We start from the raw sequence: 72,089 nt of genomic DNA on the forward strand, positions 1-72,089 counted from the left end.
TTTTTAAGGTAGCTGTTCATATGACCCTCGTTTTTGCAGTAGCAAGGAAGCATCCAAGTGAAGGTGGAGGCGACATGGTTCAAGGCCATGTGCAAACAGAATCTGGGAGGCATCTGTAATCATTTTGTTGGATCCAGAATGTGTAGTGACTGGTACTTCTGCATGACATTCACCACCACACAATACCATCAAATACATAGAATAAATATGGAAGGTACCTAGTCTGGAATTCAGCTAGTCTAACCTCTGCTCAAAGCCATGCCAATTTATATCTGGTTGCTCAGGGCCACATCAAGTGAAGGTTTTGTATATATCCAAGGACAGATATTCCATAGCTTCTCCAGGCAACACCTTAGTGTGCTGTGATCCATATCTCACCAATCTAGATAGAAAAAAAATTACTTGCCACCCTATCAAATACTTTGCCAGAGTCAATTTACAAAATCCACTGATCTCCTGTTGTTCACAGATAGATCCAACTAATTATAGAAAGCAGCCAGACTGGTCAAGCACAATTTGCCCTTGATGAATTTCCAGCCATCTCTTTGCCCTTCTCTTATTTGGAAATAAGTCCCCTCAATCTGTGTCAGATCCTAGATCACAAATGGCAGTATTTGTTCTCAATGCAGATTTGAACTGTAGTTTCTCCTTATAGGAACATTTCATATCCAGAAAGGACGTGAAATGGCAATATGTTGGAATGGCAACAAGATGGAATGGCAATACGTTGCTTTATAAACGTGAGCTTTACCTAATGGCTCTTTGAGAGTTTCATTGAGGCACTACTCACAGATTTAAAGAGAATGAAGAAACCAAAAGAGTAGTTAAGGTTACTGAACCATTTCTTAAATACATTACAACTCATTTACCAGGTCCAAACACAGTAAGTTTTTCACTCTGGAACAATGAGAGTGAATGAGAGTTGCTATTGTCTTAGCAACTGAGAACCTATAAGATAGGTAAACCCTTGCATCATGTATATTTTAATATTTTTTATATTCATTTTAAAGTGTAGTTAGGGAAGGCGTGGAGGTGGGTTATAGTACTGTTTGTTCTAAACAGTCCCATTATAGTTAAATTCTGAGTGTCTGATCAATTTGTGGAATGAAGAGGCTAAATTTGGAGAAACTGTGGGAAAGGAAGAAAAATTAAAAATAAAATAAAAATAAAAATGGTTCTCCTTCACAGAATGACCTTGTTTTAATGTTCTCCATGCCATTCACCCTCCATAGCTGATCAGCCAATTCCATTTATCATTATAATTAGGCAGCATCTTGCCAGTTCAATCAGGCTCAATTACTTTAGGCCTCATTAGTGACTGACATACTATAACAAGTGCATCGTAGAATGAGCAAGGTCAGATAAAGAAAGTACAGTATGCAGCCAGCAAACACTTAGACCATGACAATACAATGCTCTGGACATTGAATAACTCTGCATTCCTTCTTTTTCAGAAGGTATGAGGATAATGAAGCTAAAAGTAACCTTGCTGAGCTTGCATTATAGCAGCTTCTACAAGTTCCTACCAACTCTGCAGCTGAGCAGCAGCGATAAGAAGAAAAGCTTCAAATGGTTCAGGAAACAATTTTGAGCTGTTAGCAACAGTTAGTTTAAGTTTCAGGTTCTGGAGAAGAGCAATTTGTCTAATACATCCAAAAAGCACAAGAACTCCAAACCTATGCAGTGGACCAAACTGGATGTTGAGACTGCAGTACTATATATCCTGCTGTATTACCAATAGCAGCAAATGGTCCTACTTGTCAAATAAAATGGAATGTAAAGAAAATAGATTGGCTCTTACAGTAATGAGAATTTATCTAGACTTTGAAATAGTGATGAAAGTCAGAGGAATGTAAGTCTAAAGATATTACTCTAATATATAACATATATTCTAATACATGTATATATATACAAATCGCATGACATTAAAGAGAAAAAGAGATATGTATGAACTGCAAATCAGAGTTCCTTTCACACAGGAAAGTGGTGGTCTAGAACTATATTCCAATATGAACAGTGCATTCCAATATGAATAGAGCAACACATCCACATTATTTAAAGATGGTGTTTGAAATTTTTATACATTTTTTATGTCATGTTCCTCTTGTGGAACTGGGAATATAAATCATGAGTCTAGTGGTGTCATCCACCTTTTTACATATGAAAAAAGTCCTTATTCTCTAATCAAGGTGATGAAATTAGACATGTAACTATTCCATAGCTAGGCACTGGCACTACTGAAAATATGGTTTATTATCCAAAACAGGATTTTTATTTTTTACCCTACTGCACTGCCAAAATCTATAGTTTGCCCATTTGGCCATGTTTGATCCCTAGCAGAAATTTTTGCCCTGAATTTTGCAAAGTATCTTGTGTTATGTGAGCACAAAATACTGATAAAGAAGACATGCACCAGTTTTCTGGGATAACATTTTTCAGTCTTAAAATTTGAACTTTGTTTCAAATGTCACCTATATTTCAGGTTATATTTTTGTATCTTACATTTAGGTATCAGTTTCTCTTCCAGTCATAATGTTTAAAATGTATTTGAAAATTATCACAAATCCACATAGAATATTTTGTAATATATTATGCATTACTGAAAGAAATATCTGTACTAGGATAATCAGCATGCATCCAAAAGTACGGGGATTTGATTATCTTGACAGATATATTCTGGGTCATTTTTATCTGGTTCCTTTTTATTCCTCTACACAATATCTGCATACACTATACTCAGAGGTATTTAATTTCACAAGCTGGTGGTATGCTGTGTGAAGTATTTCTTTCATTTATTATTATCTAATCTTTTTATTTATTTATTTATTTATTTTCCTAGGCAACAATCAACAGTAATAGCTGAGTATTAAAAAATAGAAATGACAACATCCCAACCTTTATTTTTTCCCTTCTTGTAGTTGAAACAGAGGAACTATTTTGTATGTTCTTGAAAACTTCACTGAATGAAGGTGAATCAAAGGAGTGAATTTTTTAAGTAAATCAGAAAGTGGCTCAGGCTATCGTTATTTTTGTCTCTTGTAGCAGTGAGTGCCCTAGCCTAAGCTGAGCTTCTATGAAATTTCTACCTCAGGTTTTGATGAAGGTCTTCTCTAACAACTGAAAGATGTATAGCCTCAACAGATCAGAGCTGTTACTGACATTCAGATTTGCCACTGTCAGAGACGCTGAATGTAATGATTTCTATACAATGGACGCCAGGAGATTAGAGGATGATCTTACACCTCCAGACAGTGTCTTTGTATTTGTCCTTCAAATGGTTTTGAGCAGAGACAAAATATAGCATATATACTACTCTGAAGTAGTGCATGGTATGGACTGATAAGCTTTTTCTGCAATGACTAACAAATATTTCTACTCTCAACACAGAGTTTGCCATTACCAACTCTTTGAAAAGATGTAGAATAATAAAATCATAGAATGGGTTGGGTTGGAAGGGGTGGTAAAGACAGTAGTTCCAAACAACCTGCCACAGGCAGAGACACCTCCAGCCAGACCAGATTGCTCAAAGCCCCATCCAACCTGTCCTTGAACGTTTCCAGGAATGGGGCATCCACAGCTTCTCTGGGTAACTTATTCCAGAGCTTTACCACCTTCATAATAATTTCTTCCTAATATGTAATCTAAATCTACTCTCTTTGTGTTTAAAACCATTAGCTATTATATTATATAATATTATATTGTCCCATCATTACACTCCCCCAGCTTTCCTGTATGTACCCTTAGGTACTGGAAGGCTGCTATAAGGTCTAACCAGATCCTTCTCCCCTCTAGGTTGAACAATCCCAATTCTCTCAGCATCTTCACAGAAAACACATTCATATGCACACGCTTATGTAAAAACTGAAAATAAAAGAAAACAAGAACAAATAATAATAAAAACACCAAAATGTTTTTTAAAAAAAAAGTATTGCACTACATTTTTCTACCATGGGAGAGAGAATGAGGAACAAACTTACAAGAAAAACAAAACAACAACAACAAAAAAGACATATCTAAAAAAGAATATCTTCTGTGGCTAGCAATGAGGTTGCTAGAAGTTAGGATAAGATTCTTATACAATGATTCTGCATTTTTCTTCTATTAATCTATGAATATATGAATGGAACTGTAAGATTAGGATAGCCCTGGAGAAAATCACAGTAGCAGCAGAATATAAATGAAATGGGTGTACATTTCAAAATGTGAAAAATTATTAGATTTTATACAGAAACGCCAATATTTAAAAGTGATAAACATACCCCCCATTTGTCCATTGCCCATTACCATTTTAGGGGTGGAGCTAACTTTTTTTTAATTATTATTCTATTATTTTATTTTTTTTTATGTGGATAATAATAGAGCACTTTAGGAGTTCACAGCTTTCTGATACTGTGGCAGTTTAATTTAGAGGGATTCATATGTTCATGTCTCCAAACCCTTACTGAGATCATCAAAATGACCTTATCAAAGGAAGCATCAAGAATTTATGTTTCGAAAGTTTTTGCATGTCTCTTCTTATCTCTAATCACTCACATAAAGCACAGATCAACGTCATAGGCTCTGAACTATTGCCATTAATGATTCTGTTCATCTGGTGTAAATGAGCTCTTATAAACTGGGTATTTGATATACCCTGCATTTTATGAAATACTAGGTCATAGGTGGATATGGTTGAATTGCTTTATGAAAAGAGTTCATAGTTCCTTAAAGCAAAGAATGTTTTGTTCTTGCAGAGGTAGTCTTGGCTTACAGAGCAATTTATATCTCAGGAAAATTGTGGAAGATGTGAATTCTATATTTACCTGCCATTATTTACATTGTTTTCCTTCCCAATCTGTCGTGGTTTAACCCGGCTGGCAGCTAAACACCACAAAGCCATTCGCTCACCCTTCCCCCTCCCTCTCTGCGATGGGGGAGAGAAATGGGAAAGTAAAGCCCGTGAGTTGAGATAAAGACAGTTTATTAAGACTGGAAAATAATAATAACAATAATAATGATAACAATAATAATGATAATAGTACTACTACTAATAATGTGTACAAATAAGTGATGCACAATGCAATTACTCACTACCCGCTGACCAATGCCCAGCCTAACCCCGAGCAGTCCGGCCCCCCTCCCCCAGCTAGCCACCCCTATATATTGTTTAGCATGACGTCAGATGGTATAGAATACCCCTTTTGCTAGTTTGGGTCAGCTGTCCTGGATGAGTCCCCTCCCAGCTCTTACTGCACCCCCAGCCTGCCCGTTGGCAGGACAGAGCAAGAAGCTGAAACGTCCGTGGCTTGGTGTAAGCACTGCTCTTCAACAATTAAAACATTGGGGTGTTATCAGCACTCTTCTGATCCTAAGCCAAAACATAGCATTCTACCAGCAACTAGGAAGAAAATTAACTCTGTCCTAACTGAAACCAGGACACCAATCACAACTCACTCACAGTTACATTCTACATCAGGTGTTACTGTACATGCTTGGATCTCTTTATTTCATAATTGCCCATTGATGCTATTGATTTCCCTCCCCTACTTGCCGCATGCTATATACATACAGTACTAGATAAAATTTGAGATTCTAAGTGAAATGAATTTAGTAGTTTTAGCTCAATCCTCAGCCAGCAGCAGATAAAAACATATGCAACATTGCTCAGTTGACACAGTTTCTTTCATCTGTGCCGAGGAAATGCACTGGAACACATCCAGCACTGACACTAAATTGATTTGCACCCCTGAGATGCTGGCTACTCCTGTCAGAATTGAGTTTGTTGACAGATGGCAGGCAGCGTGGAGAAACTTTCTGTGGAATTGCTTATATGTTACCCAGAAATGGGTAAAAAATCAAATAGGGATATAGTGGAAGGAAGACTGAATAGCTGGGTTTATTATAGCCTCAGGTTTCTTCTGTTCCTGACAAAATCTCTGATTGTTCAAATGAAATAATGTTCCCACACTTTTTTTTGGAGATATTTATTATTTTTCTCTTTTTACAGTGTGATTGCATGCCTTTTTTTTTTCCTTTTCACAGAGAAATTATTAAATACCTGACATACAAATATTAAAGTGTGTATTTGGCAGACAAAGAGTATTTTGTACTCTTTAACACAGAAAATTCTCAAAAGTTGGCAGTAGTATTAGGAGCGTATGTGCTCTGGTATTTGAGGTAACAATCAAATAATAGACATTAAACTGCCTACTTCTGACTTTAAGTTTTTAGATTTTGTGGAAACTCTTTTGTCTCAGTGTAACTAGGGCTGATATATTTTATCAGCCTGAAGATCAATGTTCCAAATTTCTTTATTACATTTGACATAAGTGCCATGTTTCAGACTCACACATAGATTCCATAACCCAAGGTTTAGAAAGGGATTCTTAAACAATTCTTAAAATTAGCCTAACTAATTTTTGCTGTTAAAAATATAAATAAATAAATAAATAAATATAAAAAATAATAAAAATGATTATAAAAAAATAAATATAAAGATGTAAATAAATAAATAAATAATACTAATCCTAAAGTCTTTTATTAAAGACTAGTTATTTCAGCTGGGAAAATGGCACACTAAAAGCAAGATGCTAAATAACAAGAGAATTTGACAATATGTCTATGACATATTCTGATAATACTTTGGAGAAAGAGCATGAATTTTTAGCTGGCTTTATTTTGCTAATACCGATGATTAGTAGGGCTATAGGAAGAAACATCTATATTTCACACATTTACCTTCCAAAAACATTATGTGGTTTGAAAAGAATTGGACCAAGATCAAAGAGTACAAGAAGAGGAGAATAGATGGTTACTCAAGAAAAAGGGGTAAAACAAAAGGGAGAAAAAGAATGAAAGAGAGAAGGAATAATGAGATATGAGAGCCATGAGAGGCTTGACCACCCCCTTAGGCACGATAATGTGGACAAAACTTCACATATTCAAATAATGAACTTAAACATTGAGATCCAAGAATTTGTCAGATGGAACGAAGGGGCAAGACAGAAATCTTTGAATTAGAGATGATTATATATATACATATATATTATATATGAACATATGATATATATCCTAATGGAATACTGTCAACCCCATTATTTATTTTTGTTAGTGCTGATGGAAATCATGCAGGAAAATAGTCTGGCCAGACCAACTACTGTGTCTCCTGGGCAGCTTTTCTGACAGCTAGCTGCCTGATGAGTAGATTGCTGATCTTTCCAGGACATCTGATTTCCCAGCTGTTCACCTGGTGAGCTTCTGGCCTCCCAGGCTTTCCAACTGGCTGCCCCACAAGCTCTCCAGCTGAGATGGGGGTTACATGGTGTCACATAAAGCAAGCCCTCTGGCTGGAGTTTACACTAGCTGGGATCTGGGAGCATATTTATTTTGGAAATTCTGAAATGTTCACAGTGTTTCGGAAGCCTGGACGACATCGATATTTCACCACTCTCAAAACAAAATTTGTCAAAATTTGCAGTGTGACAATGAGAATCCTAGTTTTATTGTTGCTGCCAAATGTTTTTTTTCCTTTAAAAAATGTTGTTTTCTATCCCAAATCAGAATGAATAAAAAGATCACTCCTGTTTTCTTGTCAGAAAGAGATACCATTTCTTTACTATGTGAATAATTTTAAAAAAATCAAAAAAAAAAAAAAAAAACTTGATAGGCACCTTGATTAAAAAAAAAAAAAATGGAAAAAATGAGAAGCATATTAAGAAGAACTCCAGTAAAAATTGTGGTGAGCTGGGGGTTGGCCTCTTCTCACAGATAACTGGCAATAGGACAAAAGGGAATGGCCTCAAGTTGCTCCAGGGGAGATTCGGGTTGGAAATGGGAAGAAATTTCTTCTCAGAAAGTGCGGTTAGGCATCGGAATGGGTTGACCAGAGAGAAGGTGGACTCACCATCCCTAGGGATGTTTAAGGAAAGGTTGGACTTGGTGCGTATAGTTGCTGGGTGTACATATTTGTGGTGGGTGAACAGTTGGACTGGATAATCTTGGAGGTCTTTTCCAACCTTAATGATTCTATGATAAGACTGTTCAGCTTTTATTCTGAATAGTTTTGGTTTCAGGGAACGTTTTCTAAGTCACTTTTTCTGGTGTTCCTCTTCTTGAGTAAAAAATATGAAATCTTCATGACTTTCAACATGTGAAATGAGGTTAAAGTAGTCCTAAAATCATATATCTAGAGGAAAAAGGTGTAAAATTGCCCTTGCAGAGCACCATTTAAGCCTTTTTTTCAGGGATATGACAAGGAAAGTTGATGCTTTTGCAGAGGTAGCTATTAGAGTTTCAGGTCATTTACTGTTTTAGATCAGTGTCTGACTCTGTCTGGGAGTTGCCAAAACATTTCAGAACAAACTTGGACAGGGTGAGATCACTAAATACTGAATTAGCTCATAGTTTCTGAAGAATTTTAAGGTTTGCTTAGACACCCTCCTCAGAGTAATAGTTCATATTGACTTCTGACTAAAAAGGGCAGCTTCAAATGAGAAAAATTACCATTCCTTTTAAGTTTTGTTTTTCAACATGAACAGCTAAAAATGAATGTGTTATTTTCTCACACCTCTTAACTTCTCTTTTGTCACTTTTCCAGCAGAAAAATGAGGGGAAAAATAAATTTCCATTTCCAAATCATTTCAATATCGGATATTTCAAAACTGGAAAAGTGGTTTTGGAATTAGTTTTTGCATGTCAGGTTGTATATTTAAATATATACATATAGGGAAAAGATTCTCCAGAATGCAGGACAAAGCTTTGGTGAAGTAACCGGTTATATTTTGAAAAGAAAAGTCATGATTTAGTTTTCTGAATATGTGCATATAGAGGCACACTAAAACTCCGTAGGGTGTGAAAGACACTTGAAGAGAACTGACTGATCTAATGACACATTTATGTATGTTCCCACATCCTTCAGAAGCAACTGAAGGTCAGGCAAGGCTCCCTCTCAAATGATAATAGTTGTCTACATATAGTTAGGAAACTTAACTCTGTCAAAGTGTTATTTATCAAAATTTGTACCTTGAACATTTTCTTCTTGGTCTGTGATTATATCTGAAAATTTAAGTTTATACTGGTCACGTCAGAAACAGTCTTGTAGAAATGTGCTTCCTCTCATAAAACCATGATGCAATATGTTGTGGCTCTATATTCCCGAACAGTCATCTACAGAAATTAAACTGCATGTTCCCACATGATCTCACAAATCAATAAACATAAAATAGATAATTAATAAGACCATGAGAAAAGGATGAAAATCTTCATAATGGCTGCAATTAAATTTACCCTTCACTGCAGGAAGGACTGCTCCAAATTACATGTTGACTTCTGGAATTCTCTTCCTCATGAAAAGGAGACATTTCTCAAAATGAAAAGATTCCCTCAGCTTAACTATCACTGAGGCAAATGTATTCTGTTTGTATTTATGCATTACTACACTGTACACAAATACTAGAACAGCAACCAAGTCATGAAATCCTCAGCATCAAAGAAAGACTAGGAAGACAAAAGTCATGATATGTACTTCCAGTAAGCCAGCACACATCAACAGGCTTTTTCTCCAGCCTTAATAATCATTGATCACAAAACAGGTTTTGGAACTCACTAAAGAGTGAGCCTAACTTCATCAGCCTTGAAATAGGAAACCCCAGCCTGAAGAAAGCTTTGTTCACCTTCATGCTACGCTTTATAGGGAAATAATAAGGAGACTGTGTTTCAGAATGTTAAGAAGGGCACTTGCTTACGTGAAAGGAGAAGGGTTGTCCTTGTAAATAAAGCAGTGTTTCACTACTATGCAGTTACCTACAGAAAGGACTGGAGTGCCTTGTGAGAGCACAACAGGATATTACATAGCAGCACAGAACAGTGAATATATGTCATGACAGCTTTCTGTATAATGCAGCTGCCTTAAGGTATTTGATGGTATACAGAATGATTGAATTGATAGTTTCAAAAATACTGTATTTAAGTCCTAACTGTGGCACTTCATGAATTTGAAAATAATTTGATATCTGCAAGGATAGAAAAGGGTTTGCACTTAGCCAACACAGACACCAAGGTGAAGTAATTATGAGTTAAGGAGGTGAGTGGCTCAGGTATTTGACTGTGAACAGGTACTTTGGAAAAGAGTCCTTTGAAATGACAGAAAATTGTCTCAGACATATTTTTTTTTTCTCTGAATAAAAATAGCTTTTCTCATTTTCTTCATGAATATACATGCATGCTTCATTTTAACAATGTCTCCAGGAGTACTTGGGAAACATTTTTTGTTACAACTTCCAAGCATTCAAGTCCTGAGTTAGAAAAGTAACAGGCAGGAAAAATAAATTAATTAATTAAAAATTGCTCTATTACAATTTACATTTAAATACATTTGCAACAAATGCCCTTGTGTGTGCAAAAGGTATCAGTAATTGATGACATTCCATTGCATAAGAACACACAGCAAATAGCTGCCTCATGATATCAAAGCTGAATTGTAGGTGAATGGATATGAATATGCATTAACTCCTCTGCTATATTTAAAATATTTTACAAGGAACCAAGTAGTTTCAGTACCTAGTAAAGTCCTAGAAAATTGATAAGAGCAAGCACTCTACTGAACTGGAAAGCATGAATATCAGTTTATATAAAAGTAGGGCCATATACAGCACAATATTACATCCCTTTGATTGCACAGTTGAAGAAAAAGGACTTTCATTAAATACATTAAGAGTTTTGGTCATTGAGAACACTGAAAGACCTTAAGATATTTCAGTTTCTCTTGTCTTTTAGTTTACTGCTTACAGAGTTTAAAGATGTGTAACTATTACTTTAAAGATTATGTTATTAAATGATATTAAAATATTTTTAAAATTATATTAGTTAAAATGTCTTTTTATAGAAAATATTTTGGCCAACAGGAGTGCTTTCCATTTTTCTAGCTCTGCCAATGGCTTTTGTTATGACTGATTTTTTTTATTATTATTTTTTCAGTGTCTATTTTTCTTCCTGTATAACAGTATTTTTTTTTAACCACAGAACATAGGTAAGAGGGAGGAGGGAGAGCTGTGGAGTTGATTGTGCTGGTGGAAGAAGGGAACACAAAGGAGTAGCCAAGAAATACATCAAAATGGGATGCGACTACAGAAAAAGTGGCTATGGTTGGTGCTGGGGGAGACACACGAGGGTTCACACAGATTGATTATGTGATGGACCATGGACATTTGTGAGAAAAGTAAGAACATGAAGGAATGCCAGATGAAAGACAGAAAGGAGGCATGGAACAGGCAAGAGCAGAAAACTGCAAGAAAATAAGAAAAAGGGTTGGCAGAAAGCCAATATAACCTTGAGGAAGGGGAGGAATTTCAATGCAATGATTTGGGCATGGAGGAACATTTCTTGGAGTAGCTGAGGTTAAAGACATTTTGGGAAGGGAGAACTTTCTTTAAAAAAAAAATACAGCAGAAAATCAAAGGGCTTTCACAAAGAATACAGTAGAGAAAACAGTATTTTTTACTTTGCTTAGCTGACTGTCCTTGAACTTTTTAAGAATTAACTAACCAGAGCAAATCTCTATTAATACAGAGAAATTTCAATCCGTATGGCATTTTTCTTGGAGAAGGTGAATTTGACATCTTTAAAACCATTTTTATGACTTTTTGAAGATACAGAATACTGCATGGTAGGTTTGCAATAGGAAATATACCATGACACGGAAAGATCTCTGTACTGTCTCTCAAAGGGTGCCCTGAATCTGCTTCACGCCTAGCCTTGTTTCCCCTGAAGACAACAAATCTGCAGAGTCTCAGGGACAGCAACTAACCGCTTTCCACAGGCAGCACTATCCACCTGCGCCTGAGCATGGTGTTACAGTAACAGTGGGCAGATCTCCACACCTCCAGGCAGGTTCAGAAGAGCTTTCTGTTATGGGCTTCCTTTTCTTGAGGTCACTTAGGACAAAGTCAAGACAATCTGATCTGGGATCATAGTAAGTCCTTGCCTACTGGAAGACTTCAAATATCAAATTAAAGATTTGATAAGACATCAAGATTTCAAACTCAATTTAAGGAAACATTAAAAAAAAAAAGGATACTGCCAGAAATACATGCATATACATTTACTGCAGAATAACATCCATACATTTTCTTTTTCATTTTGTTACTTTTTATATATTTACACACAAATATATATAAATATATACACACAAATTACACACAAACATATATAATAGTCTGCAAATATATATGTATCTGTATGTGTGTGTGTTTATATAAACAGGCATAAAATACGATGTGTATGGTGCATTGTAGGGACAGATGAAGAGACATGCATTTTTAAAAAATCATGCCTATCTTGTATTTGGTAATGGGTATAGAGTTTTTGTAGATGTTGGCTAAAGACACGTATCTGAATATAGAATTTAGCTGTAATTTCCATAACAGCTTATAGTCCCATATTTTGTATTAATACAATTCTTCTAAATATTACTATACATTCTAAACATTTTGTGTGTGTGTGTGTGTGTTTTGTTTTGTTTTTACTCTGTATATAAATGCTGCAAAAAATAGCATCTGAAATGTTTACATTTATTTGGGAATGTTTTTCACACTACAGTAACCATAGGGTCCCAATTATATATTCTCACTGCATTTCTAGACTATTGGGATTTTCTAATTCTGTACATGTAATTTCTATATCGTACTGAACACTAAGCAGAATTGGACTCAAAAAATCACAATTTTGGCTCCATCACAGTGGGCTCCTTGGGATTTTTTCCTTGATAGTTCAATTCTTGTTCATTCCATGAACATCCTGGTCATGAAAAAAAAAAAAAAATGTTTTAAGCATGATAATTGGAGCTGTTTCCATTAAAGGTTTTTGCTTAGGGAATGGGAAAAGAAAAGAAACTGGGGGAACGGCTTGGTGGGCCACAAGCCTACATCCTGAAGTTATGGGTATAAAGAATAACTTATTTTACTGAATTGTAAATATTCTTTTCTAAGACCTTATCTGCAGTCATTTCCACTAAGTAACTTTTATCTTTTTTTTTAAATAGTCACTCTCTATTAAAAGACTTGAAAATCTTTTGATAACGTACCCCAAGGAACAAATATCTCTAAAGTGGGTTTTTAAATATACCCATGCATGTGAGACTGTAGCAAGGAATTTTTGTCCTATTTTTATATGACAGCAAGCTACAAATTTTAAAGTGAAAATCTGAAGTGAAGCAGGATTGTGTGTAGGCATTAGGCCAAAACTGAACTGTGAAATTTAAATTTGTGTAGGTTGCAAGATTACTTGCTTCTCTTGATGGTGTAATTTTAGGACTTTATGTTTACCCCTCACTGTTATCATAATCTTTACTTCAAAACACAGCTAATTTATTAAGATAGTAGTTGCTCTAACATTCTTATCATTACAAAGAATTTATTGTGTTAATAGAATACCACATAACAATATTGATCTGTTGAGAGTTCAGATTTACCTTTGTCTTTTCATGTGTTTTTTAATATCATTTACTTTCTTTCTGTTCAGGGAGACTTATTCAGGTCAACTGTCAGTCACATGCAGGTCATCACCAGAAAACAGATAAAAATTTAAACACAATGACTGTGCTAGAAACCTGAAAAGCTAGAAAACTTTAATAATATTGATCTGGAAGTAATTATGTCTTGCCGTGTGAGATTGATGAATAAAGGCTGGTGGTCCAGTATTATTTCTGACATTAATGCTAAAGCCCTCTGAAAGCAATTACTAAAAATAAGCAGGGACTGAGTGATAAGAATGTAAACACAGGTTTACAAGCTTATTATTTATACTTTCTCTATGATGGTGTTACCATAACATTTACCAATAACCTTTTATATAGGTTACCAATAACTAATAACCAATAACCAATTACCTTACCAATAACCTTTGTTATTCCTATGTACAATCCTATTCACTTAACTGCATATGTAGATAAGGCTCTATCTATGTCTAAAACTGCCATCAGTTCAAAAGTTACCATCTCTTTTGAAGGTGTTACTTAAATAAATAAAATGAGCATAAGAACATTATTGTAGAGTATTGTATATTTTAAAAACTTAGAATTCACTAAGACATTAAAATAGCAAAATAAAGACTGAATTGCATTCAGTACAATATTATACAAACTAGTTACATCATTCACTGCGTGTGAAATAGAAGAAGCTACTGTTAAAAGAAAATCTTTCTAGTCAAGACAACACATGCAGAATTCATTAAGGACTCACACGGGTTTCCAGTAGGTAATGTCCATGCCTATCTAAACTTATTTTTTCACTGACAGCAAAAATACATAAATTGACTTTGAGACAATCTTTTGACCATCCCTCACATCTGATTTGAGGCTTGACCTCCCTATCATCATTATATGGGTCGGAATACCTGGATTTGCATTCAAATTCTTTTTTTTTTTTTTTTTTTTTTAAACAAGAAGATCTATTTACCTCTAAAGCTTTTTATTAAAGAAGCTATTTGGGTTCTTATATATGGTCTCATTAGGCACCACACTGTTTCTTTTCTTATTTTATTGCTGATAAGCTTAATTGAAAAACAGTGGGACAGTGCTGTGTGCAAAGTAAAGACACCATTGCTTCTACATCTCTATGGCATGAACAAAGGGGAACTATTTAGAAACTTGTATTCATTCCTACTCAACAGAAAGTGAGTATTCATGGGAAAGTGCAGCCATTTTTCAGCGAGTGAGTGAAGGGAAACCCCACAGGCAAAGAATACATTCCTTGGCTGGCTGAGTACAGAGATCTTAGAGTGGCAGGTGTTACAAAAAGGTGTTATGACTGACAAACAGAACAAACCAGAACTATTACAGAGAAAATAATTGCAAAATATTCATGAGTAGTTATTTCCTTTTACAGTGCCTAGTTGCTGTGTAGACACTTAAGGCTATTCACCGTTTATTGAACATCTTCAAAATGCAGAAACCTTCACTGAACAGCAGGATTTTTCTGATTGCCTACGAGGGCTTACCCTTTTCTTTCCTGCAATCAATCTCCTTAGCTCTTTGTTTCAAAAAACAAAAGGCTCAGTTGGAACTGGAGCTACTCTAAAGACCATGAGCAATTATAGATGTAGAAGAGGACTTCATCTCATGTGCATAATACTTCTAATTTTTTCACAGTTTATCTTCATTTCTGCTGTTTATCAGTTCCCCATTTCACAAACTGACTGATCATGATCACATTTCACAAAGAGACTGAGGCTTCAAAGGTATTACGTTTTCACAGTTTTCATAAAAATCTGCAGCTGGGAGTCCTGAAGGGTACAAAATGAACAAGTCCTCTATTAGTCTGCAGTATGATTTCAAAATTACAGTATAGACATAGCAGTCACCTTTGCTGTTTGAGTGCCCTGCCAACTAATCAGTACATGTATTGTCTCAGTGCATGTTGCCTCTTCTTCAGGTGGCAGTGGGAGGACATAAGGAGAAATTTAGATTTCTGTAAGATGAATCAAAGAATATGCTGGCTGAAAAAAAAAATAAAATAAAATTGTAACAATAATAAATACAAGGAATGTTAGAGAAAGAGAGAGGTTTAACGAGTAAAGGACCAGACCCATCATGATGAGCACACCTGAGGGACCTGAGAAGACTGGTCTGTACAATCTAAGCTTTTTTATTGAAGCTGTTTGCAAAATATTTTCTTCATAAATCTCAAGAAAAATGTTGTTAATAAATTCCACAAGAGAGAAGAGAGAGGAGAACTTGAAAATTTGAATCTTTGGCACTGTGCAATGAAATGACTGCAAATGCTTCCAAATATATGTATTTATTTGGAAGTTATCATAGAAAACCTATGGGAGAATTTGCATCTTTCCAAAGAACTTTCACTCATTGACTGAGGTTATGTATATTTGCTGTCTCCTTTAGGTGTCAGACTGATAAACTAACTAACAAGATACACAGATCTAGCAGAGCAATGCCTAAATGCTCATAGAAGTGCTCAGTTTGTGAAGAGATTAAGAGCTACAGCAAAAGAGGAGAAAGAGACAATATCTTTCAGGAAAGTCTTCAGCAAGCAAATAGCAAAAGCTGTTGCTGAAAGAGGAACCAGAGGAACAAGAGAACCAGAGGAACCAGAGGAGCAAGAGGAATCAGAGTTCCATTTGTTTCATGACACCACGTACCCAGAACCTGCACTCTGAACTTTCCAGTCTGCCTGTAAAATCACCAATAAAGGGCATCAACCAGATAAATGAAAAAAAGTAAAATCAATGCAGTATGTTAAGATGATGAATACCACTGTGAAGGCTTACAATGAAAAACAATTCAATAAAGACATTCCATCAAGAACTTCTATTTTAAAAAGGTCTTCTGTGGTACGAAATAAATATATATATATATATGAAATAAAATAAAAATAAAATAAAAGTTCTTCAGACATTTTAAAACTCAAATATATTCTGACTGATGGGAATATCAGTTTCCTCCACTTTACAGTCCCCTAAGTATGTTAGTCAGTTTATCTTTAATTACACTGATTAAGTTCACTGTGCAGATCCATTCCTACTCACCTCAGCACCCACTCCTCTTTACAAATACTCCACACTGCCAATGTAGGTATAAACAGGAGGGAAGAGCATGATGTCTGCCTCCACCTTAGTTATCTATAGAGGTGGCAGGAGGAGGAGAGAGCAGGGCTGTTTTCCAGAAAGGTACTGCTTTTCAATTACTGCAATGTGGCCTACAGCCTGCTGTGAGATGGCTTTTGTCAGAGACTGAATTCTTCAGTCACACACAGGTACAGTGCAACTAATTAGATGGGGTCCAGTCCTACTAGCCCTGCTGGCAGGCTCTACTTAGGAGGCTTTTCACTGTAACACCCCAAATCACCAGTTGATACATGTACAGGTTGTTTTAACTCATATACAGCATCATGGTGCTGCTCAGGCATAAAGGCATACATGAGCAAGTAATTCTTCCTGGAAGTGGGAGTGTGGAGGTAACCAGAAGCAAATTATTCAGCTCAACTCCAAAAGCAGTTTCATCTGCTTTATAAGGATTCTATATTAAGATATAACACTACTTATTAGCGCAGAGAGAAAAAAAAAAAAAATGATTTTAATTACTGTTGCCTTAGTAAAACACAGATAGTTGTGTTATTCTACAGATGTGTTTAAATGACTTCACTGAACTCATCAAGACAATGCTCTAGCATTCCACAATAAATAAATAAATAAATAAATAAATAAATTGTTTGACTGGTCCACACTATATAACTTTATTTTACACCCCTAATGTTTCATATTGAGAGTCTGTTAGGAAAAAAATGGAAGCCTTATATCTCAAAAAGTAAGGGAAAGAGATGAGGACATACCAATATAAAGCAAAATGGGATTATCAAGCTCTTCTTTACCTATGATTATTGATTTGCTGTGGCTTTCATACTGCCATTCATGATGGATAAAATTCATTTTTGCTGTTTTGTATTTATACTGCATGTTGTCTTTACTATCATTAATCATAAACATAATTGTCATAAGAACAGAAATGTCTTTTCATTCTAAAATAAAATTATACAGATTTCCTGCTGTTAATGGCATAGCATTCTAATTACTTCAGAATGAAGTTATTCATAAACTTCAGGCTTGTAACACATGTTTACAGTAGATGGATATTACAGAATTTATAATTTATTTGCCAAAATATTTAACTACTCTGCTTCTTAGTATTTATTTTGGCCTCTCCCACTAAGAAATGATGAAGTACTCAAGTCCCTGTTTACTCAGAAACATTTGAGTAGAAATCCTCCTTCAATGACAATGGGCATTTAGATTTTCTGCCTGTAAATAGACTACAGCTCTGCTGTCTGTAGGGAGTCCCCCAAAGTTGAAAACAGCACAAATTTAGTTAGCAGCAACTTAATTTTAACTGATTTTGAGTCAGACAGTTCTCACAGATGTTAATGTGTATGAAGAATAGAAATGCAAACAAGTCCATTGCAAACAGGTCCATGAGAAAAAAAGAGGAAAATATTTAGGTTGGATATTAGGAAAATTTCTTTACCAAAAGGGTTGTTAGGCATTGGAATGGGCTGCCCAGGAAAGTGTTTGAGTCACCATCCCTGGAGGTCTTTAAGAGACATTTAGATATAGAGCTTAGTGATATGGTTTAGTGAAGGACTTATTAGTGTTAGGTCAGAGGTTGGACTAGGTCTTAGGTCTTTTCCAACCTAGATGACTCTGTGATATGTTGAATTGAGTAATAATTTTCAAAATTTTCAAGGATAAATTGTAAAAGAAAAGTGTTGCATCCACAGTCTGTTTTCAGAGGAAAATACTTGAATTTGGAGAGAAAAAACAGTTATTAAAATGATATTTTTATTGTTATAGGCACTATTGTTATAGACACTTTACCACATCCATAAATCTTGAACTCGTATTTTTTTCAAAAATTGTGTCCAAGAAAGGGATATATGTGACATGAACTGAGTTCAGAAAAAAAGGAAATGGCCATTGGTTAAAAAGACACAAAGTAAAAATAAATAAATAAATAACATCAGTAACTCTCAAAAACAAATATGAAAAGACCGTAAGACTGAGGAAAAGAAAGGGAAATAACCATTTTATTTTATTTTATTTTATTTGCATTTCATTCTGTCCTTGTTCTCAGAACAATTAAAATAGAAGAACAGGAAAGTTTTAGTCCTTTACTCTTTGTCTCTTGGAATCTAAGCCCCATATTAAAACTATCATCTGAGAAAGCAGATTACTATAACCAATTTCAAAGCTTTCAGGAATATCTTTGTAAGTAAGTTTTTAATAACTGTAAAGATGATAAATATTTTGAAGACATGGTAAGTCTTAGTTTATACAAAAGTAGCTTAATTGTCTATTCACAGTGAGCTTATACAGTGGGTATAAAAAATACACTGCTTAGTTTTATCATTCAGCTTAAGAAGAAAACAAATGGATTGATAAATGAATTAATAACTGAAGTTCTTTGTAAGTGTACAAGGATGAAAAACAGGAGGAATTCTGTCAAATAGTACAGAAAGGCATGTTTCCAGATAATTCTTAGATAAAAAAGGGGGAAGAAAATTGAAATGAAATGAAATGAAATGAAATGAAATGAAATGAAATAAAATAAAATAAAATAAAATAAAATAAAATAAAATAAAATAAAATAAAATAAAATAAAATAAAATAAAATAGGAAAAAAATACAAGATAAATATAATCTTGGTACACTGGATAGAAAATAGCAGCCTAATGTCTTCTGGCATTTTCTAAGATTTTACTGGGAAAAAATAATAAAATAAAATAAAAAAGTAAAAGATTTTAATTTTTTATTAGAAGATCTGTTATGAATTATTCTTTTCACTCTTTTCATTATTAAAACCTTCTCAAACAAGAAGACTCTTATTAGAGCACTATGGCTTTACATCGCAATTTATCTCCTTTCATGGACCTGGTAACCATAGGTACTGCATATTATTGCATAAGTATCAGCAGGGTTTTGAGCAGTCAGAATATGAGAATTAATGTCTGTGAAATTTTATGTGTTTAACGGTCTAAAATTAGTATTTTGTGTCTACAGATCTCCATGAGCAAAAGATTCAGCTGTTCTCTGTTTCAAAACTCTGTGTCCTACCTGCTATAATCTTGTCTTTGATTCTTGGTGCCCTAATGGGGGACAGGAAAAAAGGAATGGGAACAGAATGAAGGCTTCTCAAATGGTCTATTTTCTGTTTGTTACTTATTCAGAGCATAAGTGTAATGAATGCAAAGGACATAAGAAGGTAAAGGATATGTGAAAGGTAAGTAGATGTAGAAGTCACAGGAATGTACAGAAGACTTACAAGATACCTGGAATGTAAGGATTTTTATTTTATGAAGATGTCTAGTAAATGTCTAGCTTCCTTCAACATTAAAGAAGCAGGGGCAGGGTAGGGGGTAAGGTGGGAATAATAAATTCAACACCCACATGGATATATTCTAACAAAACAAAAGAGATCAGAGAAAAGACACTGACTGATGGGTCAAGAAGGGATCACGCGAAGTCTTGTGGAAGTTCAGCCTTGCCTGATAAGAAGGGACAAACAAGGCTTCATGGGAAAGAACAAACTTATTTTGTGATATCTGAGGGGGACTTTTAGGATTATGGAAAGCTTAATATAAGGCATTTTAAAAAGTCTTATGGAATGTCCAAAATGTAGTATTAGATGCATCCATTAGGGGATGAATCATAAACAGGTAAAGGGAGGAATCCAGGTGGAACTGAATCTTTGGTGCTCACATTTAGCCCTAATGCTGTATGGCACTACAAGCTGGTAGTGCAGTGAACATAAAAGGGAGAAGAAATCCCTGTTTCTTGAAGTCCCTTAACATCATAGTAGAATGCTTGAGAGGCTAAGTTTTCTTTTTTTAAAACCTGATGGATTCCTTTAAAGAATGACAGGTGATGAAGGTGGACTCCTTTCAAGAATAATGAACAATATTCCAGACAATTATTTTCCATCAAATATATACATAAATACATACATAAAGTCAGATCACAATATTTAATGGATATTTTTATATTTTTTTAATATTTTCCTTCAATTTAAAGGAAATTAAAACTGTTATTCCTAATCTTAGGAAGGAAGGTCACAAAGTTGAGTGATTTTCTTTCACACTCCATAGTAGAACAAGTGGAACTCAGAGGCCCATTTTGGTGTCCACTGTGGAATGAAAGAGTATTCATATAGGGGCATAAGACCTAAAGTTTTTTCACTACTTCCCAACTTCTAGCCATCCTCGAGTTCTTCCTCAAATGCACCTTTTAAAAGACATACTTTCTTGATGAAAACAAGACCTCTGCACTTCTTTAACATGTAACTTTTTTAATTTTCCCAACTATTTGTAGAACTACAAATTATATTTTTCCAGTTTAATATTTATCCCACTTTATTATTTAACCAAAGTCCCCTAAGGAAGATGTACTTCTATAAATAGTCTACTAATGATCTTTTACCATTCATGACTTTTCTTTCACTAATAGTCATTTTATTTCTAGTATCTGTGAATTTTTCCTCTGTGCAGCTTCAAACTAATAACATATACCCAACTTCTAAGTTGACAGTTGACAAAAAAGTGCCTAACTGTCCATGATACTTCATTTTTGGTATCCTGGTCACGCTCTGCTTGTACCTTCATTCTCCTTCAGTAATTATTTTTTCCCCAGTGAAACTCTTTGTTCTTGCCTTCTTTTACATATGATGATTCTGTATGTGTTTACAACAGAATGATTGAGACTGTGACATGGTTTCATTAATATCCTTGCCTACTTGATTCAATGAAAATGTTACAATATTAAGTGTTTTAAAAATAGTTCCTATACTATATCATGCATCTCTCCATACACAGATGCCCAGTCTAACCTATTCATCTAGTCAGCAAAGACAGATAGATCCTTCCAGGGAATGGTTGAGCCCATTCTGACAAAGCCATCTAAGGCAGAAAGGATAAATCACCTTCTAAAAGTGTCAGTCATTCTCTAAGTCAATGCCATACACCTGTGTCTCTTAAAGGCATGACACCCAAACAGCCTAAGAGCTGTTTCCTCCTTTTCTTACCTTCTTACTTCGTTTATCAGTGAGAACGAACACCATTTTGACTGAAAAGTAACATGAATAACTGAAAGTTGCTGAGTATGTATGCATTGCTCTGGATGAGGAAGAATGGGTAAATATCAGCAAAAGGCTGTGAAGGTAGATACGGGATCTTCACTTTATAATTTGTTTTTAGATCTTCCCCTGTATATTCTGCAGAACTAGACTAACTTTAATCAAAAGATTGAGGTGAATTTATTGTTGCAGGACATTTGTGCTTGTTTTTCATTTTTGCATCTAACCATAAATTCCACCGCTACTTGTAATGAATGACCAGCACTCTCACAATGCTGCAAAGGAAGCTGAAAACAGTTCCAACCTCTCCTGGAAACCTGTGTGCAGTTTGATTTGGGAGGGTTGACTTAGATCTATTACATTAATGCCCATTTCCATTTGATTCCTGTTACTGGCAGCTTGATAAAATATGGATGAATCTTAAATAGGGAAAAAGAAGAAAAAAAAAAAAAAAAAAAGGACTTATAACAGTTGAACCTTACCAAAACATGGAAATCCACAGCTATATCCTATTATACCGAAGAAGAACCTTCTCTTTCCCAAAATTATTGCTATGGGAAAACTTTACATGTTTAAAAGTACTGATTTATTGCAAAGTACAGAATTTGGAGAACAAAACCTGTCTTTGAGTGAGCTTTATCTACAACACTCTCTGGAATATTATTGTAGTAAATACCAGCTTCTCTTTAAGCTTTTGATTATAAAATAGGAGACATCTATAAACACAACAACATTGAGAGAGATATCATATCACTGAAACATTTGCTTTAAGTGGTTTTATATTAAAGATTTGAGTAGCTGTGCACTACGTGTCAGCTTTAGGAAGGCTTAGATAAATGGGACAGCTGGGAAGATACAAAATAGAACAGGAAAAAATCATATTCAGACCAAGCCTATAGCTTATGTTTGAACTTCAAGTTCGTTTATGTGTTCGTTTATTTGTGTAGAAGTCTATTTGTGAACTTTTTATTTCCTCAGCTACCTTTTTCAATAATTCTTTTGTTCATACTTCAGATTTTAAAACCAGATTAGTAACATAAAGGGGTATCTATGGATTTTTTTTTTCCTTGATTGCATATTCGGAGCTCAGAATTACATAGCAGACTTCATTGAAAATATGACATAATCACAAGTTGCTCAGGAATTTATTTTAGTTAAGCACTTTATTTGAACATCCAAATGTGTTTGTAAAGAACCCAGTTTTGAGATCTTTATTTCTTTTACAGGAATACTACAAAACAATAGCTGAACCCAGTTCACTTTGATTACATGGCAGGGTCAACAGCATTTTGCCCTGTAAAAAGCTGTTAATTATGAAAATTCCTTTCCAATTGGCTTATCTTTCCAGAGGTTTTAATCATGTAGGCCAGTACTAAGGATAGGGGTCCTATTTGGATGCATTCAAAGCTGTGGTCTGATCATCTTTCATTTCCTAAGAGACTCTCTGCAATAATATCTCTAGGGCTAGAAGAGAAAATATGGCTGCAGGAGGGGTGGAGGCTGGAGATGTATATAAATATATACATCATGTATATAAATATATACATGAAGGTGTATATAAATATACAGTAGAAGCAGGTTATTTTTAATCTTTATGTACAGTTTTAATGAGAAAACAGACTCAGTCCTTCAGAGTCACCACATAAAAACAAAATGTAACTTCAATTTTTATAACTGATTTTTATCTTCCACTTAAGATATTTTTTTGTTTGTGTAACAGAATCCTAGACCTCAATTTCTGCATTTCAATGTCTGCAAACTAACTTAAGGAAGAGTGAACAGGAGGAAGACCTATCATCATATAAAGACAAAGTTAATTACCATGCATACAGAACATGGATGTCTCACAGATGGTGTGAATGGCCTAACATCCAAGCTACAAATGCATTTCTCATTGTCTGTCTCTACATTTTATTGAATATTTAAAGAGCCTGTGTTGAGCTGACTGGAAAACTGGTCGAGATCAATAACCTCCTCCCTGCAGTCAGAACATAACCTATTGCACTAGCAGGAGGTGGAGAAAACATAGGAGTGCCTTCAGTCTGCTATTGGGTAAAAGGAGGCCAACATCTCCTTCGGAGAGCTTTATGAAACTTCCATTTCTGAGTCTTCCCCACACAAAATTACACAGTGAAGGAATTCTTGAGTTCAAGAACAATTTTACAATTATCAAAGCTGCAATTCTGGCTAAGAAACTTATTTCTAAAAATATTCTCAAGCACGCTATTGTGCTCTACACAGTTAACTGTGTGTTGACCCTAGACAATTTTTTGTCTACGTAATTTTCATTCAGTAGATTTATGATACTGTGTGTCATTCTTGATAGTATTTTAAGTAGTTGATAATGACCCTTTACATATTCCACTGATTTTTTTTACTTGTTCTTCTCTGATTCTTATTCAGTAAAAATCAGATGAATAGACACTTCCCAAAGTCAGTGTTTTGGTATGGATTTTTTAATCTATTTAGAAGGTACCTAAGAAGCACTTTGAAAATAAAGTTTTGGCAGCCTCATGATCCTATGATTCTATGATCAAGCTATCTGAATAATGGAGTATAGTTTTAATTCTTCTCCTTAAATGCAAAATAATATGGGAAAAGACTAAGTGCTTCTTAATGTCTCTTCTACTCCATGGATGTTTTATCCAATCACCCACTGTGCTTCTATACTCAAAGTTCATCGACAAAACCTTTCAGTTTCATGAGTTTGTGTATTTTGCTGTCTCTGTATAAAATATTCCCTCCCTGTGATATGGGCCAAGATCATTCTCTTTGCTGCACTGGAGCTTTGATGTTTTATCTCAGCTGAGGATCACTACTCAAATTTGTAACCTGAATCGAATATCGAATATGACCTGGTATGTGTGTCCACAAACATTTTTGGTCTTTTCTACTCTTGGTATAAATCCAAGCCCTTAAAAAAAAAAAAAAAAAAAAAAAAAAAAAAAAAAAAAAAAAATGGAATGCCATCCAGTTAGAATATAAGATACCCCAAATTAGTACCTCTGCTTTGCTTTTGCTTTTGTCAGAACAAAAATAATTATAAATTTTGGGAAAAATTTGGTCTATAAGCAACATTATACCTGTGCATAAGCAAAGATACATGAGCAAGCATAAGGAAAGTAATTTCTGAAATATTCATATTCTTCCTGTGAATAAAAAGGCTTAAGGGAACATTAATGCTACTTACATGAATATGGAGCTTAGATATTAAAATTCATGAGGACCCGTCAACTGAACTGGTGCAAACTTTGTTTGCCAGAAATACATGATGACATTGCAAGCTGGCAAAGATAAAAGCAGCTCAAGTAAGCTCTTCCTGGTACTATTTCATCCCTCAGAATGTCAAACAAGCTGTCTTTCACCAATCTGGAGCAACACACAAAGCATAATTCTACACTGTTTGGTGAAGGTGTTCTCCTGAGTGCAGAGGATGTGTCTCTTTCTCTACTTCCCAGACACCAGACGGACTAGGATTTGGAATGACAGTAAACTGCCAACCAAATTCTGTGTTTACTCAAACATAAGTTGTCTTCTCTTCCAGATGACTTGCAGTGAAATTTAACAGGCGTCATCCATATGTTCACATTCATATTCCATACAATACTTGCACAGAATATCAGCAAGCCCCTTTCAGAAAGATCTAAAAGGCTTCCCTAACAAAACAGGTATTATTAATGAGATATAGAAATTAACCAGAAGAGTCACCAACCCGATAACAGGACTTTGCCAGACAGAAATACAATGTAAAGACATAATCAAACACTGCTATCACAGTGAGTAATTGAAATTGTGGACCATGGAGAGACTGTACTTTACTAAGGAAGTTGATTCAAAAAATAACTTAAGGTCTACAACTTTGTTACTAACAATTTTCTTACAAAAAACAATAAATCTGTTCTCTTCTGCAGCAAATCCTGTGTATAACATGATATATTAAATGCAAACATCTGGTATATCTGAATCCACAGATGGTAAAGATAGTGGACTAGAAAACCTGAAATATTTTTAATATAACTTTTATTAAGTTAAAGTATTACCTCTCACATCTAGAGATTTTGCTCTTTTTTGTTATCCAGCAAACCACACTGAAATTACTTTCCCAAAGGCCTCAAGTAATTTCAGAAAATTCTTGGTAATGTTTTGCACTGAATACTAAATGGATGCTTGACTGTACCATTATTTGAAAGACTTATTTTGAGGCACAAATAAGAATCCTAACTTTTCTCTTTGGGCAGCTGAGCCCCCACACTACCACTCTCTAACTCCCCCTCCTCAAAGTAAGAGGGGGAGAAAATATGATACAAAAGGGCTCAAGGATTGAGATAAAGAAAGGGAGATCATGCAACAGTTATCATCATGGGCAAAACATACCCAGCATAGGGAGATTAATGTAATTTATTACCTATTACTAACAAGCTAGAGCAGTGAAAAAATAAAAACAAACTAAAACCACCTCCCCCCATCCATCCTCTTCTAACTCCAACCCCTGAGTGGCACAGGGAATGGGGAATGGGGGCTGCAGTCAGTCCCTGATGCTTCATCTCCACCACTCCTTCACGGTCACTCCCTGCTCCTGCTCCACATGGGGTCCCTCCCATGGAATGCCATCCTTCCCAAACTGATCCTGGGGAGGCTACCCACAGGCAGAGCCCTTCAAGAACTGATCCTACAAGGCTCTGTACCACGGGGTCCATCCACTCCCCAGGAGCAAACTGCTCTAGCACGGGTCCCCCATGGGTGGCAGCTCCCCCCAGACCCCCTGCTCCTGTGTGGGCTCCTCTCCAGGGGCTGCAGCTCCAGCCTGGGTCCTGCTCCTGCAGGGGCTCTCCATCGGCTGCAGCCTCCTCCAGGCCACATCCACCTGCTCCACCAGGGGCTTCTCCATGGACTGCAGTGTGGAGATCTGCTCCATGTGGGACCCATGGGCTGCAGGGGGACAGCCTGCTCCACCAGGGGCCTCTCCACAGGACACAGGGGAACTTCTGTTGCGTGCCTGGAGCACCTCCTGCCCTCCTGCTGCAGACCTGGGTCTGCAGGGCTGTTTCTCACACCTTGCTCTCCCAGCTGCTGTGGCAGTTTGTTTGTTTGTTTGTTTGTTTGTTTGTTTCCCCTTACTTCAATCTGCTCTCCCACAGGCTCAAACAACATTGCTTATTGGCTGGGCTCTGGGCAGCGGTAGGTCCCTTTAGTGCCAGCTGAAACCTATCTAATATGGGGAAGCCTCTGAATTCTTCTCATAGAGGTCACCCCTGCAGCCCCCTACTACCAAGCCCTTTTCATGTAAGCCCAACACAAAGCATTCAGCTAACTACTTCAGACAGCCCATCTGGTAGCATCAACAGCCTAGACTATCACTGATCCTTGTGGTCAGTGATCACGGGATGGTTATGGCCAGTGGAATAGAGATCTGGAGCACTTCATCATAATGAGAGTCACTAAAATCATTCATTAAACTCGATGCCCTCTCAATTAAAGAGACTATTCTGAACATAAAAAAAGGGTATTTTTAAGTTCCAGAATAATGATTAAAAAAAAGAGACAATCCAAGGAAGGGGCAGGACTGAAGGTATGGCCTCCCCTTCTGTGTCATTTCTCTGGGACAGAATGTAGTTATAACAGATAATTTTCAGTGTTTCTAGCTCCCCTTTGACAAAAAATAACCATCTACATCTCAGAAGAGATAGTTGTCGTTGCCCATCTTTCATGTGCAAAGTTTAAAACTCCTTTTTGAAACTAATAATATGTAATCTATGTGGAAATTTCCTAAGTGGAAAAAACTTTAGTGGACAAAACCTCTTACCCCAAAAATGTCAGTTGTTAGTGTCACTTATAGAATAAGATAGGGACAGATGTTCTCAGTTTATCCTCGTTCTGAGTTTAAATTTAAACATCTGCAACCGTTTGTGAAAGTATGCTTCCTAACTTATAACAATGATAGTGTAGACAGCCAAAATCCTCTTCTCAAACCAAATCACATGGCATTAAATGGAAAATAAATATGCCAGTGCTAGCATTCCATAATTATCTTTCAGGTTCTGCTGTGAATGAGGTAAGCCAATGTGAAACAATAAGTAGCAGAACAAAATTATTTGGCTTGTACCTGAGAGGTTGTAAATAAATGAATAAACATGGTCAGTATTTCAAAACTCATTATAGTTTGTGTTCTGTGACATTTGGTGATGTAGGGAGGACTGAGATGGATATAGCTGCCATACAAACAGTCATAGTGCTGAAATGTTCACAGGGTGCAGTGCAGAAAACTTGAAAGGATCAGAAAAACTTGAAACTTGATCAGCAAAGACAGAAGCGGGAGACAAAATGTGGGGAGACAAAAGCTATGGCATCCCATTGCTCACGTTACCTTGTCACATCCAGATCATTTGTATAGACAAAGACACGCACATGATATAACTGTTGTTAAAATATATATTTTACCTACATCCCATTCCTATGGTCAGAGCTTTAATTTTCTATATTTTCCTGTATTTTCTATCTGCAAATGCCAAATAATATAGCACTTAACAAAGTACATCTCTGTTCCCCTACTTATAGCTTATGCCATGTAACTTCTCAACAACTTCAAACACTTTCTTTTAATGTAGAAGCTGATTTTTAGGCTGCTGGGATAGCCCAGGCTGTGAGCTGCTACAGTCCAAAAGTAACTACTATAGCAGCATTGGCGTATGCAGGGTAATAAATAGAAAGGAATCTCGGAGCTAAATCAGAAGCTTCTTGATCAGGAGCATGAATATATCAATCAAGTTCCCAAACTGTTTGTTTGTTTTCTGGATTGTTTTACATGAGAGGAAGCATATTAGGAATAGTTAGTTCTTCAGTAGTTAATGTGTCTTAAATTGCAGTATGTAAATAACTGCTTTTTCCCAGAAATAGCAAATTTGGATAGCAGTTCAAATTTCATTTTAGTGTTCAGGACAGGAAGATGATAAATTAAGAATAAGAGGGAGAAAAGGCAGGAAAGAAAAGAGGAAGAAGGTGATCTGACTAATCACAAATTACTGTGTCATATTTTGATATATTATCTATGAAATTATATAAATATGTATGTCTAAAAATGCAGACATATACATATATATATGTCAACTGACCTTTCTTTCATAAACAAGTAGTCCTGTCCTTCAATATCTTAGATATCTATTTGATTCAGAGAAAAATGACATCCATTTTATGTTTAAAAAAATATGAATGATAATTTCTAAATATGAGTATTTACGTGCCTTTCTTTTTCGTACATTAGTGCTTGAGAGCAGCATGCACAACCATGGTAGCTGCACTTCTGTCCATCTGTGGGCTTTTAAGCATTTGAACATTAAGTTTCAGAATTTAATTAGAAATTTCCATAAATATGGAAAAATAGTCTCAAATACCAGGTTTCACAGTTAGCATTTTAGAGATGAATAGAGAAATAGCAAAGGTGTTCTTTTTCAGGCCAATTTCTTTCAAAGAAGTGTTTGTGTCCCAGAAGATTTTCTTATAAAATCAACTGATAAGGCATCTTAAAAACATGCTATCTCTGAAGCCTGCTGCACATTTACCTGGATTATTATCCTCACTTGACTGTTGCACTCTTAACAGTGTCTTCAGGAAAGAAAAAATATTATCTGAATGCTTAGAGTAATACATGTCTGTCTCTTTCTTGTGACATAGAAAGTCAACTGACCTTTCTTTCATAAACAAGTAGTCCTTCAATGTCATGTTACCAAAACTCATCATCCTGCACTGGAGAAAGGTCTTGATTATAATTTTATACCTGTGCAACCAAACTGGTCAGCTATTAACTGTCAAGCATTTCTATTAAATCTATACAATTTGGAAGTAGGTTTCAGTGTATGTGTGCATACAGATATACACAAACTATTATTCAGGTTTCTGCAGGAAATGCATTACCATCCTTTTGCACAGCAGAAGAAAAAGTCACATTTTTCTACATGGGAAATGGCTATTAGTCTTAAATGCAGTAAACATTAATACTACTAAATTCGTTTTCATTAAAAAGGTGGTGTTTCTCACAGGTTGGACCCAGTCTGGTTTGTGCTATACCAAGCATAATATAAATATGTAATTCAAAATTGTCTCAGCACCAAGATTTTATCATTTACTATGTATTATCTGTCTTACTAGTCATTTCTAGCTTTACAACTAAATCTATTAATGCAACTCACTTCCAGGAAAATAAAAATAATTATAATAATAATTTTAAATAAGAAAATATACATTACTTTGGCAAAATTCATCTTGCCATGGGCACTGATAAGAACTGATAAAAATTGTAGAGAATACATGTAATCTACATATAAATGCTAGTAAGATTCAACATTTGCCAGTTTTCCAACCATCTGTTGCTATTTTCTGTGTAAGAAATAACTGTTGAATGAAGGTTTGGTAAGCATGTTAATTGTTTAAATAATTGTTTAAATAATTATAGGATCATATAGAATCCTAGAATCATTTAGGTTGGGAAAGGCCTTTAAGATCATCAAGTCCAACCATTAATTTAGCACTACCAAGTCTACCAGTAAACTATGTCCCTTTTTTCCTTTTTTCTTATTACACCCCTATAATTCCCGTTGTTATTGTTTGCTATTAGAATGTCATTCTTTTTTCTCTTGTCATGAAAATTCTCTCAGTTAATGTAGAGCTATCATATCCCTACAGAAATCTGATTTTATAAAAACACTTATTTGTCAAATGCTGGTTTAAAAAATGTATCGAGACATTGAAATAGATACCTTTTAAAAATCAAAACAAAAGAGACATTGCCATCCATAATTGTTTGAATTTTGGTATTAATATTCTTCCTGATAATGTAAAATTTAATGTCATGGATTTGGAATATGAAAGTTAACGGTTTTGCTTATCAGTACCTTCACATGACTCATAATTTCTGTGTGATACCATTCAGCAAAGAATTTTCTCAAACTCCAGTCATAGATTTATTCTTAAAAAAAAATTAAACTAAACTGCTTTACTTTTGTGAAAGACTAATTCAGTACTGAGAGGATTTATGCATGTAATTACAATTAATGTTGTTTGGGGGTCATCCCTTTCAAACTCCTGCAAAGGAGTAGAAGAAATGCATTATTAGTTTTAATCAGTCTTCAGTATAACAAAATATTTGTTCAATTAAATATTCTCCAACAAATTATCACTCCTTGGCATTATTTGTGCTGAGCATGAATCCAGCAATCACACTGTTTCCATGTAGACATGTAACATTATAAAACATTATTTTCTTATTTTTCTTTTCATATTTTATTTTTATTGTACATAAACAGAATGAATGCTTCCCAGACAAAACCATGGTAAACAGAAAAGGCATTGTTTATTTGTCTTAACAACTGACAGCAATCCAGAAACCCTTGACAATGTTTCCTTCAGGAATTTCCACCATCACCTGACTGGGCAATGCTAGGGTCAAGAAGAGGCACAGAACAAAGGAATATATGATTTTGGTATATGAAAGATATGGGTATTCTGTACTGCCTTCCAGCTCTCTTGCAATGACATAGCAATCACAGTTATGGAAATGTTAATGTTCTAAGTAGATCTTAATATGGAGATCTTAAGATCTCTATCTCGGGTTCTTTGTGAACCCAAGAAATACCAAGAGGTTAGGAAAGTGAAAAAGACAACTCATTTCAGACACTATAAAACAGATAGTAGGTACAAACAGTGAGTATTCAGAAGGTAATGCCAGAATCTATTTACAATAAGGGGAAAGAGATTCCATGGTCTTGTGAGGAGAATGAAAGAAAATTGTGTAGTCAGAGTGATTATCAGCATGATAAGTTTGAACACCAAAAGAGCATCAGTAATGGGACTGTCAGATGTGTGGTGGTATTTGTATCAATCCACTTTTCTGAGTATTCTCTTCTAACGCACCTCTTCATTAGTAATTAGTCATAAATTATCACAAAACTTGCAGATAAGGAATCACATATTCTTACATAATAAAACAGATAGTAAAACTTTCTGTGTACAACCTTAAGAAAATTGTAAGACAGGATAATAAAGTGAATATGAAGAGATAGAATGCTGAGAGGTGACATATCTAGCCATAACTGACATGCTGTTTTCCAGAACATTATTGAAGAACAATAATAACACTGACTACAGAAAATTAGGCCAGCTATGAGCTCAGTTTGGAAAATAAATGTTTTCAAAAAGCAGTCACATTTTCCAAATGGCTTTCCTGTGGACACCTAAATCAAAGATCCAGCCTTTTGTGATGTCTTCAGTAAGGTAGATATTGCAGTCATCAAAATCAGCATAGGATCACCAATTTTCAAAAAACAAAATAAACAAACAAAAAAAAAACAGCTAGTTTGTTTTAGTGCCTAAAAGGTCAAAATTCCTGGTAAGAAACTGTAAGTGAGAAAATCTGTATGGAGGGTATCTTTACTTAATTTTGCTGTATATTACAAATTCTAATATGTATAATATGTATATTACATATTCTAATGCAAGATCAAGTCACTCTTACTGTACCTTAAGAATCTTTTTACCAGTGGCATAAGACTTAGTTCTGTGTTCACAGGGTAGTAAAACATAGTGGTATTACCAATTGAGTGCATATAAACAGTATAAGAATAATCTAATGGGATAAAATTAGGAAAGAAAAAAAAAAAGTCGGATATATAGTGAGATACCACACACAGGTTTCTACACTGCCTTTCTGTTATGTAGAGAGAATAACCATCCAGCTATTGCCTTATAATCTATAGTAGAGCTTAAGCCCACACAAGAAAACAAAATAGTAAAAGGGAAATTAACCATCTGCTTACTATTACACAGAAAAGAAATGGCTTTCAAATAACATAAAGTTATGAATCAGCCTCTAGTTACCTATTCTTCTTCTATAAAATTCCTGCATTTAAAAGTATCACAAACTGTGAGCTACTTTAATAGTCAAGTAGCTAGAAGAAAGTTCATATGTCATAATGGAAATTATGGGCAAAATAAACAGGGAAAAAAATAAAAAAAGTAAATGGAGAATAAAAGGTTATTTTATTAAAAATACAAGAGGAACTTTTTTGTCTCTGACTATGTCATACTATGTCAGAGTATGTCATTGGTCAAAGAAATCCAGCCATCACTAAGGCAGTCTACCCAATACTTCAGGAATATACTGTACATAAGGAGAGAAATGTGAAGCTAATGATACATTTTAGAGATTTCAGAGCAAAATTACCCTCAGAGGGCATGACAAAATCTTTTGTGTCACCAAAAATGGATGAAAATCCTTAGCTTGGCAAAGTAGGCAGTGAGTCCCTGTCACACCACCAATTTCCTACAGACTGAGATAGAACCAGGATACTTCTGAAGTCTGGGTGTTTAAAAACTTTTGATTGTAAGCAACATTTCTTTCTTCCTGGGAAGCAGAGAATAGCAGTTTTTGTAGGGCACTAGCAAAAGTATGGCATTTTGAGGAACCAAACCCCACAACCGTACTTTTTCCACAGTTGTTTCCTATTCATTTCTCAAGATAACATAGGAGCATAAATTTTTCTGAATTCTTTTTGTCACAGCACAAGCATATCCCACTCAGGTTTTTTTTCCTAACCATTGAAAAATGCCAGGGAGGATAATGAAAGGACTCCAAAACTGGTTCTGTAAAAACTTTTGTGGTGCCTTCTTGGCAGAGTTTATTAACCTGTACACAAAGCCATGGGCAAAATAGGAAATTGCCTAGAGCAACTGTCTGTTGGAGCAATAAAGATGCAATGGTCCTACTTTTCCAAAGTCCAGAAAAGGTAGGATTTTAGATCTTCTGGTTGCTCTTTCAATAGTCTTAGAAGGTTAGGGAAGAGGAAAGAGCAAACATAGGTGGGGGGAAGAGGATGGCAGACTAAGCTAAAGTGGCAGGAACATCTAGTGTAATACACTGTATGGATTTATTAGCTTATTTAGTTTATGGTAGCGTGAGGACATCTTTCCTATGCTTCACTGTGTGCTGTAGATGTCTCTGTACTCAGCTCCACCACCACTACCTCAAGAAGTTCTGTAGAGCTTACTAAATGGATTTTGTGAGTAATCACTAAATGACATCCTAATGACACTGGAGGGTAGGCACTTTATCTGTGATAATTTTGCAGTTGACAGAGTATTAGCAAAGACAATTTCCAAACATATTTAAATATTATGATATACGGCATTTCTTTATTGCAAAATAAGTAAGCACAGCTACCATTTTTCAAAAGTAAGAATCCACGTGAGTAAAATATAAAGCCTCATCTCTCATGCATGCCAGCTTAACTATTTTCTGGGTGCACAATTTCTATATAGTGGATAGAAAGAGTTTGAATTTTATATCTCAGTGGGATGTTCAGTAGAACTAGCAATTAGGAAAAGGGGAACAGATCTCCTGTGAGATAACTGAGAGTCTTTGAACATGGATCCCCATGGTGCAGTTCTTACTGTCACTTTTCCAAGCTGAACTGCAGTTTAATGAGACCAAGTTTAATTTTAAGACATGGAGTCTGAATCATCTAACTGATAAAGGGGTCTATGTCATATCTTTCCCATGTCCCATTTGGGAGGCCAATCAATCAACTATTATTACACTGCACTTATTGTAAAGACTTTGAGATCATTCTTTAGTCTCTTAAACTTACTGAAGCAACATCTAACAATGCTTCATGTATTTATCAGCATTGAGCCTCTTGTCTGCTTGATCTTCTGTTTAAGTCAGACTTGTACAAAAACCATACATTTTTAATAATTCAGTTAATGTGAATGGAAATGGGAGCTAAATACATATCTGTAGCTATGCTTAAAACCTACAATGAGCAAGGTATTCTAGCTGACTATGTGGTTACAGCCTAGTATCTGTTTCTGCTCAATGGAGAAAGATGATCTTTTCCATGACACATCTCCTATTAAAATTTCCAAACATTTTGTTAAGCTGCAGTAAAAGCCCAGCAGTTTAAGACATGGAGTAGATTGATGAAGTCTTCCTTCCTATTTTGTATTTTAGCTGTTTTTCATATAGCTAAATGTGACGGAAATGTGCTTCTGATAACAGGAAAGAGTAAGAAGGGTTGAATCTTCACCAGAACTTCAGAAATTTTTTAGATGATGTGTCTCTCACAAAGACCATGGAGATTAACATGGTCTTTGTAAAGAAAAGAGTCATGCTCAGAAATGAAAATAGCTCATTCATTATTCAAAATGAATAACACATTTTTTCTGAACTTCTCTGTATGTAGGCTTCTTTGTGTACATGGGCAGGAATGCTCTTAACGAGACAAACTGAGGGATGCTCTGGAAGTAGAATTACCCTCGTAACTCATTGGAACTGTCCTCATCTCAGAGCCTGTAGAGCATTTTATATGAAGAAACATTTACTTTGCAATAGCAAAGACTTTCTGTCATATTTATTACACTAGTGAGAAAGGAAAATCCTATTTGTCATTAGAGAAGGTTGATAAGGTCTGTTGTGTTGTTAAACACATGAAAAACAAGCATATCTTTCACCTTAAAACAAATATTAAAACAATATTCTCAAAGCTAGATGAGATCTTTCTTTAGAGTTCAAATACAGAGGATGAATCCCCTATAAACAATGAGTCTGACCGCGGTAGCAGAGTCAACAGTAGCTTCTTTGAAAAAATTGAGTAATTCTGGCAAAATAACACTTATTAATGAACCACAGTACTGTTATGTACTGTGATTGCTGCATGCCAGAAATTCTTCACAAAGTCAGTCTTGCAGCTTCTAACTGACAATTTAAGACCTTTTGCGTAGAAAGACATGCTGAAATTTTGATATAGGAACAGGTAAGGAAATGCATATTCATGATGTTTTTTCCTCACACTTAAATTCAGAGACATAAATTCAGAAATTCAGAGACATAAATTCAGAGAAAGTCAGGTTGCAAGGTGAAATATAAAGGCAGTTTCTTGGGTTTTCAGAAAGTTAGACAGAAGTGTAAGTCACCCTGAAGCCTTTATCTCCAGACTGAACAGTATCTCAACAACTGTTTTTATTAATTCTATTAAATTTCTCAATATTCCTGCCTCCAGCAGGAGGTACAGAATGGTTTACATTTACAGTATCAGACTTTTTAACCCTGCAATGGGTGGTGGTCATAGACAGTTTATTGATAATGGTCTCTGAACTATGCTAATTCCATAATGCTGTGCAGGATTTTTTTTTTTTTTTTTTTTTTTTTTTGCATGAGTGCTAGCTGCTGAAGCCAAAAATGTACCATAGATAACTCTAACAACTTAGAAGATCATTTTAGTGACTGTGAACACTCCCCAGCACTATTCCTTTTGCTAGTACAGAAACAGCCTACATCAAGCATCAGGTTTGCCTAGAAACTATGCTGTTAAATGGATGAGGGTGAGGTTAAAATCTGACTCTCATAATGAGATTCAAACCAATTTGCTACAAATATAGAGGTATCAAATATGCCTTGGAGGTTTGTGCATGCCAAAGGATTTATTACTCTGTGGCTCCTTGATCTGTTCTGTTTTCTGTGTATTTGGATCCTGGCAAATACAGATCTAGGTTCTCATTGCAGTCAAACACTAAAGGAAGAAATTTGTATCTGAATATAGAATGAACACCCTAAAATACCTTAACTAAAGACAACAGGATAAGGAACCAGATGTGATAGTGAATTGACCACTAACATTGATATGTTTATATTTCACATTCCATGGGAATGACACAGTAAGTTTACTTCTATACCAACTCTGTTTTTCATCATTCTCCAGAAAAGCAAGTACATGGTACATGCAGAAAAGAAAAACAGAACAAAAAAAAAAATTATAAATGTAAACATTAAAATGTAGTACTGGAATTATCTTGCCAGCCTGCAATACCTCTTTAGCAAGTAAGAATCCACATTACTCTCTCTCCTTTCCTTTCCTCACCAGCTGGAATGTTTTCATTTTCTTGAGCTTATGAAATGTGATGAAAATTAAAAGCAAACAAGCAAAGTTCAGATGGATTGCTTCCCATCTGAAACACAACAGGGGAAAAAAAAAATCTTTAAAAGTGTCATGGGTCTCCTTGTCAAAGAAAGCATTTCTGCAGTTCTCCCATCTTTACACTGTGAAGACTTTCAGATGCTTTTGTATTAGTCCTGGTTCAACAACAGTGTCCTTTACTGTGAAGGAGTTTTTCCACATTTTTCCAGACCCGATATTTTAAAACTAAAAGAGAATGAAAAATAGTTAATATACCATAGCTACAGTGTCCTTATAAGCCTTGACACTTTATCATTACTGTTAGAGTCCTCATTAAATCTAATTCATTAACACTGTCAATTAAGCAGTCCTCTCTTGAGACGCAAGCATGTAAAAAGCATTTTACAAAATACTTGTGCTGTAGAAGCAAACAAAAACAACAAAAAAAATGGAGATGGAAGAATTACACTGAAGCTAGAGTAAGAACAAGAAGTTTGTGTGAGATTCAAACTGATGAGCAAAGCTCTGTGGGTTAACAGGCTTACCAGTTTTAACTCTTCAACTGTCAATGAATGAATCTACAAATTATTGTTGACCCATTGGACACCAGCAAGTCAGCTGTGATGTAAGAGAACACCACAAACCAAAGGAACATAAATCAGTTAGAAATTAGAAACATCTCTGATACTTGCTATGTTATATCTACCAAATAAATAAATAAATAAATAAATAAAAAGTGAGAACAATGAATTCACCATCTGCAAAGCACACAATTACCCAAAGTATAATGAAGAAAGTCTTGCAGATGTCAAGTAGGTGCACAGTGGGATTTAAGTTGAAATTACAACATTTTATGTATCATATGTGGTCTCTTTTCTCCAGTATACAGTGCACGAAGAATGAATGTCACAGAATAGTGATTTTCCAGGCTGGGAAATGTAATTAATCCTTAGAAGCTAATAAAAGTTCTTTATCTTCTCCTCAAACTGCTCATAATACAGAGGTATTTTGTTGCATCTGGACAAGCTGACTTGTAAATGATAACAACAACAACAACAAAAAAAAAAAGGCAACACAGCAAAATGTTCATTTTTAGTGATTATTTTTATACCAAGAAATTACAAAGTTAAGCTAACATTCCCTCTTATGGATTCCTGATTTTAGTCTCCCATTACTTTGCCAAGCTTGATTGATTAGATGTAACTTTCCAAGCCATGTACCTTTCAATGTTGTTTTTGTCTTCCTAGTGTTTTTATTTCCCTTTCTGGATGGCTTAGTGTTGTGATGTTGTTACTGAAAGATATAAGTTGGTTTGGGTTTTTATTTATAATTTGTATGGTTTGGCCATTTAAAGAATTAGATTAAAGAAAAGAAAGGTAGCCAACTCCTACTACTATCAATTTAAAGAAGAAAAGGGGGAAATAAAAATAAATCTGTGATTCTGTGAAATGCCATCCTTCTCATTTTCTGGTGGTCTTCAGGATATAATCGGAGAATCAGAGAACGATAGAATGGTTTGGGTTGTGAAAGGGACCTTAAAGATCATCTAATTCCAATGCCCCTGATGGTCACATAAGTCATATAATTTGCTCAGCAAGAAAGTCACAACCCAGATGTTTCAGGAAGAGCATATAAAATTAGCAGCTGTCTTGAACTGTTCTATTTCTGCCTAGGAATTCTTCTCCATAGAATCAATATGTCTGAATTTAAGAAGAGATTGGACTGTGAACTTAGGCACATGGTCTGAACTTTTGGGTAGACCCGTGCGGTGTCGAGAGTTGGACTTGATGATCCTTAAGGGTCCCTTCCAACTCAGGATATTCTATGATTCTATGATTCTAATATGGATGGATCTTTTTAGTCTGTCATGAAAATACATCCCTTATTGTCTAAGAAAGACTAAGATATTCTGTTTTGTTAAAAGCACAATTAATCCATTCAGGGAGAATGTAATATTCTATACTTAACAAATATGAATCAACATAAATAACTTTATGCTACATAAATAAATTAGAACTTATTGATTTCACTTGTTAATTAATTTAGTCTTATTAAAAAAGCATCATCAATATAAAAGTATTGCAACAGGCAATTACTATTACTATTACTACAAATTACTATTTCAGGAGGAAAGAATAAATTTATCACATTCTAAGTTTTGAGGATTTAACACTGCATCCTTAATAAAAATCACAAATATTTATATCTAGACAGAGATACACAATAACGACTTCTTTAGATGTCTGTCAAAGCATCCTGCATAAAGATGACTGGAGCTATTGGTGTTTTATTCAGCAGACAGAGTGAAAAGAAAAAAAAAAAAAAAAAAAAAGAAAGAAATTTATCAGACTGTGCTGAAAGAGCAAGTGGAAATGTATCAGTGGGGAGTGGAAAGAAGAAACCATGCAATGTGGGTGGAAATGTCCAGTGAATGTTCTTACAATTCACTAAACTGAAGTGATTCTCTTTCCTTAACTGCAGGTAACTGTGAGATTTCTTGCCCTGATGTCACTGATAAACCATGGAGAAAAGTTGTTTTTTTGTAGTGCTTCCAGCCTGCTCTGTTGTAGAAGAATCCCAAAGAGCAATAACTATAAAACACAAGCAAGAGCTTTTCTGGAAACATTTTATGAAATTAAAAAGAACTACTGTAGAACACTTAAAGCTTGCTCTTTCACTACCATTTCTTTGGTGTTATCAACCAAGGGGAGAGAAAATTCCTTGATCAGTGGGGTGGTCTGAATAATTATCATGTGGAAACTCTCAGAAAACATCACATTTTGTAGTGCTAGATGTGTTGATGTAGTATCTGAATGTTGACAGCTGACTACTGGTGTCACATCAGTTGAAGATGAGAAACTACAACAGAATATGTGCACGGTATATTCACTGGCATACTATTCTTACTTAAAATTTATCTTGGTATTTGGATACACCTGAAAGAAGATGATAGATATGGTACTTATTTTTAGAGAAATAACCAATAAAAGCTTTGCATCTGTTCTGTAAATTAGACATAGTATTTTCATTGTGTTATATTTTCATGTCTCAAAAAATATATATTCCAGACTGAATCATAAGGAAGATAGTTTAAGTGCATGTGATTCATACCTGGTAGTATGTATGTTCTTAAGTTTGTAGTAGAAGTGTCTATGTCTGTGATATATGTGTATGAATATGTACACGTGTATAAAGAGGTATGTATGTATACACTTACAGATGACAGGTAATTCCTGGATCTTGTATGTCCACATAACTGTTATTTCTTTTGCTAGCTTTCTGAAGATGCTGAAGGAATGAAGTTTAATATTTCTTTCAAAAGCAGTAAATAAACTACCAAATAGCTGGTAACTATAGTATTGTGAATTTAGATATAAAATAACCAGAAAATTTCTCACTCACACTGATCATACCCCAATGGGAACTGATACCAAGAGATTACAGATGTATGCAAACTGTAATATAACATACAGAATTTGTCCCACTCATAGTGTGAAAGAGAAAGGTCCTTATGAATATAGTGTAAGCCTAAGACGTCATTTTTTATAAACTTTCAAAAAGCATTGTGATGTGAGTGAGAGACTCCTGACTTGGGCCTTCATTTTTTTCAGAGTGCAAATAGTATCACTTAAAATATGAAACAGAGATTCTCTTCAACAGCACCAAGAGAAAACCTGAATCATCTATACAAATAGTAGTAAAAAAAAAAAAAAAAAAAAAAAAAAGAGGTAGCTTTCTAGAAGAAAAAGAAATGGAGAAACCTCTTAATTTCAATTTCCATTTTCATTCTCCAAAAGAAACGGCTAAATCACCTGAAATCTCCATTGGCTTAGAACTGCCATGGAATTAAGCTACTCTTATGAGACAAAAAAAAAAAAAGTTAGTTACACAAGCAAGATTCCTCAGCTTATCGCAATTCCACTTAATGAAAGTCTTGCCGAAGAAGCAGTATATCACCATGTAATTAAAAACAGTATGATAACACATTTGCACAAAGAAGAGTTTGGATGCAAATTAGGTGCAGACATTTTTAATCTTGATGTTATTTAATTCTTGGGTACTTATCATTATAAGCTCAAAAATAGCTTTTATGTTTATTTTTATTGTTGTATAGTACATTTATGTGAGTGATTGGCACAGTAATGGTTTTTGGATAATAGCTCTTGAATGCTTAGTCCATTGATGACTAACAACACAGAGGGTGGTAGCTGAGTTTATCTGTCCTCCATTTTTACCACTAGGATTTAAGATGGAACCACTTCAGAAGTGTTATCGAAGCATTCTTAGCTATTATTTGCAAGGATGGCTGCTCGGTGTTGCACTTCTCTCCGGAGAAGCACAATGCCAAGAGATGCAGCCACAGTGAATGCAGAGTCTTGTGACTTGGTTAAAGACAATCACATAATTCTGTGAAGGAACTTCTTGTGGCATGAGACCAAAGTATAAATCACTGAAGTTCCAGGAGTTAGAACAGAACTGTAGTCAACTCATACAATTTGATATCAGAATCAGAAAGACCTCCTTCTAGTGTGGGTTGGATTGGATTTGACAAGCTCAGAATGAATGGTAAATAGTATATTGCCAATCTTCAGGGACCCAGCACATCTTTTATATCTTCTATTGAAATGGTCCTGTAGGATATTGATAACACATTTATAAAACCCCTAGAAAGTCTTTAACCAGGCTTCTAAGGTACTCCAGGTTGACCTTGAGCTTCCTAATTTTGGTTTTCTCTCTTACTATCATTCTAAAATATCACACAGCACTTGCAGGGCAAGCAGGCGATCAGGCCCAGTCAGAATGGGTTTATGAAAGGCAGATCCTGCTTGACGAACCAGATCTCCTTCTATGACAAAGCGATGCGCTGGGTGGATGAGGGAAAGGCTGTGGATGTGGTCTACCTTGACTTCAGCAAGGCTTTTGACACCGTCTCCCACAGCATTCTCCTCAAGAAACTGGCTGCTCTTGACTTGGACTGGCGCACGCTTCGTTGGGTTAGAAACTGGATGGATAGCCGGGCCCAAAGAGTCGTGGTGAATGGAGTCAAGTCCAGTTGGAGGCCAGTGGCGTTCCCCAGGGCTCGGTGCTGGGGCGAGTCCTCTTTAATATCTTCATCGATGATCTGGACGAGGGCATTGAGTGCACCCCCAGTAAGTTTGCAGATGACACCAAGCTATGCACGTGTGTCGATCTGCTTGAGGGTAGGAAGGCTCTGCAGGAGGATCTGGATAGGCTGCACCGATGGGCTGAGGTCAACTGCATGAAGTTCAACAAGGCCAAGTGCCGGGTCCTCCACCTGGGGTGCAATAACCCCAAGCAGAGCTACAGGCTGGGAAATGAGTGGTTGGAGAGCTGCCAGGCAGAGAAGGACCTGGGAGTGATGGTTGATAGTCGGCTGAATATGAGCCAGCAGTGTGCTCAGGTGGCCAAGAAGGCCAACAGCATCCTGGCTTGCATAAGAAACAGTGTGACCAGCAGGGCTAGGGAGGTGATCGTCCCCCTGTACTCAGCTCTGGTGAGGCCGCACCTCGAGTACTGTGTTCAGTTTTGGGCCCCTCGCTACAAGAAGGACATCGAGGTGCTTGAGCGGGTGCAGAGAAGGGTGACAAAGCTGGTGAGGGGCCTGGAGAACAAGTCCTACGAGGAGCGGCTGAGGGAGCTGGGCTTGTTCAGCCTGGAGAAGAGGAGGCTCAGGGGCGACCTTATCGCTCTCTATAGGTACCTCAAGGGAGGCTGTAGCGAGGCGGGGGTTGGCCTGTTCTCCCACGTGCCTGGTGACAGAACGAGGGGGAATGGGCTTAAGTTGCGCCAGGGGAGTTTTAGGCTGGATGTTAGGAAGAACTTCTTTACCGAAAGGGTTGTTAGGCATTGGAACAGGCTGCCCAGGGAAGTGGTGGAGTCACCATCCCTGGAAGTCTTTAAAAGACGTTTAGATGTAGAACTTAGGGATATGGTTTAGTGGAGGACTTGTTAGTGTTAGGTCAGAGGTTGGACTCGATGATCTTGAGGTCTCTTCCAACCTAGAAATTCTGTGATCTGTGATCTGTAAAATATGTTTCTTAATATGAAAAGATACAAAAATATTTCTAGATAAAGTTTTAACCTGTTCTAACAATTCTGTAACAGTGAATTAAACCACTATCCGAAATGCCTAGTAGCAGCAGTACGTTTCAAGGAACTTTACTGCCACCTCATTTCAGCTTCACTTTTGAATTTCTTTCCCCTGATGTGATAAATTTAATAAAGTGTATTAAGTTTAATTTCAGGTCACAGACTTTATATATGTTTGTGACACATTAACCTTTTTCTCTTTAGCTACTGAGTTTAATTCCATATCCTTCAGAAAAACAATGTGAATTGTTAGGAAATACTTGTGTTTACTGACACTGAAATAATACTTGATTCTTTCAGGTGAATACTTCCAGACATCTCTTCTCTGGTCTGACCTGGACCCTATTTGAACTGGTCAGAGTAATCATCTGTGGTCCCAAGAAGTCCTTGTAGTCAGGCTGATTACTCTTTTGGAATGAGGTAAAATTTGTTAAGACTCAGCATAAATTGCAGGCTTGGTTTTCGTTGTAGTACAAATTTAGCTGTTTTACTGTTGGATTCCAAGATGTTTCTGGCTCCACTTTTGTGCTGGTTCTTCATTGTACCAATAAGGGTGAAAAGAGATGCAATGTGTGTGTATTAGAGCTAAAAGAAAAAGAGATAAAAGGGGAATATGAAGTTAGTGTTTCTTCTTATCTGACATGAGAGAACCAGGGTTCCTTTTTTCCTGATTTGTGTGGTTAATACATACATACATACATAAATATATAAAAATAAATACATACAAAAGCCTTGAGCAAGATCATCTGCCCTGGCCAGCTACAGATCACAAAACTAGAACAGCTGAATGTGAAATTGAACAGCTGAATGTGGAATGTGAAATGTGAATTGTAACAACCACTCTAGACTGCTCTGTCAGTGCTTTTGCTCTTTGGAAGGAGATTTCTCATCTAACAGGTTTGTCATTTCAAGAATTAGAGAAAGAGAACGGCCTTTCTTTCCACTGAAAAGCTTTCCTCAGGAAATGAGATGATAAAAGACAGTGTAGTGAAGATTCACCCTTCGGCTTAGGTGATCATGTTTTATGATTTAGGTGATCATGATTTTATGTTTCAGACCCTGCTGAGAAGCAATGGTGAAGATACTTTTGTATCGCTCCCTCCTCTGCTTTAAGAAAAGTACATCTGTTCCTGTCAGGCAGATAGCTCAAAATTCGCTGGACATATGCACATGAATGTGTCTTGCTTACTCTGTACTTAAGAGGGGTTTCTTTTTCCATACTTCCTGTTATTCTACTAAGTATTTTCCTAATCAGTAGGAGTGTCGTGGTTTAACCCGACCGGCAGCTAAACACCACGCAGCCGTTCGCTCACCCTCCCCCCTCCCTCTCTGGGACAGGGGAGAGAAATGGAAAGTGAAGCCCGTGAGTTGAGATAAAGACAGTTTAATAAGACAGGAAAAAAAAAATAACAAAAATAATAATAACAATAATAATAATGATGATACAATGGTGATAATACGAAAGTAATAATAGTATGTACAAACAAGTGATGCACAATGCAATTGCTCACCACCCGCTGACCGATGCCCAGCCTAACCCCGAGCAGTCCGGCCCCCTCCCCCCGGCTAGCCACCCCTATATATTGTTTAGCATGACGTCAGATGGTATGGAATACCCCTTTGGCTAGTTTGGGTCACCTGTCCTGGGTCTGTCCCCTCCCAGCTCTTACTGCACCCCCCAGCCTGCCCGTTGGCAGGACAGAGCAAAGGCTGAGATGTCCTTGGCTTAGTATAAGCACTGCTCTGCAACAATTAAAGCATCGGGGTGTTATCAGCACTCTTCTCATTCTAAGCCAAAACACAGCATTCCACCAGCTACTAGGAAGAAAATTAATTCTGTGCTAACTGAAACCAGGACAAGGAGAAAAGTTGAAATACGTTACTCTTCCTTTTTTATTCTCATCTTTGTCAGAATCTGCCTCAGGAAATTTTATACGGTATTATAGCATCATGTTTTGAGCTGTTTCTTGTAAGACTGATAGCTAGGATTATTCCCCAAAGTTCCTAAATAATCAATAAAAATAACCATAAAAATTTCACTGACATGCACAGAGAATCATCCAAAAGAAATGTAGTGTTGACATGTTATTAAAAGTTCATAGTCAGGAATTACAAAATTAATTTAATACTTGTTTGGAGCTAATTCTGTTGGAAAAAATAAATCTGCTGGAATTAAGATTCCACCTTAGAAATGCTTGCTGTCAAATAAACACACCGTTGTGACAGCAAATGTGATTGCAATATTAAAACTTTCATAATATCAATAAAACTATTTTGAGTTCTTCTGTAGTCTCCTCATTCTGGTATCTGTCAATCTATTACCTACTGCTGTGATTTAACCCAGCAGGCAGCTAAGAACCACATAGCCAATTGCTCATTGTCCCCTTTCCCACCTCCCCACAGTTGAATGGGGGACAGAATTGGGAGGAAAAAAAGTAAAACTTTTGAGAGTTTATCTTGGTTGAGATACAGACAGTTTAATGGGAAAGACAATGGAGAAGAAAAACAAACAAACAAATCAACAACAACAACAACAAAAACCACCACCAACAACAAAGGAAAGAAAAACAGAACAAGTGACACAGAACGCAATTGCTCAACACCAGCCAACTGATTCTCAACAAGTTCCCAAGCCATTGCAGCCCCCCTGTCCAAATTTTCTCAGCTTTTCTTGTTCAGCATGATGCCACATGGTATGGGATATGTCTTTGGTCAGTCTGGGCCAGCTGCCCTGGCCGTATCCCCTCCCAGCTCCTGGTGCACCCTAAGCCCCCTCACTGCCTGGGCAGCACCAGGAGCAGGAAAGCCCTTGACTCAGTGTAAGCACTGCTCAGCAACAGCTAAAACTTGTTACGTGTTACCTACATTATTTTCTTCCTAAACCTAAAACACAGCACTATATTAGTTACAAGGAAGAAAATTAACTCTATCCCAGTTGAAACCAGGACAACTACTTTTCTGCAATGTCCACAAATCCAGGCAGTCAGTTAAATTAAGTGCTAATCATAGATTTATGGATACACAAACTAATTTGGGACTAATTTAGGAGGTCACTTGGTCCAATGCTCTTCTCAAAGTGGGATTTAGTCCGGTGAAGTTTCAAGAACTTTCAGGGAAGGAGATTGCAGATTCCACAGCATCTCTGGACAATCTTTTCCAGTATCTGACCGCCCCTACGTTTAAAATATTTTTCTTATATGTCACAGAATGTTCATGTTGCAACTTGTGTCCATTGCTTTTCATCCTATCAGTGTACTCTCTGGTGCTGTGCCCATGGACCTGTGTGTTCAACTTGAAGTGTTTTAGAAGGATTTTCAATATCTGTGGATAAAAAAATAAGTCAAACCAAACTGCCAAAACAAAACCAAACAGACATTAAACAAAAAAAAACCAAAAAACTCTATGATGAGTTAATTTAACAACTTTAGAAATATACTAATATTATTAGCAATCATTTCTGGATTTACTGAGCTATAATATTATTTATTTATTTATTTATTTATTTCATGAAAAGAGACAGTTCTCAGAATTGGAACTTGCCAGGAGAACAAAAGAGCAAGAAAAAGTACCCTGACAAGTACAAAACACAATGAGTAGTTTTAATATTTTTTGTTTCCTCACTCTTTCCAAAGATGCCTTTTAGGACTTATTGGGCAATTTATCTATTTGATTTTTTTTTTCAAAAATGTTTTAGAAGTTTTAATTCTGTAAAATATTATTTTACTACTGTTCTCAAAAAGAGAACAAAAGGTCCTGTGATCTGATTTATGAAAAGGATCTAAGTAAAGAGGAATACTCTGTAAACAGGAACCCAGCATATAAATAATAAACTATGTATATGAAGGTACTGTTAAAACATCCTTGGAAAATAAGTAAATAAATAAATAAATAAATAAAGTTCCTAGAAAGAGTTTGGCTTCTGGAATTATCTAGGATCATTTTGATAATTATTATTTAATTCTGGGCAAATCCTATGATATTACAAATAGACTTCACTATAGTATTGTAAGTATTAATTCCCAATAACAGTACAGAATAAGGTTTTGAATCTTCCAAACAAGGAATAACATCTTCCTAGTTTTCCCATCAGTGTGTCTGCTGTGGTATAGTTCCTGAGATTAAAGTACCACATACAGCTTAATATGCCATGTTCATTTTCACTGCAAATCTACATTAATATTCAAAACTATTTAAGATGCATTTTCCAACACTGTTGCTACAATTTTAATAAAAATATATCAAATTATTTATTGTTTCCATTTTCCTGTGAACAACTCTGCATTCCAGAATGCTGTATTTGTTTCCAGACCATTAAAATCTTACACATGTATCTTTATAATGACCAAAATTAAAAAGGCAATACCAAAAATTAGGATTGACTTTTCAATTGAGATTTCACTAAAAGCAAGAGAAATGTTCTACAAGAAAAAAAAAAAAAAAAAAAGGTGAAATAGGTGTGAAATAGGCGGCATTTTCCTAGAAGGTTATAGAAGTCATATTTTTGAAAAGGAAAAAAATGTGATAACTGTAATGTGTGTGTTTTCAGGATGTCACTTGGAATTTTTTTCCAATATGCCCTATTTTTCCTGACTGTTCTGCTTGCAGCCAATAAAAAAGTGAAAATGCAATGTTGACAACTCAGTGGCGACTGTTAAAATCTATTGGTCTGCTTTGGATTACTTCTCTAAAGTGAAGTAAGAAATAGAATAATGGTGGTGATAATGAAATTTAATGAAAGCAACATTTTTCCTTCTGATTGGTACCTGAGAGATAATATATGGGTCAAATTGACTGTGGTGAATAGTAAAGGCACAAGTTAAATTATTCACAGTATTCACTGAGGAGTGACTAACCTACTATTTATATTCTTTCTGAAGAGATCATTATGTCTCAGCCTCAATTTACAAGGTACTATTTGAAGTCAGTGGACTCCAGAGTATACATTCTGTTCATCTAAAAAGTCTGATAACTGAAATTATTGGGTTATGGCATAGCACAGGATGGGGAATAACCAAAGATGATTTAACTATTATCAAGGTTACCTTAGACACAAGTAAATATATTTATATGACATATTTGTTTTCAACAAGTGCACGCAAAACATCCAGACCTGTCTATATTCAATAAGTGAAGGGAGTTGCTTGTACTGATGTATTCACTTTAGATAACATGAAGAAAACAGAAAATATGGACACCAGATCTGAATAACTAGATATCCTTTACCTAATTATTTTAAATACAATATCTATTCAAGTACCTTAACCAGAAACAAGACTGCTGTGAACTCGTATTAAGACCGTGATAACAGAGTAAGCACCATGCCCAGCTTCTGGATCAGTCAGTCCATTGTCTGTGTCACCCCCTCCCACAGTCCTTGAGCTCTGAACATAGTGGGACCAAGCCTGTTGACTGCTGGGAAGAACAGTAAGCCAGTCAAACATCCATAAGCACAGACTACCTCCAACGAGTTCTTCTCCTTTAATCCTGCGTGATGTCTTCAGATCAGAGGAAGACAAAGAACGTATTGTTAAAACAAAAAGTCTTAGGCAGTGTATCAGACAACTGTGCATTTCTAAGTATGCAACTACAGAAATGTTTAATTCAATACTTATGATATTCTTGAAAATTCTAATGTTAACAGCAGTTTAGGGAATGGCATTAGGCAAATACATTGGGTACCTTTTGGTAAAAGTTACATAAAATTCTTTTTTTTTTCCTTTTTTTTTTTTTTTTTTGTACATTCACTTCTACTTTTGCTTTATTTGTAACTTAAAAACAAGTTATGTTGGGTATAAATTAGATTCTTATGCAAAAATACATTTTTCTAAGTGCATTAAATGAATAATTCATTTATTATCTGATGACACCCCTTTTAATCCTAAATAAATATGCCAGAAGCTAAATTACAAGGAACTGGAAATATTCTACCCTCGCCTGCCTGCTTTTTCATCTTAATATGAAATTTATGCTCTCCATAACCAGACAATATCCTATATGTTTTTCATGAAGTAACCTTAAAATTACAGTTAAATTCCTAAATAGCAGCTGGTTTTAATCTTATTGCTGTCAAGGACTGGTTTCCATGTAGTCCTTAATCCTTCATTACCACCAGTCAGCGCTGTGCATAGTGTTGCTTTGTGAAATGTAAGAGGCTTCCCAGAACTCCTGTCCCTGGCCTAGCTTACACAAATTTTATTCCTCCACCAAAGCTAGATTACGCATCCCTAGTTGCAATAGCTGCCAGTAGCCATCTCATCCTTACAAATGGAACATGTCCTAATATCAACCTGGTATTTTATTTCTGTTTAAGAGTATTGTCCAAAGTCTCCCGTGAAACTCAACTGATTTCAGCAAAAAAGCACATATTTGACCTACAAGTTACTCACTTATTTTATAAGGTTTGAAGGTACAGAAATGCATTTAATTCTAATTGTACAGTTCATGACACTGTATGTTCATGTGTTTGAGCAGGCTCCTTGTACGCTATTATTGCAGACATAATGAATGTAACAAATATGCAGGCACATGTGCAAGCATATACAGAGAGAGAGAGAGAGAAATAACCAGTTGCCTTTAGGAAAAAAACAAAAAACAAACAAACAAAAAAAAAAAACAATAAGCATATCTTATGACAAAGTTCATGATTGAAAGGGATAAAATTTTAGTATATAATTTAAATAGTGTGGAAAGAGTTCTTCATGGAAGCTAAAATTTTCAATAGTAATGGTGCACTTTAGCTCTTATTTTGGCTCCCATATGGAGTTGTGTCCTTTAGCATTCTCCATAAATGACTACAATTAAGTTCCCATGAAAAAGGTAGCTCTTTAAAGGTGGAGTATTCTGTTTATACTCATTCTTTTGTCATTTTTCCTTGGTTGCTGTTTCATATTGGAAACAAATAGACTCTGTCTAAGAAATACACAAACAAACAAACCAAATTGGACAGAATGAAATAGTAGGCAGTTTAACTGCAAGGCAGAGAGCAGAAAGGTATCATTTTTTGTGCCTTTTCCGTTTCTTTGAAATGGTTTTCCAAAATGGCTTTCCCAAAGTAATTTTTTTTTTCTTTAGAGCTATAACTGAGGGCATTTTGTCAGCTTCCCATTTCCTTTGTGCAAGTTTATAGTTTTCCATAAGCAGAATGCTAAAAGCAGATACAGCAAAATGTCAGAGCTGCAGTCACTGCATGACTTTGGCAAGGGGCCAGGTTATTTACAAGTAACTGTGATTATTCGCCCATGTGGAAAAATTAATCATTTCATGCCTTTAAAATTGTGCATAGTTGCAATACACGGATACAAATGGATAGAAACAATATTAGCCAGTAATTATACTTCTTTTAAAATTAGACATACTACTGATTTTTCCAGATTTTTTTTTTTTTTGTAAGACTTTCAATATATATTCAAAATATAACATTAAAATTCCATAATTGGGTTGTGTTTTTTCTTATAGATAACAAATGAAAGATTATCCCTGCACATTAGAACATGCTGTTTTAATTTATGTAACTAATGCTGTGGACCTAAGCATTGCAGAGTGATGTAATAACATCACTTGCCTGTGACACCAGATAAATATCACATACACCTCATGAGCCAGTATGAGAGCACAGAGCTGTCATATTCAGAACCATACACTTCTTAGCTCACGCACTGGTTTACTGGCATGTCTGTGATAGCTAAAAAAAGTTTAGAAGTGGCAACACACATCACAGGGACAGTATTTACCTGCACAATAGTCCTTCTGAGGTCAAAAGGACTTAAGCAAGAAGCCTGGGTAAATTGGTATGTAGATAAAGTACAAGTAGCTAACTGGAAACTCCTTTTAGTAGAAAAAATAAATTAGATATCATTCAAGCAGGTAACAAATATTCCAAGATCGTTGGATACCACATTAATGAATGATTAAATGCTCAGGTGGTAAACAAATTTCTCCGTCTAAACAGGGAGAAAATGAATCCAAGCCAAAGCCTCTCTCTGAAAACACCTTGTTCTCAGCACATAAAATTTAATGTGTAGGTTGTACGCACAAATATCTCAACAAGCTAAGGTATGGAATAAGCGTCTTGGAAATTCTTAAATGAAATCATAGGTTAAAAGCCATTATAAAAATGATGCCATTACAGTAATGTAATTGTACATTACTAATGTCATAGTCACATCTTAAGGTCCAAAATAAGCTTGTGCTTCATTGTAGAAGCACTGCACAAAATAGTGTTGAGCAAAGGCAGACCTGTGTTTAAACAATCTTTTTCTCAGCACATTTCCTCCTATTTACATCCCCTAGTAACACCTACCTGAGATAATTACCGAACATTTGAGGAACATTTGAGCAATTACAGCCATAAACTAGTGCACACCTGAACATCAGCCTGAAGAAAATGTATGATTCTTCAAGTTCAGGCCAGCACAATTGGAAAGAAAAAGACAAATGAATAAAACAGATACCCTGTTATTAGGAGTTCCTTCATTTGAGCAGCAAACCTGCATATGAGCTGACATGGCTGCACTGCTGTTTTGGTGAGGAAATGACTTGGGAAGGAACAGCCCAAGCCCCTGCAAGAAGACTGATCCAGAGCCAGTTCCAGGCCTGCACTGTACCTGCCCCGGCTCAGATCATTTTCTCAGGCCCATTTTTACTCTGCCTTCACTCTAAAGAGCAGGACTGATGTGTCCCTACCCATCTCTCATGCTCACTCCCAGCACTGCAGCTAGAAAACTCTCCAGTCAGAGCTGTCACATACTGAAGCTTAAATTTTACTGATTACCAAAAGTGCTGAGATTTATACGATTAACAAAAATGCTGAGAACTAAGAGTTCTTACTGTAATCAGGTCAATCCATTCTGCTTCATGCTGCTAAATCACAGTCAACATCCCTTTTGCCAAAACTTTTTTGCTGACAGCAGATAACAAGGAGAAGGGATATATTTGTTTGTATTCCACCTTCTCCCCCAACACGTATGCAATGCACACAAAGAGCAGTCCATTATTTCCCTGGTAATCCTTCACTGGGAGTTAAACAGGGCCAACCCACAAGCAGTTAGATGCCTATAGAATGGAGTTTTCCTTCTGCTTGGATGAAAATTTGCTTTTCTTCTTATGTTATGCCACCTTTTGCGGCTCTACAAGTTATTGAAGCATAAGGCTCTGTGTACATTGCTCATCTTCATTATCTGTTCTTTGGGCCAACCTTTTATTTCAGCTAGAACTAACTGCAACACATTGAAATATTGTCATTACTTTGTACCTGTTTGCACCTGATTGTTTCTTGACCAGTAAAGCATATTATTACATCTACATACAGCATTTTTCTGCCAGAATAACCATGAGTTCATTTTTCTTCAAAACAGGTTCTATATTTATGCACAAAAAGTACAATAAATACTTCAACTTTTATTGAACAAATAACTGGAATCAAAGTAACAGCAGCATGCTACTTTAAGTAGATCAGCTCTCCTTAGAAAAATAATTCTTAGAAAGGTTTGTCATTATGTTAAACAACTGTACCTAGGGGACTGTAATGAAAGTATAAAAGCTCAAGTAGGGGGAAAAAAAATCTTGAAAGTGTTTAGGTTTTCTCAAAACCTGTTAGGCAATCACACAGTTCCCACAGCATGTCAAGAAAGAGACTATTGTACATTGTGAATGCAATTGCTATAACAAGGAAAAAATAAAAAATAAATAAAAAATAAGTATATTGACAACTTCACAATGAATGATATCCTGTTCTTTTTTTCTTCTGACAATTTGAGAAATTATAATATTTAATTTAAAGTCTTGGAAGAAAATTGACTCTCACACGTTCAGAGAAATAACAGGATTCCAACTGTTTCAGTTTTAATGGTGTTTCTTTAGTTCTACATTTATAAATGGAATAGACCAGGGAAAATTTCTGTCTTTCCTTTTCATATATTACATTATCAGCTCAAGATACCAGCTGAGTTACTTTTTTTTTTTTTTGGGGGGGGGGGGGGAATAAATAAATAAATAAAAAGAACAGTCAATGCTTCACAAGATTTTTTTTTTATTTTTATTTTTTACTGGCAATACTACGAATAGCACCTTACTTGCCTCACTCAAATATGTCTAATTCAAGCCAAGGGGGATCTGATGCATCAGTACAGCCCCATTTGGCACCACTGATGTTGTCAAGGTCAAGATACTATTGGAACATGTTCCTTACCTGACAGAAACAAACATGTATTTTCTTTTTGAAATTGAATTTAGTGCTGCTGAATAGAGCCTACATGTCATTCTGGAGACGAAAAGCTTGATCTACAAGCCTGTCCATCAAGCTTGGTGTGTTTTGTTTGGATCGGGCCCCAAGATTTTTGTTTACTGCCAGCCAAAGGCAGAGTACTACTAGGCAGCCTAATCAATTTACAACAGATTTGTCCTCTAGAGATCACCTCTAGGGAATGGGCGTTGTTTTCTGACTTTGTGCTGAGGGTGACAATTATCATGTCCTTTTCAGGGACAATGCACAAATCCATAGGGCATTTAATATCCCTTGGAAGCCCCTTCTTCTCTGCCTAGTGATAAGTTTAATTTGTCTACATCCAAGAAAAAAGCCGACAATGCTCCCATTATGAGGAGAAAAAAAAAAAAAAAAAAAAGTGTTTTCAAAACAAGAAGAGATTTGTTAATTGGATATATCTTTATGCTCTCTTGTCTGTGCATCCTTCACCTCTGAATATATCACACAGGATAATTTTTCATTACCCGCAACTAAAGTATTAAATACCAGATAGTCATAAAAAAATAATAAATTAATGTCTTCTTAATGTTTTCCCAAGAAACTACAATTCAGACATTCAAAATAACTGAGAGGCTATATGACCTGTACTTGTACCTGTCATATAGTAATTTTCTGTCCCAAGACAGTCATAAATGTCTATCCAATGGATAAAAACACAATTAAGGACACTGAACACAGTTTTAAGCAGTTATGAATAAATAAATAAATAGATAGATAGATAAATAAGTCCCTCTATAGGGACTGGTGATCTCTAAATTTACACCTATGTTTTTAAATAAGCATAACATCTGGGGTGTGTGTGGGGGGTTAATTTATCCGTTCCACTCTACCAAACACAGAGAGGTAGGCAGAGTAACATTATAGGCTTAGGAGACACACTTTGTTGCTAGGAGTGCAGTTCAGCACCAAGAGTTTTGCAGCACTGTTTTTTCCAACTCTGCCTATCTGATGTGATCTATGAGGGAGAGCATGTACCTTGTAGTGACAGTACCAGGTGCTCCACAAGACAGAAAGATCATCAAATACAGGAGCAATTGGTAATGCTACAGAGAAAGCATCATCTGAGCCATAACAGATACAAATAGAGCTTTGTTAGATAATCTCTCTTTTGGATTGATGAGCTCACTGTTATATACCAACCCCAAAAGATAAAAGATTACTACTGAAAATGTAATCAGTAAAAATATACACCATAAATGCTAGAAATTTCAGGATTTGTACATATATAACTAAGATACAGAAAAAGTGAAAGATATGTATATCAATTAGGATTTTTCCATCTTTTTATTTTCCATCAGAAATAGCTCTGGAAATGCCATCTGTGGAAAGGAAAGCTTTCTTAAACAGATAATGTAGATAAATTTAACACCTGATTATTGAGGACATAGAATATTATGGTCATGCTTGTGGTAGTTAATCTCACCAATCAAAGTCATTCTGCATAAAATGGAGGAAATATGCCTTGTGCTGACAATATTTGTTTAAAGTTATAAATTTGTTGGAAACATTATGTGTTGTCTAAATGAAAGAGGAAAAATATAAATTCAATTTTTAACAAGCATATAGCAACAGATGTAAAGAATGAAAATGAAAATCTTAGCAGCTACATCCTAACCAAAAGTACTACTAATTCTTTTTATATTGCTTTATTCCCCACTATAATTTTATTGAGCACATTTGTTATGGTTCTCTTCTATTTGCAATAAAAGTTGTGTTTTCTTTCTTTCTTCCTTTCTTTTTACATATTCTTAAAATGATCTTCTATGCTTCTTTTTGCCAATGCCATGATTACCAGTGATGTTCAACCAAAAAATTTACTGTCAGTATAGATCACCTTGAACATCTAACATACCTTTCCTAATGTACAGCCAATGTAGTCCCCTCATGGAATATTTAGTCTGGCATGTCATGGATCTTGTTTTGGGGTACTTCTATGCCATGCATTCCCACTACAGAGAAAAGGACTTGAGAAGAGAAGAGGAGAGAAGAGGAGAGAAGAGAAAAAGCAACATACATGCATTCTTTCTTGTGGAAAATATGTTTTGTATGGACATATCAAGACAGCTGTAGTACAAGTTATTTTTCAGCTATGTGGAAAATTAAGAAAACGAAAGAAGAATTGTATCAAACCACCAAGCTATTCAGTGAAGTTTGAGAAGCAGACCCCACAGAACTCTCATCCTTATTTGTAAGCTCATTGCTATTCACTCAGTAGGGGCACTTTTTATAGCAGTCAAGGCCTCGTGAACAATGTGGTACATTAGAGTTAAATTATGCACCACCACCCTGATTTATGGGTAAGAGTTGCACTAAATTAGGGAGAAATTCTAAATTAAGGAGAAAATTGGAAATTAAAAGGCAAGGCTAATTTATTAGGAAACCATTTGCTAACCTCCAGTATTATGGAAATGATTCTAAAAATAAAGCCCCAATGGAAAAATATATAAATAATGCACAGAATTTTTGAAATACATGAGCTCCTAGAAAGTTTAAGGACTCTCCAGAGCAGCTGTGTTTTCCCACCCCCACACAGTAAGTAATGCATTTAAACATTTCCAGCTAAGAGTTTTAAAGAGCTGAGAAAGGAAATATTTGAAAGCTAATGTTAATTCTCAATAAATCTTGGAATTCTGGGGAAATTCCAGAGTGGAAGGATGCTAATTTTTTTCCAATATTTTAAAAGGCTACATAGTGACTTAAGTAATTATGATCCTGTCATCATAGCATCAGTTATAGGCAGAAGGATGGAACAATTAGTATGAAGCTCATTTAATTAAAAAGCTAAAGTAGGATTATAATTTAATTGATATCAATCAGATATTGTCAAAATAACATAGTAAGGATTTTTTATATATTTTTTTAGATTTGGAAGTGGCTGATAAAAGCAATAGTTTTGATTTAATATGCCACAGAAACTGTGTAATTTTACTTACTACACAAAATTAATATAATATAAAATTAATGGAGTGAGCATGGTTTAAATGGCAAATGAATTAAAAGCAGGCCATCTCATCTCTAAAAATAAATGTAAAGGAAAGAAAGTTTATAACTTTTAAGGAAAGATAAATTTTTAGTCATACTTTTTTTTTTTTTTTGGTAATCATCGAGTAACTATACAACCTTTTGTGTTCGAGTTGACAGCTAATATTAATATTTATGGTGGTAAATAATAAAGCCCGACCAGTGATATTGAACAACATAAATTTCTTGATAAATTTCTAATTAAGTTATGTATCAATATAACCAAACGGAGGATCATACACTTAAGACTAAGACTGCTCACTGTATATGTAAATTTTTGAAAAGCTATGTCTGGAAAATTTCAGTGTTTCTTATCAACTGACAAACAAGCAAACAAAAAAAAGACAACACTCCCAGAGTATAATCTGAAACATTAATGCAACACTTGAACACATAAATAGAATTATAAATCAGAGTATTGAAGTTATACAACTTCCATTTCTGATTTTGTGTCTTGGGTTGTGTAACTGACTTTCCATATACAGATAAGGAAAAAAAAGGTCACTGTCTACTTCCTCACCCACTTAACATATCTGCTATACAAACATTCATGTCCACAAATTCAAACAAGACAAATCTAGGCAGGAAGCAAAAGACTTTATTATTATTATTATTATTATTATTATTATTATTATTATTATTATTGTTATTATTATTATTTCTTCTAAAAAGTAAACAATTTATAAGCGTTGCAAGGAATTAGCGGCAATACCGGTTGTTCTCTGGATACTCAGTACCCTGAGCTGGTGGAAGGGGATGGGGAGCAGGATGTGGCCCTCATTATCCATGAAGAACTGGTTGGTGACCTACTACGGCACTTAGATGTGCACAAGTCGATGGGGCCAGATGGGATCCACCCAAGGGTACTGAGGGAACTGGCAGAGGAGCTGGCCAAGCCGCTGTCCATCATTTATCAACAGTCCTGGCTATCGGGGGAGGTCCCAATCGACTGGCGGCTAGCAAACGTGACGCCCATCTACAAGAAGGGCCGGAGGGCTGACCCAGGAAACTACAGGCCTGTCAGTTTGACCTCAGTGCCAGGAAAGCTCATGGAGCAGATCCTCCTGAGAGTCATCATGCAGCACTTGAAGGGGAAGCAGGCGATCAGGCCCAGTCAGCATGGCTTTATGAAAGGCAGGTCATGCCTGACGAACCTGATCTCCTTCTATGACAGAGTGACGCGCTGGGTGGATGAGGGAAAGGCTGTGGATGTGGTCTACCTTGACTTCAGCAAGGCTTTTGACACCGTCTCCCACAGCATTCTCCTCAAGAAACTGGCTGCTCTTGGCTTGGACTGGCGCACGCTTCGTTGGGTTAGAAACTGGCTGGATAGCCGGGCCCAAAGAGTCGTGGTGAATGGAGCCAAGTCCAGTTGGAGGCCAGTCACTAGTGGCGTCCCCCAGGGCTCGGTGCTGGGGCCGGTCCTCTTTAATATCTTCATCGATGATCTGGACGAGGGCATCGAGTGCACCCTCAGTAAGTTCGCAGATGACACCAAGTTAGGTGCGTGTGTCGATCTGCTTGAGGGTAGGAAAGCTCTGCAGGAGGATCTGGATAGGCTGGACCGATGGGCTGAGGTCAACTGCATGAAGTTTAACAAGGCCAAGTGCCGGGTCCTGCACCTGGGGCGCAATAACCCCAAGCAGAGCTACAGGCTGGGAGAGGAATGGTTGGAAAGCTGCCAGGCAGAGAAGGACCTGGGAGTGATGGTGGACAGTCGGCTGAATATGAGCCAGCAGTGTGCTCAGGTGGCCAAGAAGGCCAACGGCATCCTGGCTTGTATTAGGAACAGCGTGACCAGCAGGGCTAGGGAGGTGATCGTCCCCCTGTACTCAGCTCTGGTGAGGCCGCACCTCGAGTACTGTGTTCAGTTTTGGGCCCCTCGCTACAAGAAGGACATCGAGGTGCTTGAGCGGGTGCAGAGAAGGGCGACGAAGCTGGTGAGGGGCCTGGAGAACAAGTCCTACGAGGAGCGGCTGAGGGAGCTGGGCTTGTTCAGCCTGGAGAAGAGGAGGCTCAGGGGCGACCTTATCGCTCTTTTTAGGTACCTCAAGGGAGGCTGTAGCGAGGTGGGGGTTGGCCTGTTCTCCCACGTGCCTGGTGACAGGACGAGGGGGAATGGGTTTAAGTTGAGCCAGGGGAGTTTTAGGCTAGATGTTAGGAAGAACTTCTTCACTGAAAGGGTTGTGAGGCATTGGAACAGGCTGCCCAGGGAAGTGGTGGAGTCACCATCCTTGGAAGTCTTCAAAAGACGTTTAGATGTAGAGCTTAGGGATATGGTTTAGTGGAGGGCTGTTAGCGTTAGGTTGGAGGTTGGACTCGATGACCTTGAGGTCTCTTCCAACCTAGAAATTCTGTGATTCTGTGATTCTGTGAATGAAGTGAGAAAAGAAGTATTTTCATTAATGTCAATTTTAACATTCATATTTTTTAATAAAATATGTGAAGCATTTCAGAGGGATTATTTCAAGGAACTTCAGTGATCTAATTGATATTAAGGAAATCATGGTCAGGCAACTTAATGGTTCACCATTATTACTCTATAAAAATCTCAGGAAGGTAGCCACTGAAAGATCATTAAAGATCATTCATATTGATCTTTAATTGCCTGGCACTTTTAGTACTTCTCATGTGATTTAAGTGGTTTTCTTATGCATAAGCAGTTCTAGATATCACTAAACCTCACTAGACCTAAGACTGTTCCTTATAGTCAACAATATTTTCTATCAAAAGTCTTTTTTTTTTTTTTTTTTCTTCTTCTTAGAGAAGGATGATATGATCTAACCATCTGGAAAATTGAAATATCTTCTTTTGTTTTCATGGCTAATTCTAGGGCTCTTTAGATCTCATTTTTGTAATGCGAATTCTCAATAAACTCTCCATGTGCAAGCAGTAGCTATATCTTTCAATTCAAATGATTCTTAGTTGCATATTTTCTTGTTTCTGAGACTTTCTCTTGTATTTAATGTGTTCCACAAAACACAGAAGACAACAAACTTACAGAAATGAAAAGCTGCAATACACAGAAAATAACATCATAGCTATTATATTGTCATATCAATAAAGTTTGCTAGTCTAGATAATCGTGGCTAATAACAAGCTAAATCCATGATCCGTAACACAACCCATACATAACACAACATGTAACATAACACAATCATGCATCACATAAACTATAAGCAAAAACATGACACAGTTGTATGTGGCCCTGGGAACACTGTCCAGATGGCTGAATAGTCAGCATAAAAGTAGTTTGACTACCGAGGATAAGGAAAAGGCTGAGGTTCTTAATGCCTTCTTTACATCTGTCTTTACTAGCCAGGCCACTTATCCTTGGGGTACTCAGCTTCCTGATCTGGAAGTCTGGGATGAAGAGTAGAAGAAACCCCCCATGGTTCAGGTAGAAAGAGTTAGAGACCTGATGCTCCACCTGGACTGACACAAGTTCATGGGGCCAGATGGGATCCACCCAAGGATGCTGAGGGAGTTGGCAGATGTGATTGCTGGGCTGTTTTCCATCATCTATCAGCAGACTTGCTAATGTGATGCCCATCTATAAGAAGGGTTGTAAGCAGGACCCAGGGAACTACAGACCTGTCAGCCTGACTTCAGTGCCAGGAAATGTGATGGAACAGGTCATCTTGAACGCAGTATTGCAGCATATGCAGGACAACCGTGGAATCAGGCCCAGTCAGCATGGGTTCATGAAAAGCAAGTCCTGCCTGAAACCTCATCTTCTTCTACGACTAGGTGACCCACCTGGTAGATGAGGGAAAGTCTGCTGACGCAGTCTACCTAGACTTCAGCAGAGCCTCTGACATGGTCTCCTACAGAACTCTGGAGAAGCTGTCAGCCCATGGCTTGGAGAGGTATTGGATAGGTACACACTTTGCTGGGTTAAAACCCAGTGGTGTTCCTGAGGAGTCAGTGCTGGGTCCCATCCTTTTTGATGTATTTACTGATGATTTTGAAGAGGGAATTAAGTGCACCCTCAATAAGTCTGCAGACGACACCAAGCTGGGGGGAAGTATCAGTCTGCTGGAGGATAGGAAGGTCCTGCAGAGGGATCGGGACAGGATGGATCAATGGGAAGAGGCCAATGGGATGAGGTTCAACTTGGCTAAGTGCCAGGTCCCGCACTTTGCCCACAACAACCCCATGCAGTGCTACAGGCTTGGGGCAGATTGTCTGAAAAGCTGTGCAGAGGAAAGGATCTGGGGGTGTTGGTTGATGTTAGCCTGAACATGAGTCAGCAGTGTGCCCAGGTGGTCAAGAAGGCAAACAGCATCCTGGCTTGTATGAGGAATAGTGTAGCCACCAGGACCAGCGAAGTAATCATCCCCTTGTACTCTGCTCTAGCAAGGCTGCACCTCAAGTACTGTGTTCAGTTTTGGGCCCCTTGCTACAAGAAGGACATCGAGGTGCTTGAGCAAGTCCAGAGAAGGGCTACGAAGCTGGTGAAGGGCCTGGAACACAAGTCCTGCGAGGAGTGGCTGAGGGAACTGGTGTTGTTTAGTCTGGAGAAAAGGAAGCCAAGGGGAGACCCTACCGCTCTCTACAACTGCCAGAAAGGAAGTTGTGGGGAGCTGGGGGTTGGCTTCTTCTCACAGGTAACTAGTGATAGGAGTAGAGGGGATGGCCTCAAGTTGTGCCAGGGAAGGTTCAGGTTGGAAATCAGGAGAACTTTCTTCTCAGAAAGAGCAGTCAGGCATTGGAATGGGTTGCCCAGGGAGGTGGTGGAGTCACCATCCCTGGGGGTGTTTAAGGAAAGGTTGGACATGGTGCTTAGAGACTTGGTTTAGTGGGTGATATTGGTGGTAGGGTGATGGTTGGACCACATGATCTTGGAGGTCTTTTCCAACCTTAATGATTCTACGAGATTCATTGCATGTGGCCACAGATTTGAGGACCTCTCTGATAATTGCACCACCTGAAGATGATGTGCTCATTCACTCTAGAGCAATATGCTGGGAGGCTCCTCAGGACAAAAGGCTAAAAGTAAGATCGTGGCTTGAGGTACCTTGAACAGAAAGGCTGTGATTGAGTAGCTTATTCTTATACTGGAAACTCCCAGTAGGGAGTTAAGAGCTGAAGTCTCTGAATATGGGTGTATTACAACATTTTTTCCTCTATAGGGGGTGTATTGTTGAGCTAGAAAGATGATGTAGGTTGTATTTGCCATACAGGCAGCATCCTAAAAGAAGGTATTTTGAGGACACTTGTCAGGATGTAAAAGCATTATTTTGGGAATGAGTGTAATCATGAGTTTGAGGAACAATAAAGCACATGGAAAAACACGCTGAGGAAGTGAGCTCGCAGGTCACCTGCAGGAGCTTGGGGAGATGTCCATGTTACCTTAAGGGCAGAGTTTCTAAAACAGAGGAAAACTTTAACACAGTCATAGAGCCTGCTCAGGTTTTGTAGAGATAACAAGTGCAGGTAGACCAAGGTGACATGTATACAGTGTGTCATTCTTTTCACTTCCATTTTATCCAGACTCTCAATTGCCTCAAGTAAACCATTCTCTCACAATGAAAAACTGTCTCTCATGTTTATGTTATGCCAGCTAAAAATTCTGTCTGTGATAAAAATGTCTCCTTAGAAGAGGACATTTCTTGGACTGATATGATAAATAAATAAATTGCATACACTAGAATAATTACAAACAGATTTATCATGTTGATGCATTTCTTAGAAATAAGAATCATAAAATTCACTGGGAATTGAGAAACATTGGGAACAGGCCAGCAGAGTATTTATTGATATGTATTTGTGTTGGAAATGGGAAAGGTATTTCTCAGCCTGCTAAATATGCTCTTTGCCTTTACTGAGGGAAATACAAGTTTAACATTTTGATGTACATTTTACCACATTACAAAATAGGAGATGAATTAGGTTGGCAGCACTACAGAGTAAAGGTGACTTGCATTATTTTTTAATTTCTGTGAAATAAGTCCACATTGGTTCATAGATCTGCAAGCAGAAGCAGTACTCCAAGAATGAATTCATCCATTCTGAAGAAAGAAAAAAGTTTTACAAAGACACCATACAGTGCAAGCAAAGCACTTTATACTGCAGCATCTAACAAGTCTAAGGAGTTATCAGAATGCCTTTAGCATTTTCTAGTAGCGGTGAAAAAGCTCATTTGAGCAGTGATTCAGCTTCAACATGGAACAAGGGGGCAAACTCAGACAAAAGATGTGAAATCAATTTATAATAAATTTCCTAGAGGAATGGGCAATTTACTAAAGGGCACAAAACACTAACTTGTTAAGAGGTGAGTTGAAAAACGTGAAGAGGGATCCCTTTCTATGTGAAATTGCATGTAGTACAAGAACACTGGGAGGCAGGGGAATAGCAGGCAACTGGCATTTTGGAGTAGTTTGGCTGTTCTGAGTAAAAGGAAACAAAATCTAAAGTTGACAAAAGATGGTCAAGAATAGGCATTTTTCAAGATAGTGGGCGTGGTCACTGTCAGATGAGATCTTTGTCCTCTGATGTCTGGCCTATAGATAGTCAATTAAATCAGAGGACTGGATAGACTGCATTTAACCCAGTTATTACTCATAAGTTCCTTCTCTACATTCCCTGATGTACAAACCACATAATTCAGTAATATCCACAAATTTCAGCAGAATATTTCTTAATCACTTTAGAATTTGACTTGCTATGTGGGAAGTTCCCTTCTGTTTGATCGCAAGAGAAAACACAGTATTTTTGTTTCTGGATTGACAGTGGTCACCAGTCAACTACCACTCAGAAAGGCAATCAATGAGTTTTTCAGGGAGTACGAAGCAATGGTGCCACTGAAATATAAGGTTTGTGTAACATCTATATACAACCCTTTAAATAACCACATATGAAATTTATCTTTCCAAGGGAATCAAAGTGACAGTTGAAATAAGAGTCAGTTCCAAAGTTTTCAGCTGTTCTCCAAAAAAAATTAGTTATTTTGATAATGCAGTTTCCCATATAAGAATAAGTACTAGGTAGTCTGACATATATTATATTATCAGGAAACAGGAGCAAGAGTACTTCCTAAATAGACTTTACAAAATGAGCTATATGTTCCAATGTAAATGTAAAGCAAAGTTTATATCGCATGTAGAAACATTCTCTGTTTCCTGTACTGGAAGATGGGCATGTTTTTACTGCCTCATTCAAAAAATAAATAAATAAATAAAATAGGGGGGGGGGGGGGAAATCTGCTTTATATCTTGACTGAAATTCCACTAACTTTTCCTTTAAGTGTAGGCTATGGCTATTTATGAACAGGCAATATGCTTACTGCCTTGGTTTATTTTAAGTTATGTGTTTGCTGAATTCTGAGACAGAATACAACATGCAGACCACTGTAACATTTTTCACCTAAGTCTTCCCACAAAACTTTTATTTCAGTGAAAAGACATAGAAAATTACACCCCTTTATGATTTCTGTTTCAAAAATTCTAATTGCAGTTCAAGAATGGCTTTAATATTCTCTCTGAATAATGAAGAATATTACTCCTTAATCATGGCTTGATGGATTATAATCAGCTAGTCTAGACAAAGGAAGTTCATGTTTATGTCCTAGGAAAACTAGCAAGCAACAATTATGCAGCTTGTCCATTTTTATACGTACTTCTTCGTTTATTTAACAATGAATGCTTTGAAAGCTCAAAGCTCACAAAATTCAACTTTCTTAGATTATAGATAGATCAATAATATTATACATTAAATTGATTTGAGGTACCCAGGAGAGGAAAAAAATCAAGCAATGAGGCAATTAATAAGAATTTTTCTTGTTTTGATTGCATTTGATTCTCTTACATAAAATTCTATTCCGTGTACAGAGAATGGAAGTATTTCCATATTTCTTGTATTTATTAAATTTATTATCTATGACGCCCTAATGCTTTTCTATAAAGGCATAGGGCAAGGCCTAGCATAAATTCCAGTTATATTTTATTGATTGCTCTTCACACAACAGCCTTGCACAGAGAAATAAAATGAGTCCAATCTTATGTAATCTAATACAAAGTTTATTTCTGAAGTCAGATGGGTTCTTTCACTGGTTATGACAAAGAATCAGAAGTAAAACTTCTAGCAGTTATTCATACATCCAGATTTTACTGATTGTTCTATTTTGTACAACTTAGATCATTTACTCCTTATTGAACTCCATAAACACCACAATGTTGAGGAAAAAAAAGAAAAAAAAAAAAAAAAGACTTGTAAATGTCTATAGCTCAAATTTTGTACTTGACTTTTGGGGTAAAATCAAGGGTATTCATTTTCACTTTTCACCTGCTATGGGCTAAGTTCTTCTCTCCTAATTTGAGATTATGCAGCAGGTGAATAGACATAACTTTAAAAAAAATAAATTCAGGAAGCATCAGCATACATTGAGTGTTGTTTACATTAAGACTAATTGAATGAGTTGTTCTGTTGGGAAATGAAATCCACTCCCTTCCATCTACTGAAATTGAGATAACAACTGCAGTGTGAGGAGTGTGGTATGCCCTTGTTATAGGCCCTTGTTATATGTACAACCTGTATAATCATCAGTTCGCTGATAATTCCACCTTCCTCATTCAACTAATGAGTTTCTCCATCTTCATGCTCTGCTGATATACTGCCTCAGAACTAACATGATCTGACCCTTTATTAAATTATATATCAGTTCAGTTCTGAAACAATATTTGAATAGCCATGATGGTATACCCCACTCTCCAGTCCCTGCCTTCAGTCTGGAAATTCCCTTGCTCAGACACTGTCCCTTGCACCTGAGGCCTTGCAGATAATGACCAGTGTACAAGCTACACCTAATAGTGACCACAGTATTAGCTCAAACTGGGTGCTGAACAAACTGGCAGACATATTGCTCAGCAGCTGAGGGCCAGTGGTGCATGTGCCAAAAAAAAAAAAAAAAAAAAAAAAAAAAACCACACAACAGGATTACTGTTAGTCCATCATCTTATCCCATAAATAGTGCACAGGCCAAGAGCCCTTTAAGCTCTTCTACATGGCAGCAGGCTGCAGGACAGGATCTCCCCTTAAGTATGGACACCTCAAAGTCACACCTGTTGGAGAGATTTCTTATTCCTTGCGAGAGATTCCTTGTCACAACCGATCCTCGGTAAGCAATTAACAGCTCGCTGAACTTTGTGAACTCCCCACCCCTCCCCTCCTCTCCCCTCCTCTCCCCTCACCTCTCTTTACCACAGACAACAGCCAAACACCCACCCAGCCTCTTGCTTGTCCTCTTTTCCCACAAGATAGAAGGAAGATGTGAAGACTTCTGGATCAAGATAATGACAATTTATTAAAGGAAGCAAAGCAAAAAGAGGAATCCATTCACTGCCTCCCATCAGCAGGCAAATGCCCAGCCACTTCATGGGAAGCAAGGCCTCAGCACATGTAACAGTTGCTTGGGAAGGCAAACACCATGACCATGAATGTCCTGCCTTACTTCTTTCCCTGAACTTTTATCTCTGAGTGTGATGACACATGATATGAAATATTCCTTTGGTCAGTTTAAGCCAGTTGTCCCAGCTGAGTCCCCTCCCAAATTCTTGACTACCCCAATCCTACTAAGTTTGGGGACCCAGGGGTAAGATGACAGCCTTGATGTTGTGCAAGCCCTGTTCAGCAACATCCAAAGCATTGGTGTATTATCTTGGAGTTTCAGCACAAGGACCTGCTGGTCTAAGGGAAAAAATATCCTTCAGTAGAGAAAAAAACAAGTAATTAGGTAGTGTAACAACATCAGTAAAGAGCAGCATGAGTATCTCTTGGCATCCGGCCTGACTATATTTCTCATCCTAGTAAAGGATCTAGTACCCATCCTAGCAAAAGGATCTAGTACCCATCCTAGCAAAGGATCTAGTACCCATCTAGTACTTCCTGCCTTGATTGGCTTTGCCCTGAGGCTTGCACAACCAATGTCATGTGAATCTATATATAATTATGTGTGTTTATTTGTATCACACCAATAGGCAGAAGCATTTTACAAGGTAAATGAAAGATTGCCTGTGATGTCTGCAGCCCAAGTATATACCTATGGAGTAGTCACAACAGCTTTTGTTACGAAAACAGAGATAACCGATCTAATATCTCAGGTACTGGCAGCAATTTCACAGCAATAGCAGGAATGTGGTGTGCTCATAAATCCCATTATAACCTGAGTGTTCTTCCTGCTACAAGAAAGCTGCCTCCTTAGGCTATGTGAGATGGGTATAATTTTTGCTTCCATAGGGAAAAACTGTACCTGAACTTCTGCCTCTCACAGAATCTGCTCCTATTCTTCCATATCACTCATAAAACTCTATGAAGCCATGAATCACTAGATGACAAAACTGTGCTTGGAAAAGACTTGAGATCATTTAGTACAACCCTATCTGCTCAGACAGGATCAGCTAGACAACATTGTTTGGTTCTATGTTAAGTCAAGTTTTGAGCATTGCCACAGATGAAGATTCCACAACATCGCTGGGCAACCACCTATGTTTGACCACCCTCATAGTAAAGAAGTGTCTTCTTCCATTCAATTTATTTTTTTGTTTGTGTTGTGTTTCCTGTTTTGTTTTTTAATTTGTGCTCAGTGCTTCCTGTTTTGTCAGTGGGCACTACTGAGAATCTGACTCCCTCTTCTTCATTCCTTCCCATCAGGTACTTATACACTTCCCCCTAAGCCTTCTTCTCACCAGATTGTACAGTTCCATCTCTCTCTGCCTCTGCCTTTCAAATGAAAGACAGAGAGAAATGAAAGATGGCATCTCAATATTAGTTGTACAAGAGCTGGATGTTGTCTATTTTTATTTGTTTTGAGAGACTGATTGAAAAGCCTTTTTCTTTCCACTACTATAGAATAAGAAAACCAAATGAAACTCTTACTGTTTGTGAATGCTGCTCTATGTACTGTATTCTAACCAACACTTTTCCTCTGCCCATGTTCATGCTCCTAGTAAGTGATTAAATGTTTTCAACAAAATATAAAGAGCGTATTTGTGTGTGCGTATTTTTTTAGGAGATCTGAATCACTTTAGCTGTATTTTTGGCAAACTTCATTCACTTCATCTTCTTGGCATTTCATTATATTTTACGATCACAAAGTCAACTCTCCAGCAACAAAGCGAAACATGGCTCTTTGAAATAAATGTTGTCATTAACAAGCCATGCCAGGCACAGTGACAGATTTGCAGCTGTAATGAATAACATTTCCCGCAAAGTTCTCCTGTCTGACAGAAAAGCTGTGACATTACTGCAGGCAACAGTGTTGAAAACTAAAAGATTGATTGATGCAAGAAGATAATTGAAACCTCAGTACTGTCACATGCATGTCAACTTAACAACCAAGCTACTACTCTAAGAAAACATTTATCATGCAACAGCCTTTCCATGAGTAATAGCCACCCCCCTTCCCCAAACACACACACACACTGAAAACATTAAATGTTTCTCAGTGAACATGAGTTACTTAATGGTAATTTATCCTAACTGATAAATTAAGTCTGGGTCTCTAAAACAAAAATTATTTCGTTTGCTTCCAGTATCTTGAGTTCCTGGATTCAGTTCAAAGGTGTTGGCAAGAGCAAAGAATGCTTAACAGGAGGTAGAGATGAGTTGCAGTGGACCTTTGCACAGTAAGTGATAGCATCATTGTCATGTCTGAGTCCCTGAAGTTAGACATGGTAATCCATATTTATTTCAGTCTAGGTAAGTGAACTGACTTTCAGAGGCTCTGGGATTCCAAAAGCCATGAGTAATTAGTATGTGTGCAAAAATGCTTAGGTATCTAAATGATTGGATGACAGTTTTATTATTGATTTCAATATTAACTTCAGATCACCCTTAAATTTGTTGTCATATCCAGAATTAATTTAGATTAAAAAATAAAAATAAAAAAATTAGATTTCAGCTGCCTATGTGAACCTGCCTGTAAAGATACTTAGAAGTTTTTAACTGTTTGTTGGTTTTTGTTTTTGTTTTTGTTTTTGTTTTTTCGTAGTCCAAGTTCAGTTCACAACAGATACTTCCTAATTTAAAATTTCCAGAAAACACAGAAATGGACTATTAATACAAACCTATCTTTGGAAAGATAGCCGTAAAATAGGTCCACGTGGATTCATTGATACAGTAGAATCATACTGGTTTACATAACTAAACTGTAATGTATATATATGTACCTAATCCTACTAAATGACTAATGAAAATTACACTGATGTATACAGAAAGAACACTAGTATATATGGCGTTAGAAAATGATCACATGGCAAAAGAACTAATGTGGGAAAAATCACTGTCTCAGAATCACAGAATGGCTGAAGTTGGAAGGGACCTCTGGAGATCATCTACTGCAAACCCCCTGCCAAGCAGGCCCACCTAGAGCATGCTGCACAGGATCACATCCAGGCAGGTTTTGAAATCTCCAGAGAAGGAGACACCACAGCCTCTCTGGGCAATCTGTGCCAGGGCTCTCACCCTCACAGTAAAGTGCCCCCTCATATTCAGCCACAACTTCCTGTGCTTCAGTTTGTGCCCATTGCTTCTTGTACTGTCACTGAGCACAACTGAAAAGAGACCAGCTCCATCATCTCAACACTCAGATATTTGTATACATTAATGAGATCTCCCCTCAGTCTTCTCTTTTCCAGGCTAAACTGTCACAGCTCTCTCAGCCTGTCCTCATACAACAGGTGCTCCAGTCCTCTAGTCATTTTCACAGCCCTCTGCTGGACTCACTCCAGCAGTCCTATGTCCCTCTTGTACTGGGGAGCCCAACATTGGACACAATACTCCAGGTGTGGCCTCACCAGAGCTGAGCAGAGGGGGAGGATCACCTCCTTTGGTCTAGTGGCAGCACTCTTCCGAGTGCACCCCAGGATACCATTGGCCTTCTAGGCCATGCGGGCACATTGCTAGCTCATGATTAATCTGCTGTCCACAAGGACCCCCCATGTCCTTCTCTGCAAAGCTGCTCTCCACCAGGTCAGCCCCCACCTGTACTGCTGCTTGGGGTTATTCCTCTCTAGGTGAAGGATCCTGCACTTGCCTTTGTTGAACTTCATAAGGTTCCCCTCCACCCAGCTCTCCAGACTGTCCAGGTCCCTCTGAATGGCATCACAACCCTCTGGTGTCTCAGCCACTCCTCCCAGCTTTGTGACATTGGCAAACCTGCTGAGGGTGCTCTCTGTTCCATCATCATACAGGTCATTGATGACTAAATTGAATGAGTACTGACCCCTGTGGGACACCACTAGCTACAGGCCTCCAACTAGACTGTGCCACTGAGTGCAATTCTCTGAGCTCTGCCTTCCAGCCAGTTCTCAGTCCACCTCACTGTCCACCCATTTATTCTGCACTTCTTGAGCTTGCCTGTGAGGAGGTTATGGGAGACAGTCGAAAGCCTTGCTGAAGTGAAGGTAGAAAACATCCACTGCACTGCACTCATCTACCCAGCCAGTAATCCCATCATAGTAGGCTATCAGATTGCTTAAGCTTAATTTCTCTTTGGAGAATCCATGCTGACTACTACTGATCACTTTCATATCCTCAACGACCTTGGAGATGACCTCCAGGTAACCTTCCACCAGCTTTCCAGTGATGGAGGTGACACTGACTGGCCTGCAGTTTCCTGGGTCCTCCTTCTTGCCCGTTTTGAAGACTGCAGTGACATTGGCTTTCTTCCAGTCTTCACATGCACCTCTCCTGTTCTCCATTACCTTACAAAGATGATGGAATGGCCTAGCAATAACATCAGCCAGCTCACCCAGCAGTCGTGGTTGCATCCCATTGGGGCCCATAGATTTGTGTGCGTGAAGTTTGCCTAAATGATCTCTAACCTGATAGGTCCTCGACCAAGATGTGTTGGAAAAGGGTTCAAGGATTGAATCTGATGGAAAAGGGTTCACAGGTTGAGACAAGGAAAGGGAAATTATGCAACAATTATTGTCACGGGCAAAATAGACTCGGAATAAGGAGATTAATGTCATTTATTACTTATTGCTACCAAGCTACAGCAACGAGAAACTAAAAGCAAACTGAAAACACCTTCTCCCTGTCCACCTTATTTGACAATGTCTCCCCAAGAGGTGCAGGGGAACAGGAAATGGGGGATGTTGTCAGTCCATGATCCATTATCTCTGCCACTTCTTCATGGTCACTCTCTGCCCCTGCTCCACACGGGGCCCTTCCCACGGGATGCCATCCTTCCCAAACTGATCCTGGGGGGCTGCCCACAGGCAGCAGCTCTTCAAGAACTGCTGGAGCAAACTGCTCCACAGCAGGTCCCCCATGGGTGGCAGCTCCCCCCAGACCCCCTGCTCCTGTGTGGGCTCCTCTCCATGCGCTGTAGCTCAGGCCTGGGGCCTCCTCCTGCAGGGGCTCTCCATGGGCCACAGCCTCCTCCAGGCCACATCCACCTGCTCCACCAGGGGCTCCTCCATGGGCTGCAGTGTGGAGATCTGCTCCATGTGGGACCCATGGGCTGCAGGGGGACAGCCTGCTCCACCAGGGGCCTCTCCACAGGACACAGGGGAACTGCTGCTGCGTTCCTGGAGCACCTCCAGCCTTCCTGCTGCACTGACCTGGGGGGTCTGCAGGGCTGCTTCTCTCACACTTTCTCACTCCTCTCTCCCCAGCTGCTGTTGTGCAGCAGGGTTTGTTTGTTTGTTTCCCCTTTCTTTAATCTGCTCTCCCAGAGGCCCAACTAGTATCACTCACTGGCTCAGTGAAGCTGGCTGGAGCTGACTCTGATCTGACATGGGGCAGCTGCTGAGTTGTGCTCATAGAGGCCACCCCTGCAGTCCCCAGCTACCAAAACATTGCCACATGAACCCAATACAGAAAGGAATGTCCTCCTTTCTCCATACTTCCTCGCTTTTTTCTAGGGTCTGAGGGCTTGTCTTAGCAGTGAAGACTGAGGCAAAGAAGGCATTCAGTAACTCTGCCATCTCTGTATCACCACAGCACCAGGGCACCCACCCCATTCAGCAGTGGGCCTACATTTTCTGCAGTCTTCTTTTTGTTACTGATGTATTTGAAGAAGCCCATTTTGTTGTCCTTGACATCCTTTGCCAGATTTAATTCCAAATGTGCATCAACTTTCCTTGTCATACCACTGCATATTCTTGACAGTATCCTTATACTCTTCCCAAGTAGCTTGTCCCTTCTTCACATGCTATGCTTCTTCACAGTATGCTATGTCCCTTCTTCTGTGTGAGTTTTGCCAGGATCACCTTGCTCATCCATGTAGGTTTCTCACTAATAGAAATTCCAAGTAAAAAGAACTGGCATCATAAATGTACATCAGAAATAAATGTAATAAATAGGTAAATAAACACTCATTTTTTCTGACACTTTTCCAGCAAACCTTATTTAATATTGAGTGTATGTGTGTGCATGTGTGAGTGTGTGTGTACCAACCTGGTATTTTTTATACCAGAAATTAAAAGTAATTCTCTTAATAAAACATCACATCAAATAATACTCCAGATCACTTGTACAGATTTTACCATGCTCCTGATGCTAAATTTTATATATTTTACCATTTATCATCATTCCGTCATTTACCGTTATTCTACATACAACTCTGACAGGAACAGGCCATACAATGGGTTGAACTATCAGCCTCTATTGAGAATATTGCCTGCCTCTTCCTATTTTTGTCTCTTACTGATTCTCTCTCCAGATATATCTTTCCTCAAGTTCCTTTCAGGTCTTTTTCAATAACTGTAAGTTTTTTTCTTTCTCTTCTCTCCATGAGCTTTGTTTCAATTGTTCTTACAGTCTGTGGACTGATTCCTGCAGTTCCTAAGCATTCATCATGTTCTCAGAAACAGCTTTGGTTGACTTCACCAGGGGCAGCACAATTTCACCCAGTGGTTATACACTTTTTCTTACATCTCTTTTCCATTTTAGTTCGTTGACTGGAAATTTGATTTTTTTTTTTTTTTTCCTGTACTGGACTTGCTTCTTTCATTCCTGTAATTTTTTTCTTCAAACTTTACTCTTTGCTGTTTTTCTGTCTCTCTTCTCTCCTACTGACAGAGTAAAAGAAGGGTGAATTAAGATTATCATAGAATCATAGAAAGGCTCAGGTTGGAAGGGACCTTAAAGATCATCTAGTTTCAACCACCCTGCCTTAGGCAGGGAAGAAGCAGACCTTTGT

The sequence above is a fragment of the Aythya marila genome, assembly GCF_965140915.1.
Source record: "Aythya marila genome assembly, chromosome: 3".
In the NCBI taxonomy this organism is placed as follows: Eukaryota; Metazoa; Chordata; class Aves; order Anseriformes; family Anatidae; genus Aythya; species Aythya marila.